Source organism: Tachypleus tridentatus, unplaced genomic scaffold (genome assembly GCF_004210375.1).
Source record: "Tachypleus tridentatus isolate NWPU-2018 unplaced genomic scaffold, ASM421037v1 Hic_cluster_1, whole genome shotgun sequence".
In the NCBI taxonomy this organism is placed as follows: domain Eukaryota; kingdom Metazoa; phylum Arthropoda; class Merostomata; order Xiphosura; family Limulidae; genus Tachypleus; species Tachypleus tridentatus.
Window position 1 is genome coordinate 27,753,158 of NW_027467777.1, and position 72,089 is coordinate 27,825,246.

General features: G+C 31.3%; 1 long non-coding RNA gene across 1 annotated transcript; it reads right to left on the reverse strand.

Moving 5' to 3' along the window:
- Window positions 1-4,143: 4,143 nt before the first annotated feature.
- Window positions 4,144-19,856, reverse strand: LOC143241637 (uncharacterized). Its single transcript, XR_013022248.1, has 5 exons — window positions 19,766-19,856; window positions 15,815-15,881; window positions 12,777-12,860; window positions 6,556-6,673; window positions 4,144-4,251 (listed from the first exon to the last, which is right to left on the reverse strand). It is a non-coding gene; the product is annotated as an uncharacterized LOC143241637 (long non-coding RNA).
- Window positions 19,857-72,089: the final 52,233 nt, after the last annotated feature.

A 72,089-nucleotide genomic window follows, 5' to 3' on the forward strand; every position in this document is an offset into this window, starting at 1 on the left:
ACATTTCTAAGGACGTTTCTTCCCAAACAACAAAAAGTACTTTGGGTTTCATCATATATATTCGGTTTATTATATATATGATAACACAGCTTGAAATTAACAATTCTTTATGTGCTATTGGCCACCAAAACTGCCAGTTGACTACCCAAAAGATTTTCCTGGATGGTCCACGTGGATACTAAAATATTCCCATAAAAATATTTTTTACCCTAGGAGATAATGTTTGTTATGATACCTGTATATAAACAACATGGTTATGCTGAGAATTATTTGTAATGTTATTTTCACATATTGAGTTAATTTCTTGCCATTATCTGAACAATTGAATGCAATGGTGCACACAGACTAAAATCCAATCTGAGCTGTGACTGGGTACGGTGCATCTTCCAACATGAAAGAAATAGATGCTGTGTGTGAAATGACACTAGCAGAACTTAAGCTGCATTGTAATGTATACACAGTAGATTTTGGCCCCAATGCCAATGTTCTTAGAGAAAATGTGCATCATTTTGTAAACTCATTTTGGACCAAGAAATGTTATAAACAAGAATATATGAAGCCACATTGACAAGAAATTGAACAAAGGGGTCTAAAATCCTTTTATAAAGGATTTTTATTATCCTGAGAAAAGGTTGTACAATAATTTGAAAAAGCTTACAAAATGGATATAGAAAAATATTTGATTTCTGTGTGGAAAGGGGTTGTTCTGGAATTTAGATACCACCAGCCTCTAACTTAAGTGGGGTAGAGGGTTATAAAACAAGATTACAAATTTATATTAAACAAAATTAATAAAAGATATATGGAACTAAAAAAATTCACAGTGGGGAACAGCATGGAAGATGAAGACTGGTAAAACAACAAAAAATGAAAATCACATGTGCTAACCGCTTTCCACATCTGTTGTCTAGGCCACAATCATTTAGCCAGATGGAATCTCGAGTCATTTTAATAATTGGAGTTTATTAGCCAAGAATTATCCCGATTTATGATGTCACACTTAGTCCATGTTTATCCCATTGTCTTGAGTTGGTGGTTGCTGTGATTATGTTTTTGAACTGAATGGAAGGAGAAAAATATGATAGATGTCTTAAATCAACAGTAGAATTGTGTGGATCCACTGTTTTGTGCCAAAAATTGATGGGTTGAATGTCGTATAGAAACTGATTAAAGTAATGACACATGAACAGTAGTAGATGCAAATGAAATTTGATCATATCACTCATGAAGTATAATGGGTCATTGTTTCATATTGCAAAGTGTCTGGTTTTATGATACAAAATTGTTCATTTGTGTGACTGTCTTAGTACTGAGTGAGATGTTAACTGTGTGGCGACATATATGGAAAATGTTGCAGAACCAAGTGAAGAGACCTCCAACAAAAGAGTGAGGAGTTACAGAAAAAAATGGAGAGATTACAAATGGCTGACCTCTGATAAGGAAAAATAAATGCAAAAGGAGGTCAGCTAGCTCACCAGAAGGGTTTTAACCAGCTGGGTAAAGTTCACACTTTGAAGCTTAGTGCAAGATGGTAGCGTCACTGAGTAACAGCTCATAATGCTTCTTACCAACATTGAAACATTTAATCCCTCAAATGCACTAAACTTGTGGTGAGCAGGAGGACAAAGAAGCCTGAGAGCAGCATCTTATTCATTGGGTAATGCTGAGAAAGAACCCACAGAGTTAATCTCAAGTTATGGTGTAACTGACTGAAGTTTAGTGAAGCTATCTGCAAAGGTACAACTTGTCAAACAAAAAAGTTTATTTTTTCTTTACTGCTCATTCATAATTTTTTGAAGCCCACAATGAAATTCTTTACAAGCATCTTGCCCTACTGAATTGTTTCTCCTCTATAATGAGATTTGTTTCTCCTGCCTTTAAGTAAAAACCAATCAAATTAAGATCATCAAAATGTCCTTAAATACCTCAAGCATTATCCATGAAAGACTTAGAACATTATAATTTCCAAACTGTCCTTTAAATGTTTAACTCCTATTTATTGTTGCTAATCATTTTCATCAGTGTTACTCTAGTACAAGAGCTGACATTTGAGAAGGTTATTACTTGAAGTAGAGTAGCAGACACAGTTATAATAAAGGCTTAACTCAGAACAGACAATGTCATGATCTCTTTTGCAGATTAGAGGAGTCCTACAGTTTTGTAATGCATCTTTCTACATAATTGTACATTCATTGTAAAACAATATTTATCCAGCCACGAGTGATACAAGCTGACTTTGGATGTTAATATTTGTACCTTATCCAGCCACGAGTGATACAAGCTGACTTTGGATGTTAATATTTGTACCTTATCCAGCCACGAGTGATATAAGCTGACTTTGGATGTTAATATTTGTACCTTATCCAGCCACGAGTGATATAAGCTGACTTTGGATGTTAATATTTGTACCTTATCCAGCCACGAGTGATGTAAGCTGACTTTGGATGTTAATATTTGTACCTTATCCAGCCACGAGTGATACAAGCTGACTTTGGATGTTAATATTTGTACCTTATCCAGCCACGAGTGATACAAGCTGACTTTGGATGTTAATATTTGTACCTTATCCAGCCACGAGTGATACAAGCTGACTTTGGATGTTAATATTTGTACCTTATCCAGCCACGAGTGATACAAGCTGACTTTGGATGTTAATATTTGTACCTTATCCAGCCAATGAAAGTGATATAAGCTGACTTTGGATGTTAATATTTGTACCTTATCCAGCCACGAGTGATACAAGCTGACTTTGGATGTTAATATTTGTCTTTCTGTGAATGCACCTTTTCTTTTTTGACAATATTTTTTTATGAATCTTTTTAATAAAACAATAGAAAAGTACAATTCATTTATTGGTTGCTTTGTTACAAAATGTAAAAGAAATACACTGGTCATCCGAAACATGTCTAGGAAGTCTAGCCAACTATCTAAAAGAAATACAAGTGTAAATACTGCATGACGTTTATTCTTTTAAAGTACAATTCTCTCTACCTTTCCTGATTTCATTACAAATCCATATAGTCATTGTTGAAGTTCTAATTGTAAATGTTCTCAGTATACTGGAGTTAGAACAGCTGAAGTATAGAAACTACAACATTATATTTGTTACATGGAAATGAGATAATCCATCTATCCTGCTTTCTTCATACTTGAACTGCATGTCTACTGTGTGTTTGATTGTTACTCAAAACATCCAAATACAAATTATTTTTACACTATTAAGTGTATCTCCTCTCCTAGTGGTTTTCTTAGCTTGGTCATTTCAACACCATTACAGGAAATACACCTGTTTATGAATGTTTTAATGCATTTCAGCCTTTGAATATAATTTTGATAAACATATCCTAGTTGTGAAACCTCACAGGATTTATTATTATCTGTACTTTTCTGTTTTAAAAATAGTTTCTGGTTTAATAGATTATTTTTACATGTGAGTATTTTTATTGGTCTAATGCAAAATCACTTCTGAGAAAATATGATATAGATTGTAGATGTTTAAAAGAAAGACCATGACCTTTTGTCTTTATAAAAAGTACAACTGTGATTAAACTTCAACTTAGTCATGTCACCTTGTATCTGGATTACCAGTATATACAAGGTCAATGATCGTTTCAGTTAGGTAAGAAGGAATAGGAACAAAACAGCACAAGAAGTTAAGGTCACCAGTGGCATACTGTCCTGACGTAATATAAAAGGTCAATGATCATATCAGTGAGGTAAGAAGAAATAGGAACAAAACAGCACAAGAAGTTACGGTCACCAGTTGCTATATCCAATGGGCGTACTGTCCTGACATAATATACAAGGTCAATGATCATTTCAGTGAGGTAAAAAGTAATAGGAACAAACAGCACAAGTTAAAGTCACCAGTTCTGGGTCTATTGGGTGTGTTGTCCTGCAACGTGATACAACTTCAACTCAAACAAGCAACTATATCCACTAACCTTATCAAGTTTCAGCCAATCACAAGAAAGTGAAACAATAACAGCTTTCAATGTGAAGTCACATGACCAACAGCATAAAAGCTCAAGAAATCCTACACAACTAAGAAATTGCAGATAATACCATAAAAGTTTCAGATGAAATACATAAAATAAGTTTCATTTAGACAAGAAAATCTGAATAAGGAAAGGACAAGATGACAATGTTTAAGTAATTTTATTTACAATTGGTACAACCATATTTAGAATGATTAAACACACTGAGTTTGTGGCATATTCTTCATTTTCAAGCATGGCTGGTACAAGATACCTGGAAGACAAATTCTCTCATTTTACCAAACTTACAAAATCGAACTTAGGACACTACATGAAAGAATCATGAAATTACCAAACAGAATGTTTAATATTACACAATATGTTGATCTACAAACAAGTTCCAGTATTACATAAAGTGGTAATCATAATACACATCACTGAAGAAAATATATCAGCACATTGCAGAATCCTTTTTTCACATTTTCTTTCTTTTGAACTTAAGGTCCACCTGACTGTAACATATGTATCATTTATTTATTATATACAGTAGATAAAAGCGTTAAGACAAAGTCAAAAATTACATTTCAGGCTATCAAAGAATGGAATTTAAATTAAAGTTGAAACATCAACATTTTACCAGTCTTTATGTTGAATACAACATAGAAAACATTTTACCAGTCTTTATGTTGAATACAACATAGAAAACATTTTACCAGTCTTTATGTTGAATACAACATAGAAAACATTTTACCAGTCTTTATGTTGAATACAACATAGAAAACATTTTACCAGTCTTTATGTTGAATACAACATAGAAAACATTTTACCAATCTTTATGTTGAATACAACAGAAAACATTTTACCAATCTTTATGTATAATACAACATAGAAATTCAGCATGCAGGTAATATTTTGTGTCCCTTCCTTTTGCTTTAATAACTCTATACAATTACATTGTTACAAGATATTTAAAGTGTTCTTTGGGATTTTACTCCAAATGTCTCTAGTACACTCCCATAATTTATTTGGAAGTAACTTTTAATTTGTCAAGTTTTTGATATATGAAATCCCAGATCAGCTCAACTGGGTTGAGCTTGGGGTAACTACATCATTTGAATGACTGGCAGTTTCTTTCCAAGATAAGTAATTTCTATATGTGTGGGTTTTGGTAATTATTTTTCTGGTAGTAGAATCCTTTAACAATAATATGCAAATCACTAGGATCAGTATCTGATGGTACTTGCTTTGATCCATTATTCTATTTATCTTGCAAATATCTCTTGTTGCCTCAGCAGAAAAACACCTCTAAACTATCACACTGCTCACCCTATGCTTCATTATAGGTGCTATGTATTGAGGTATGTTTCACCTTTCTTCTACATACAACCTATCCTATTAACCAAATGTTTTAAACCATCAACAGTCCAGTTTTTATACTTTAGCAAATTTCATTCTCTTGATAATATTTGGAGATTAAAAGATTTTTTTAACTGCTACACAACCAAATATTTCATTCTCATCAAGTCTTCTGGATACTTTAGACCTGGAGTCTTTTCTATCATTTGGTACATGGTAACTTATCTCATACTTGAGATCAGTAGCAGTCTTCCTTCTGTCCTGAACGTTACATAAACAAAGACACCTAACATCAGTATCATTGAGTTTAGGTGTTCTGTCTCTTTCTGTCCTATTTCCAATACTACCTGTCTCAGTCTCACAATCTAGTGTGTACTCAAGTGTTTGTGGAGCATTTCAAGTCTGAAGAACTTTGTCAGAGAGTTCAACTGGCATCAGGTCGTTAAAACAAAATTTAATATATGATGTTAAATATTATTTTTTTTATCAAGATTTATTTGGGGAATGATATTAAATTGATTTATTTGTAACATATACTGATACTTTTTTTTTTTATATACAGCTGAGACATTGCATGGGGTACCATGAGAGTTATTTAAAACCTTAAATGTTTACAGTATATTCATTCAGCCAGAAGCCTTATGGTGCCTTTGGTACAAGAATATGAGAATTCTAAAGAATGATAAATATTTTCACTTGACTTGTTTAATGTCACCAGGGATCAGTGAAACATTACCATAGTGTTGAAATGTACAGTACTGTCCTAACACTTTTGCACAGTGCTGTAAGTAATTAATTATACATATACCTTGAGTTTCTCTGTGCAAAACTTCTAACTTATAGATCCTTCCAAAAATGAAACCACACACACACAGTCACTAAACTAATACAAACACAATGACTTATAACATGCTTCTTTTTCTAAAGAAGCTACCATACATTTCTCCCATTAACAAACCAACAACTTCAAATATGAAGTTCCTACTATAGTTAAATATAACATCTGTTGAATTAACAAAAAATGAAGAAAATGGCCAGCTTAATAAATAAAGAATGCGGCAGAATGGCCAGCTTAATAAATAAAGAATGCAGCAGAATGGCCAGTTGAATCAATACAAAATACCCTCAAAACAAGTACTACCCATACAAAGATTCTAGACAAGTCTGGTGGATAGCTCTGCCTGTTATTCAATAGACAAAAGTAAAGACTGAAATATCGTACCTTTCAGATTCCATGCTTTGGATTATTAACAGCAACATAGTGATACAACACCACCAACAGAAACAGACAAACTCCGAGAATATTGGAGAATATGGCTAGCTGAACATCTGTTATCATTCTAATGGGAAAAAGAAAACTACATTTGAAATATTTATATCTTATATCACTAACTGATACATATTTATATTACTAATACATGGTTGGTTGGTTGATTTAGTGTTTTATAGCACAAAGTAGCTATGCTATCTGCCCCAAACATCTGGTAAAAAAGGTAAAAGTAAATTCAATAAACTTCATAAAAGGAAATTAAGGTAAAACAAAACAAAGTTAAAAATAAATAAATAAACAAATAGCATAAAACCAATGTTTACATCTAGTCTACAACGTCAAGATAAAAACTACAGTAATTCAAGTTGTAAAGGACTTTGTAGTGTGACTGTAATAATCATAACTCACCAGGAAGACTAACATGTAAGTACAAAAACCACTGTCAGTCACCTGAAGTTGGCCTTTCCAGTCCTGGTTTCGAGTTACTTAATGTTACAGCCAGTTTCTAATTTCAAATTGAACTAGATGAACTGTGATTTTTATTAAGAAGCCACATTAAAAATGTGTGATGTATATATTAAAAAACTTAAATTGCATTAAAAAGATTAATGGCCTTTAAAAAACAAAACATTACCAAGGTGGACAGTGTCACCATCACCAATAACACTGTCTAACATTATGGACAAACCTTGGAACAGAACACACTTAAAATGGTGCCATCTTCATGAATCATAACGATGACAAGAAAGTAAAATGTGGGCTATTGTGATCTGCGTATTACATAAACCACACATTGGTGCATCAGTTCCTGATAAAAGAAAACGATGAGTTAAAAAACTGACCAATGGGTAGTCTAGTTAGAACAACTTCCTCTTTCCAATCCTTACAGAAGCAAGACGGCCGAAGTATAATATAGGGTTTTATTTGGAAAAGCTTGTTATCGTGTTGCTCACTCCAAGTCAACTAACAGCTGGCATGGAGCCAAGCCTTGAATACAGGACCATAGTCCATATATGGAACAGGCACAACAGTGATAGTGCCAGAGTGGATAGACTTAGCTGCAGTGTCGGCGAGCTCGTTCCTGTGAATACCAACGTGGCCTGGTATCCAGAAAAACTGGATAGAAGTAGATGTTAAAGAGAAATGGGCCAGTCAGTTTTGAATATCGGCAAGAACAGGGTGTGAACCAACGTGAAGTGATTCCGGGGCCAGTACAGAACTAAGCAAGTCACTATAAATCATGCAATTTGAGTAATGCTTAGCTTCTATGTGATCCAGAACAAGAGAAATGCCATACAGTTCAGCAGTGAGCACAGAAGTTGTAGAGGGGATTCTGCACACAACCACCAAACCACAACAAACCATGGCAGAGCCCACACAGTCAACTCATTTCAAACCATCTGTATAAATAGGAATGTAAGGTTAGTCAGAAAGATGTTCAGCAAATAGCAGACAGTATTTCCAATCAGGAGTGTCTACCTTTCTCAGATGAGTTAAAGATAGGTCACAACTGGGACTGTAAGAAGCCATGGTGGGATGGGCTGACCAGTGGATACAGCAATGCTATCCAAGGATGACCCAATTCATCAAACTGTGCCTGGATATGAAGGCCAAAAGGAGCAATGGCAGACTGTCTGGTCTGAAAAGGCATGGCCCATCGAGGAAGGAAAACACAATCCCAGGTGGGATGCTTTGGTAAGGAACGAAGTTTCGTAGCATATGTTAAAGACAGTTGCAAACAGAGGAGGTACAAAGAAGGTTCATGAGACTGTATAAGCTGTGAACTGGGGAAGTGTGGAAAGCCCCAGTGCAGAGCCGAAGTCCTTAATGATGTATAGGGTCTAGTACCTTTAAGGTCAATGGTCTGGCAGAGTCGTAGACCAGTGATCCATAGTTGAGTTTCGATTGAATAAGAGCACAATTAATTGTTGGCATAAAATGTCCATCTGCTCCCAAAGAGTTGGAAGAGAGGACACAGAGGATGTTCAGTGCTCTTGTACATTTGACCTGTAGCTGCTTGATGTGTGGTATAAAGGTTAGCTTATGGTCAAATATAAGCCCCAAAAACTTAGTCGCAGGGACCACAGAGAGCACAAATTCACCAATGCGGAGTTCAGAATCAGGGTGAATATCTCGTTGGCAGCAGAAGTGCATACAAATGGTTTTAGAGAGAGAGAAGGTAAAGCCGTTTGCTGTGGCCCACTTCAGTAAACAACTGAGGGCATTCTGTAGCTGCCACTCAATATACCTCATGTTTGACAACTGACATGAGATGTGAAGGTGGTCAACATAGAGCCCATTTGCAACAATGAGAGGAAGTTGTTCAGTGATGGCATTAATTTTTATACTGAAAGTGTGTGACCCTCAGAACACAGCCAAGAGACTCCAAGTTCCTTCAGAAAAGAACGGGAAAGTGTGAAACCCACACAAACTTGGAATCTCCTGTCCATTAAAAAATGTTTAATAAAAATGAGCAAATCGCCACGTAACCCATATATATGGAGGTCTTGCAAAATGCCATACCCCCATGTTGTATCATAAGCCTTCTCAATGTGAAAGAATATTGATACAAGATGTCATTTGAGAAAGGCTTCTCTGATTGATTTTTCAAGTCGAATCAGGTGCTCCATGGTGGAGCGCTGTCATTGGAACCCACACTGGGTTGGCAAGAGGAGGTTGTTTGACTTCAGAAACCAAACAAGACGAGCATTAACCATCCTCTCTGAGGTCTTACAGAGACAGCTCGTCAAAGCAATTGGATGGTAGTTTGGAGGAATCTTGGGATCCTTTCCAGCCTTGGAGAAAGGCAGGACAACAGCCTGGCACCAGGCATCAGAAAAAACATTCTCCTGCCAGATCCAGTTAAAAATAAACAGAAGGATAGCAAGAGAAGCAGGAGATAAGTGGCACAGCATGTCAGTATATATCATCAGGTCCAACCGATGTACTGCCAAACCAATGAGGGGCCAGTATGAGTTCCACCAGTGTAAATGGATGATTATAATCAGAGACACTCAGCTCAAAAGGAAAGAGGTCTTGATGGCTAAGAAGGTGGAAGAGGAAGCAGAAGTGCCAGATATCCAACAAAAGCTTTCACCGAGAGTATCGGCAATGCTCTGGGAATCAGTTACTTCCTCGCCATCAGAGAGCAAGATCGAGAGGGGACAGAATTATACTGCCCACTGACCTCTCGAATCTTGTCCCATATGACTTTGAAACTGGTAGTAGAGGATATGCTGGTTGTGAACTTAATCCAAGATTCCTTCTGGCTTTGACATCTTACACATTGAGCATGTGCACGGGCCCGCTAAAAAGCGATGAGGTTTAAGAGAGTGGGATATCTACAAAAAGTATCCCAGGCTCATTTTTGAGCCTTCCATGCCATGTGACAGGCAGGATTCCACCATGGACGAGGATATAGTGGAAAACTTGTCGCAGTTTTAGAAATACATTGAGCAGCTGTTTGTATAAGACAGTCAGTTACTGCTGCCACACAGTCATCTACTGATGGCTTACAGACAATGGCAGGATCAAGTTCTGCTAGAACAGTGAAAGAGGACCAGCTTGCCTTATCCAGCTTCCACTGGGGCAGGCGGGTTGGGTGGCATCGACCACAGCCAGTCTCTCTCAAGATTATGGGAAATTAATCACTGCCTCGTGGATTATTGTCAACCCTCCATGAAAAATGGGAGAATAATGAAGGGGAGCAAATTGAGAGATCAATAGCAGTAAAGGACTGACTAGGTGAATGAAAATAAGTAGAAGAGCCAGCATTGAAAAGAAAAAGGTTGTGATAAGAGAGGTCGCTCTTTAGAGAGTATACTCTCTGATGAGAGGGGATGATGTCCATTAAAGTCCCCAAGGATGAAAATGGGAGACGGCAACTGTTCAATGAGAGTATCAAGGTCTGACTGATCATATGTCTCTCCCAGTGACAGGTAGAGAGAACAAACAGTGATGGTATGACCCAACGAAACACAGATGGCTAAGTCCTCCAAGGGTGTGTTGAGTGGCAAAGACAGGGTGAGCACATGTTGATCAACCAACAGTGCCACCCCTTCATGCACTCGTCCATCACACAGCCTGTCATTTCTGTATAAAGAAAACTGCTGAAAAGTGACTGTATCGGCAGGTTTCAGAAATGTTTCCTGTAAAGTAAGACAAACACAGGATGGTAGGAAGCAATCAGGGGTTTGATGTCATCTAGATTAGAACGTAAACCTTGACAGTTCCATTGTATCAGGGTGGCCATTTTTAGTTACGTGTAGGTGAATTGGGCAGAGAACTCTTCTGTTTACTACCACATCTTTTTCCTTACTTTCCTTATTCGATGGAGGTCTTTCGACCTCCATGGATCCTGCCCTGGGTCTATTGGGCAGGTCTTTGCTGTTGGAAGGGAATTCCAGAGACTGAGGATGTGAACAAATGATTGTTTTGAATCTTGGGGTGAGAGAGGAAGATAGATCTGAGGAAATGCCTGTACCTGGAACCAAAGGATGTGGATCTTGAGGTTTGGTGGAATGTATATAAGGGACAGAGATTGGTGTTGAAGTTGATTCATCAACTTTCATAACCATGGAGGTCAAAAGATTTTTCATTTGTTTGGAAAAGGATTCTTTAGAAAGCACAGAGATCTGTCTGCACTCCCACAGTAGCTGTGGAACGAAGTGCAGCAGCATACATCCAAGATGGAGTGGTGGACAGCAATTTTTGAGCCTCAGGATAAGTAATGTTATGAACTGTTTTCAAACGCTGCACCTCTTTTCCTTCCAACCATTTATGGCAAGAACGAACGTAGGACAGGTGAGAGCCATTGCAATTGATGCAATGAGGGTCCATTTCACACCGATAGGCATCGTGGTCCTTGCCACTGCAACGAGCACACACCAAGGAACCACAACATGACATCTTTGAGTGACTGAACCATTGACAGTGGAAACATCAGAGAGGGTTTGCAATGTATGGCCATACTCTGCAATGAAGATGACCTGCTTTGAAGGTGGAAGGCAGATGTGGTAACATAAATGTGAGTGGAGATACGCCTCACTACAGAAATGCCTTGGGTGGAGTAACCAGCGAGGATCTCTGACTCTGGGATGTTCTTCAAATCCCTCTCAACAATAACTCCTCATGATGAATTCAAAGTAGCATGAGGTATATCCCCAATTGCCTTTGAATGCAGCAAGAGTTCACTGTTGAGATGTGGATGTTTTCACCAATATGCCACCAGATCAAAGCTTCTTTACTGACTTTGGAAAGCCAGCAAGTCCCTCTAGTCCCTTCTGAATTAAAAAGGGAGATTTTTCCCTTAAAGGTTTGTCTGAAAGTGAATGCAATATAAGAAAATGAGGTACAACAGGTGTTACAGATGTTGAATATTGCTGCTCAGAATCTTCAAGATGTGGCCATTTTATAGACTGTTTTTTCACTATTTTATTAAGATTTTTAATTGAAGTATCCATAATAAAGCAAGGGAAATTTTGGTGCCCACTAACCCCACCCACCATGGAGCCCTAAGAGAGGACACATTACAATGTCAAACAAGGACACTGCAGCAACACCAGGGTTTCGTGATCACTATACCCAAAACACCAGCATCAGATATAATGTCTACAACATCTGTTGATAACATCCAACACTGGTACTTGGTTGACCCTAGCCCAAGTGGACCAGCCAACTGACCCAAGGGGCCCCACCTCAAGGCTGCCCGTCTGCAGCAATTCAAGGCCAAAGTGGTGTGTTAGGGTTGGACCCCTCAACCACCAGGATCCTCTCCTACCCTTCACGGGTTGCCATGCATGGCAAACACGTGGATGGATGTTTAGCTCCCAAAGGAGATAAACTGAAAGAACAGAACCTTCCCTGGGAGTTCCCCTCACCACGTATAGGAATCCATACCAAGGAGTACTAATACATATTTATATCACTAACTGGTACAAAATTCTATTACTAATACATATTCATATCACTAACTGATACATATTCGTATCACTAAATGATACAGACACAATTTCAAAGATTATGGAAATAATACATTTTAATACAACTTTCTTTCATGCTAGATTTTGGAAAAACATAAAACTACAGTTCATAATTTACATGTAAAAGGTAAAATTCACAAACATGACATGCATTTTTAGATTATATCTAATCACATTTTTGTTAATTATTACCTGCTACAGGGTCTAGATGATTCCACTTATCTGGGTAGAAATGTCAACAAAACTTGTGGTACCCACAAGAAAATCTTCAGAAATCTTTTATATATATTTAAAATTAATATAATCACACATTGTACCAAACAACAACAAAAAGAAATGGTTTAAGTGTAGCTACAATGTCACACAATATATAACACACAGAACAAAGAAATCTGTATGTCAGCATTCTACTGTAAATACAATGTGGGAAAAACAGCATGTAATATAAAAAGAAATGGTTTAAGTGTAGCTACAATGTCACACAATATATAACACACTGAACAAAGAAATCTGTATATCAGCATTCTACTGTAAAATTAATATAATCACACATTGCACTAAACAATATCAAAGAGAAATGGTTAAAGTGTAGCTACAATGTCACACAATATATAACACACTGAACAAAGAATTCTGTATATCAGCATTCTACTGTAAAATTAATATAATCACACACTGTATCAAACAATAACAAAAAGAAATGGTTTAAGTGAAGCTACAATGTCACACAATGTATAACACACTGAACAAAGAAATCTGTATATCTACATTCTAGTGTAAAATTAATATAATCACACACTGTATCAAACAATAACAAAAAGAAATGGTTTAAGTGTAGCTACAATGTCACACAATATATAACACACTGAACAAAGAAATCTGTATGTCAGCATTCTACTGTAAATACAATGTGAGAAAAACAGCATGTAATATAAAAGAAATGGTTTAAGTGTAGCTACAATGTCACACAATATATAACACACTGAACAAAGAAATCTGTATATCAGCATTCTACTGTAAATACAATGTGAGAAAAACAGCATGTAATATAAAAAGAAATGGTTTAAGTGTAGCTACAATGTCACACAATATATAACACACTGAACAAAGAAATCTGTATATCAGCATTCTACTGTAAAATTAATATAATCACACATTGTACTAAACAATAGCAAAGAGAAATGGTTAAAGTGTAGCTACAATGTCACACAATATATAACACACTGAACAAAGAATTCTGTATATCAGCATTCTAGTGTAAATACAATGTGGGAAAAACAGCATGTAATATCAAAGACAGAATGTCTGTACAGCAACAATGGTGTTTACCAATAAATGAGTCAAGACTCCAACAGTGTATATAAAGGTCAAACAGGAAGGTCTCATAGAAAGAAGATTTAAAGAATATTTTAGAAGTTAAAAATGAAAAAAAAAGAAAAAGTATTCAACTTTTGTATGTTACCTTATTCAAATTCAACACCAAAAAGGTAAAAATCTAGACAGCTCGGAAATTTTAGAAATAATAGAAGTCTGAAAATAAATCCAGAAAAAGTTCTCAACATCCAAACTTTAGCTCCTCTCACTGTCTAGGTGAGTTTCATAGTCACTTTGGGTTCTATGTTTAAACATAAACTTGCTACAAGACATTTCAATGTCCAGATGACAATGCCTTTACTGCTAAAAACATGGTTGTAACAAGTGATGTACTAGAGGAGTTTAACCATGCACCAACTGTTTTAATTATCAAGTACTTTTATCTAACCCTGTATGATAACCCTTCCATCCTCAATTTGTACTAGTAACTTCCATTAATACTTTTCTTACAAGTCAATACAATTTATTAAGTACAAAACAAAACTTTATACAGTGAGGCTTAAGTAATGATCTGTACACAACGTTTACATCTCTAGGCTTAAGTACTGATGTGCACACGACGTTTACGTCTCTAGGCTTAAGTACCGATGTGCACACAACGTTTACGTCTCTAGGCTTAAGTACTGATGTGCACACAACGTTTACATCTCTAGGCTTAAGTACTGATGTGCACACAACATTTACATCTCTAGGCTCTTAATAATGTCTATTCATACATCATACAATTTTGTCATTACTACTAGCAACACAATGCTTAAGCAACTTATCCACTACTATGCCAAGGTATTACTTATACCCCAGGCAATATTATTACTGTAGAAAGTTCAAGCACTGACTCCTGATGTACTTTTTACTTACAATGGTCAAGGCTGACTGGACATTTTGCTATCTCTAATCCAACCACCTTAAATAAAACCTGACCTTAACCCCCACAAATGTGATTTATTAGCCAACCTTCTTTCTTTTACCTTATCAAAAGCTTTTGAAAATTAATGTACACACTCTTTGTCATTGTTTTATCTCTTCAGTCATCTCCTACATAAAGATTCACCCTTATTAAACACTCTTAACCTGGGATTTTGTGTTCCTAACCAAGGTAATTCTTCAGTTTAGTTTACCTTTTCCTAGTTTGTCAAATTCTACCACCACTACTCAAGTTTAAACTATTTCCAAACTATCCTACTAAACCATTTCTAGCACATATAAAGCATATCTCATAAATAAAACAAACTTGGCAGGGGTTTAGTTTAGAGAAATCTGATGAATTCTCTCCCCAACAAGGATGTTCAGGAAAGTTGTAGTTCCTCTTTGTTTCTGCTCATGGAAGATCATTTACTTTTACATGAGAGTTTTCCTGTATTTTGATTTGACTTATATAAGGTGATGAAATGAGGTGGAGCAGTATGAAAATGATAGGTGAGAAAGGAGAGCGAGACAAAGGCAGCAGGCCAGAGCCTGTAGTCTGAACAGCAGATGAGACGAAATGAAACATCAACTGCACGATTCAGGGCCAGGCAAGGATATTGCCTTGGCTGGGATCTAACAATCCAATGCCTGAGATTTGGATGAGGGGGGAACAAGAATGCCCCAAAACAATCAACTTTCACAGGACAGGCTATCTCATAATTCCAACAACCCACTTCAAGTAATCTGTTTCTCTATCTAGCCTGAGGGGGCACTCTCCAAAAGACCACATCTTTATTTCTATCCCTAAACCTCTGAAGGAGTTTTTTTTATTACTTATTAAGCAGATAATATTTGTAATGTAGCAGTTTCTATTTTATTTATTGATAGAATATTTTTGCGTTTATTGTTCAGTTTAGCTATATCTGTATTTGTCTTAAATGCTAGCTTACCTGCATCCTAGCATATACCAATCCTTTCAGCACAGACTCGGTCTATTGAACCAATCTTGTACTATAACTTTTAAATTGTTCACAAAATGTGTCAGGTTATCAATAAACATTACATACACAAAATTATATCTTATTTCTAACAGTAATTTTCATTATCGAGATTATAAATATTTTTACACATCAATTCTTTTCAAACTTATCACTTGACATCTTTATAATGTCCAGATAGTTATGAAATATTTTGTGAAGAAAAATGTGTTTTATCTGTTAGTTTCACTAACAAATCTCTGTATGGGTTTGATCTTTAACCCTCCATAAAAAATTAGAAATTTTTTTTTTGTTCTAGAATATATAACATGAAAACACAAATGTTTAGTCTAAAATGGCTTAAATTATTCTATTGTTTGTACAATAATGACCTTACAGCCATAAAACAATACAAAGTTACAATAACATAGTGCATGTGCACTCATGTTAGTGTATCCAATAAATCTTGCCATTACAAAGTAAGTCCTGTTGGCTGGACTGTAGTGGACCATTGTTTGTAAAATAGTTACATTTTAATTATAATGCATTATGGTTATTTAGATATAAATTTCTAAACTTAGTTTTCTTAACAAACAGTACAGTAAATAAGTGTAGCAAACAATTATATTTTCTAGTTAAGCCTTTATACTTGTTTGCTGCTGCTTGTAAGTTACTAAGTATTATAAGGTTTTGCACATGAAAAATGTTAAATGAATAATTTTAGTTTATATATATATATATATACACACACACACACACAAATATTTTAAATAATTAAAAAACAAACAAACTTTAACACTTGAAAATGGCTGAGAAAGTCCCTAGGAGAACATTCTCAGCTTTTGTCTGGTTATTCACATGTAATACACATAAGGGACTATTTCCAAAATTGAGAGGGGGCAACTGTGTTTGATTTAGTATACAAGCAAATAGAAAAGACAGGAGGTTCATATTTTATATTATAGTTTGTCAATATTGGTAATTTGAGTTCCTAATTCATACAAAACTATATACCTTGTATTTTAACATCACAAATATCTAATTTGAACTACTGTTGCATTCAACAAGTTATGACTCACTAAAATTCAGGTTTTTAATATATATTAAATATACTAAAATTTGAATTATGTTCTACAGTTTCATACCATACTTATTAATTTAAATTTAAAAAAACATTTCAATAACATTTTTAATGTCAGCCAACAAATGCGATAACACGGCATTTGGCCTATGTGGAAATGGATAAATGAGTGATTTCACATTGACACCAACAAGATCACCTACTGGTGACCTTTAGATACCAGGTGACATTCAATGTTGTGACCTGGTAAAACTATTTTATAGGTTAGGATGAGTAGAAAGGTGTTACATATTTGTAAAACATGATAATAAATATATTACAATTACTTGTTTCTTTTTATTTGGGATTAACACTTATAAAACATCTAATATTACCATAATAATCTTACATGTTAGGGTTTCCTTCTACCTATTTCTTTACAAAGTTTTGTCAGTGAACTGTTATTAACATGAGATATATTGTTAAATTTGTACTTGATAAATCTGGTAACTTTTCTACCCTAAGAGAAATGTTATTCAATGTTACAAACATAACTTGCCTCAACTTGTTACTTTGAACTGGCAACCAAACTGTAAAAACTTTATACTATCCTGTAATATAACAAATTCTAATACTGGTCTTTCTGTGGTCCCACTTCAAGTGACTATTGATACATATAATCCTACATGCACTGGTGAGAGTTAAAGTCTAAATACTAAAGCCTTTTACATAGTACTGTTCAACACAACATTATGTATTTGGTGTCAGGGTTAACTATTCATTTTACCCTAGATTTTGCAGAGAAGGGTAAATACCAGATACAATACAGACGTACTTTAAAAAACTACAGATATATATTTCAAATGTTCTAGAGGTTATATATTATGCAGACTATATGACAGTCAAACATATTTCTATTCTTTATGTGACTGTCACCTTTCTGGTTCGTCCACGTGATGTTGTCAATCCAGAAATACCTCAAGTATATATACACACCTGACATTTTGTGTACAACAGGCTTGTACGTTTTATTAAAAGCTTGTCACAGTGCACATAGGTACATGAACAATTATAGCAAACACTTCTACAAACGGATTAATGGGAATCCTCACGATTATTCAAAAGCCATAGGTTTAGTTTATTAGAAACTGATGCCTCAATACTAAACAAACCAGCATAAAAAATAATTTGAGACTTACAAATGATAAATAATGAAGAATAATTCACCTCAAGCTTCAAGAACAACTGCCCTAAAAAAAATTGTCCTACCTACTGGCCATATAAAATAATAAGATTTTTGAAACAATGTAAAGGTTTATAAAATAAAAATAGACCCAACAAATGATAACACAACTGTCTGAGAATCATGCTGAAAAATTTATGAATGGGCATAACAACTTTAACTGACTCTAATGCAGAGAAGATGATAACATGCAACAGACACGTGAAATGAGAGATTACAGAATGAAAGTATTTATTATAGTCTTACGTCCTACGGGGCCTAAATACATTAAATAACAAGATAAACTTAAATACATTCAACCTGCTACTGGGCGGCTGCAACATGATGCAATTTTAAATCATGGTCTTACATGGTGTCAATTTTCAAGTCTATCATAACTAATTATCAACAAATATTTTTTTCAAAAACATATAACTTCATTCACTGCAGTGTTTTTACTCATACACAAAGGTTAAATTTTAGGCCTATCTAGCTTTACTAATACAAATTATAATTCTTCCCCTATTAAATCAATGTAATCCATCTAGTTGATAAACAAATACAAAACCTGTACTATTTCCATTTTACCTTATAAATAATAAGTTTAATTTAATTACTTGACAGTAATAAACCCCAATGTAATGGTAACAAGGCCAATTTAACCCTATTTTTTTAAAACACAAACAGTTAGAGACAGAAATAAACTGACAAATGACACTATTCAGTAATAATTATAATCTATCTTAAAAGTACATAATCCTAATATATGCAAAGAAAAAAACATACAGTATTTAAGATACATTTCAAGTATCTTACAAAATTATGAGTACTGTAAAACTATGCATCCAACGTTACTGGAAAATTACCTTCCTTATAACTGGCTACAAATAATGAACATAGGATTAGGTTTAGCCTACTTAGATCACTATGAAACTTGAAACTGGTCCCGCTAACCATTTTTGGTTTCTTCTTGATACGAATTTGGCAAAAACAAACAAAAACGATTAACAAGCGTTTTTTTCTTCTTGGGGAAACGTACTACTGCATGTTTTAAGTCTCACCTAACACTCAAATTGGTTCATTTGTTGTTATACAGAAGAGCAGATCCTTACCCGCGCTGATGTATAATTTAAGAGGAATTATTTCCAAATTCAACACTTTCCTATTTGAAAACTAGTAGCAGTCATATATGCAGTTATAAACTACTACTTTGTTCTTTAACATTTGCTTTTATTTCTATATGTTTCGATGTTGTGTGTATTTAAATTATATTTTAAAAATTAAAGATTTATTTTCAGTTTCACTTCATTGTTTTCTGGTTACTACTTTCGCTCACTTACAAGTTATACATGATTATGTGATTATTTACTTCTAAATTATACGTATATATACATCTCTGCTGACATAAAAACAATTCTACGCCTGAAAACTAGATAGTTATGTTTCTAATTAAATCTAACCCTACAACTTTCAAGTGGGTTTTCGGCGCTTATTGTAAGGTTTACGTAAAAACACATAGAGTGTATTTTCTCAATAATAATACTAAACAAATGTAACCATAACTACAAAAAGTATTACAATCTACTCAAACAACTACTTCTAAGGTGAAAGACTCAACAAACCGTAATATTTCATGATTTACCTGTTAAGCAAAGTGAGCCTTTCTCTTACGTTACTACAACAAAAACCCCTTCGCAACTAAAACCTTTGAAATGATACCAGCACCACGTTTGCAAATACGATACAACATACGTCACACTACAATCGCCAATCACAAACATACACATCAAATTTATATTATTAAAAATAATAATATTTTTAAAGCAATATTTTCAGGTAAGATGTGTGACAGGCATATAAAAAGCAGCCCGAATAACTTACTTTGCATTTCAACAAATACCAATATTTAATAATTACGTTAAATTACTTGAGTTTGGTTTACTTTGTGTTGACTTTTATGCAAAACTACCTGAAAGCTATATGCACTAGCATTCCCAAATTGAACAGTAAAAGACTAGAGGGAAGGCAGCTAATCACCACCGCCAACTCTTGGGCTATTCTTTTACCAACGAATAGTGTGATTGATTCAGTGATGACGGAAAAACCCACTTGTAGAGAAAAATATGTGTAAAAACGGTTAGTTTGGGTTGAGAAATTTTTTTTATGTAGAGGAATGAACAACGTTTCGACCTTCTTCGAAGAAAGCAAACCAGCCGTTTTTACATATATATTAGTGTGATTGATTGTGATATTATAACGTCCTCAAGGCTGAAAATACGAACATGCTTGGTGGTACGGCGATTCGAACCCGCGCCCCGCAGATTGCGAGTCTAATGTTCCTAACCACCACCTGGCCATGCCAGGGCCACTCACAGTTACGACAGAAAGTGTTCGTACCCCTGAGTCCTGAGTAGTTTTTTGCTCATAACTTAAAAAGTATCGAGATTAGGCTAATAGACATAGGGTATATTATAAAAATTATACTAACACACATCTACATAAATTTTTATGTAAATTAAACAACAAATAGACTGTTTATAAACAAATAACCAAAAATAGGAGTAGCAGAAAGTGTTCGTACAGTTCAGAACGTGTAAAAAAACTGATATTCCCGTAAAAATTTTGTTTAGTTTGGCGAATAAACTACATAATACCATTCCAGAACTAGACACTGGGCTAATAATTATTGGAACTTAGCCAGTAAAAAATGTACTTTCGGCAATTTAGCGCCGTCTCCGTCAGTATCTGCTTGGTCATCATGGCGAACAGGAAACAACTGTCCAGTGATTTAAAAAAAAACCGGATTATTGTAAAATACAAGTCTCGTGTGTCTCTTTCCGGTATTGCTACACAACGTAATGTGCCGAAATCTACTGTTGAAAGCATGATTTCCAAGTTTAAACTTACAGGATCAACTGCTAACCTCCCTCGTTCCGGACGCCCCACCGAAATTCCAGAGAGAACCAAGAGAAAGGTTCTCAGAGAAGTTAGTAGGAACCCTCGTTTAACACGTAATGACATACAGAAACTGGGATTGAACTAAGCACCTCTACAGTTACAAACATGTTACGCTCTTCTGGGTTCAAAGCGTGCAGTCCTTGTAGAACTCCATATTTAAAGCCTGTTCATTTAGAAGCACGATTGAGGTATGCAAGAAAGCATGTAGATAAGCCCTTTACCTATTGAAAGAGTATTCTTTGGTCAGACGAGACTAAAATCGAGTTTTTCGGCCACAAAGATGTTCGCTATATTTTCTGTAAGAAGGGGGAACGAAATCTTCCAAAGAACACCGTCCCTACAGTTAAACACGGAAGTGGCTCGATCATGCTATGGGGCTCCTTCAGCTCTTTTGGTGTAGGCAGCCTTCACCGCGTCAACAGAATCATGAGAAAAGAAAAGTACGTTGATTTAGTAGGCAATTATATCAAGAATGATGCTCGGAACTTGCGGTTTGGGCGTCGTTGGAACTTCCAGCACGACAATGACCCTAAGCACACATCGATATATGTGCAATCCTGGTTGCAGAGGATCAATGTAAGCGTTCTGGAGTGGCCATCGCAGTCACCCGATCTCAACCCAATTGAAAACGTTTAGCATGAGTTGAAGACCAGGGTTCATCAGCGTCATCCGAAAAAACTTGCAAGAGTTAGAGGCCTTCTGTAAAGAATAATGGAAAAGAATACCAGTCGAGTACTGTAAAACGATCATGGAGGACTATGAGGAGAGATTGTGTCAAGTAATTCACCTGAAAGGCTACACAACTGACCATTAAAGTAGACGTACGAACTCTTTCTGCCCCTCCTATGTTTGGTTATTTGTTTATAAACAGTTTATTTTTTCATTCAATTTACATAAAAATTTATGTAGATGTTTGTTAGTATAATATTTATAATATACCTTATTTTCATTATCCTAATCCTGATACTTTTTAAGTTATGATGAAGAAACTACTCACGGCGGAGGTGTACAAACACTTTCTGCCGTAACTGTGTATGAGAATGGTCACCATGATATCAGCGCTATCTAGTGTCAGTCATTTTGTATAACTATGAGAATAAAGTTACAATTAATTTTAAAGAGGTGTTACACATAAAGAAACTCAAGACTCAGCTCAACGAAACGACAAAGGAAAAGTCTAATGGTTAAAATACTCGACTTACAACCTGAGGATTAAGGGATCTAAATCAGTTGCCGAATGAGTTCGCCCTTTAGGTCGCTGGGACATTATTATACAAAGATCAATATCATAATTTGTTTGTAAAGAGTTGGCGGTAAATGATTTCAGCTAGTTGCCTTTTCTCTAACTTATCATTTTAAAGTTAGGAACTAGTAGTGCAAATAGCTCTCGAGTAGCCTTGTGCAAAACTAAATAAGCTACACAGACATTACGTGAGCCCATCACGTGATATTAAACTCTCACTGATCAAACAATAATACAAGCGTCTGAGTTTTAAAAACAACATAGTATTATTGACTAAAATTTAGTTATATGAAAATAATGAGTTTGGCGACATTGGTTAAGCAATATTTTATAAGTTGAGTCCTGTGAGCTCGATAACAACATCAACTTACGTTTGATTAAGTAAAATAAATGTTAACTAATATCTGATAATGCAACTATAGGATTGTTAGCTAAGAATTGATATTAAATGTTTTTTGAGATAAGTTGAGTTTGTGAGCTTGGAAACACTGGAATTAATCTAACATGTGTACTTGTGATATTGTTAATTAACATTTGATAAACGTCTTTAACATTTGCTATATCAGGGTTCAAGCAAATTGCCCCTAATTTAGAGCAACTGATTACAACGAAAGCAGCCAATGAGTAATAAACATCACCAAGCTGAAAGTGCAGGACATTTTGAAGGGCAAATTGCGGGCTCGAACATGAGGACCTTTCACAGCCTGGTATGGTAATTACTAGGCATCGAGCACGGGCAGATAGAGTAAATATTAAGTGGATGGTGGCATTGTTAAACAGTGTTTGACAAGATAAATCTTGACTAATTTGTGTCAAGTGACACGTGACAAGCAGATCAATTTAGAATGTCATGTTAAGAACAATTACTATACTCACCTGTGGAGTCTTGCACTAAAAGGTTCAAAGTTCGGCAACCAAAGTTTTATAACCATGTGTCAAATTAAAATAAATTATGTATTATATATTATTTGTTTATAGCTTAGTTGTTTTAATTAGAATAATACCGCACACAGTTGGTTTCTTCTTACATTTAAATAAATGTTCGTTAGTGAAATAAAATGCATTTGTTACAGGAAATACTTGAATGAATACTTATTAATCTGCACGTGCTGTTTCCCAAAAATGAGTTTTATTCAGTAAGTTATAACTCAAGCACACAGCTACACAAAGAGCTGTCTGTGATGACGAGAAAACCCACTTGCAGAGAAAATTATTTACGTGAAAATGGCTGGTATGAATAGCGAAAGCACTAGGCAGAGGAGCGAACAACGTTTCAACCTTCTCGATCCTTGTGAACCTGACGATAACCGAAGAAGGTCGAAACGTTGTTCGCTCCTCTGCATAGTGCTTTCTCTATCCATACCAGTCGTTTTTACATATATAAAGAGCTGTCTGTGCTATGCCTACCACGAATAACAAAACCAGGTTTCCAGCACAGTAAATCCGCAGATATACCACTGTGCCATTAGGGGCAAAATTATAATCCGAATAAAAATATGTACTAAATCCGCTATGATGTTTTGAAATATAACCGTTGTTTAGTAATTATGTTATACTTTGATTAATAGTGATAGTTCGAATGTTTAAAATACATCTATTCTTATTATCAACAATTTTAATATGTAAAGGCTATTTCCCATTGTTAGTTTACTGTATGGACTTACGACTAGCCTCAATTTCCTAAGCTAGCTGAGCCCCGTGACAAATTTTTTGATTAGAGTAAAAAATGCTGTTAACAACGAAATTACCACTTGAATGAAACAGTGTATTCTAAACATAATAAGCAAGAGTGGTATATGATATTGAATAAATTCATTACTTGGTTAATTAGTAGTTTGATCAGAAGTTAGTATTCATTTAATAAATAATTTCAATCTTTTATTATTCAAGCATTTTAAGAATTTATTAATTACCAGAATCGTATTACACGTGGTACACAAGGGTACCATATGTTTTATTAAGAAGGCTTCAGTAAAGAAGCCGAAACGTCGTTCTGTTTTCTTTCAAAGATGCAGTCCGTTAAAGTTCTTAAACTTACAAAGGTTTACCGACGGTAAGATAACGAACGGTACGTAAGAGATTCAACAATAGAAATGCTTTCTGTATCCGTCCTTTATTAGGAGACTTATAGCGTAATATTATTATGTTCACTGAATAAATAAATTATTTACAACCAAACTTCGGTCAAGACTTCGTTCGAATTGTTTTATATAAAACTTCTATGAAAAAGGAATGTTATATTTTTCTATTTCATGAAATGTAAACAAAATTAAATAGCACAGATAGCCCTCGAGTAGCTTTGTGCGAAATTCCAAAACAAACAAACAAACAAATTAAATAGTAAAATATATATGTATATACATCCCAACATTAACTTCACATCTGAACATGGAAGAAAGCAATCACATATCATTTGTTAACCTCAAAATTACAAGAACCGACACACAATTTAAAACAGAAATCCACCGAAAAATCACCCATTCTGGACTATACATTCCTTGGGACTCAGCATACGAAACAAAACAAAAACTCAACATACTAAGAAACCAAATAAACACAGTCATAAAACTATGCTCACCAGATAAAATTAACGACGAATTAGACAAAATAAAACAATACTTCATCAACATCAATAAGTTTCCTCCACAAACCGTGGAAAACATTATACACACACACCTAGACAAAAAGCAAAATTAAATATACCCCCAATTTAAAAAATCATGAAACCATATTGTACTGCATACCATATATTCCCGACATCAGCAGAAAAATAACCAACATTTGGCAAAAACTAGTAACAAAATATGATATTCCAGTTAATACCAAATTTATTCAAAAACCAGGAACAAAACTAAGATCTATACTATGTAAATACTATAATGACAAACACGACACAAACATTATAAAATACAATGTGATAACTGCCACGACTTCTATATTGGAGAAACAAGTAGAAAAATGGAAACCAGTTTCAAAGAGCACAAAAAGTCACTTTCACACGTTTTCGAACACTGCAAATCAAATAAACACAACATAACCATAGAAAACACCCAAATACTTAATAAAGAAACAAACATAAACAAACGCAATATTAAAGAAGCCTTACATATACAACAACTCAAGCCCAAAACATACCAATACAAAAGAACACCATTTATACCTATATTAAAAAAAAAATTAAAACATTTAATCACGCCCTCTACATTCCTACACTCAGCTACACAACCACCTTCAAACATGTGGTCAGCTATCGGTTAGTTATCTCTTTATTTCTTTGTGAACCTGACGATGACCGAAGAAGGTCAAAACGTTGTTCGCTCCTCTACATTAAAAGTTTCTCAATCCGTTTTTACACGTGTCTTTTTCTCTACAAGTGGATTTTCTTGTCATCACTGATTAAAACTAAATAGTAATAAGTGTATATTTAAAACTGTAAATTGTAATAACTGTACATGTAGAAATTGTAAATAGTAATAACTGTATATGTAGAAATTGTAAATTGTAATAACTGTATATGTAGAAATTGTAAATAGTAATAACTGTATATGTAGAAATTGTAAATAGTAATAACTGTATATATAGAAACTGTAAATTGTAATAACTATATATACAAAAACTTTAAATAGTAATAATTGTATATGTAAAAACTGTAAATTGTAATAATTGTATATCTATAAACTGAAAATAGTAATAACTGTATATGCAGAAACTGTAAATTGTAATAACTGTATATGTAGAATTTGTAAATAGTAATAATTGTATATGTAAAAACTGTAAATAGTAATAATTGTATATCTAAAAACTGTAAATAGTAATAATTGTATATGTAAAAACTGTTAATAGTAATAATTGTATATCTAAAAACTGAAAATTGTAATAACTGTATATGTAGAAATTGTAAATAGTAATAATTGTATATGTAGAAATTGTAAATTGTAATAACTGTATATGTAGAAATTGTAAATAGTAATAACTGTATATATAGAAACTGTAAATTGTAATAACTGTATATACAAAAACTTTAAATAGTAATAATTGTATATGTAAAAACTGTAAATTGTAATAATTGTATATCTATAAACTGAAAATAGTAATAACTGTATATGCAGAAACTGTAAATTGTAATAACTGTATATGTAGAATTTGTAAATAGTAATAATTGTATATGTAAAAACTGTAAATAGTAATAATTCTATATCTAAAAACTGTAAATAGTAATAATTGTATATGTAAAAACTGTTAATAGTAATAATTGTATATCTAAAAACTGAAAATTGTAATAACTGTATGTGTAGAAATTGTAAATAGTAATAATTGTATATCTAAAAACTGTAAATAGTAATAATTGTATATGTAAAAACTCTAAATAGTAATAATTGTATATGTAAAAACTGTAAATAGTAATAATTGTATATCTAAAAACTCTAAATAGTAATAATTGTATATGTAAAAACTGTAAATAGTAATAATTGTATATGTAGAAATTGTAAATAGTAATAATTGTATATCTATAAACTGCAAATAGTAATAATTGTATATCTATAAACTGTAAATTGTAATAACTGTATATGTAGAAATTGTAAATAGTAATAATTGTATATGCAAAAACTGTAAATAGTAATAACTGTATATGCAGAAACTGTAAATTGTAATAACTGTATATACAAAAACTTTAAATAGTAATAATTGTATATGTAGAAACTGAAAATAGTAATAACTGTATATGTAGAATTTGTAAATAGTAATAATTGTATATGTAAAAACTGTAAATAGTAATAATTGTATATCTAAAAACTGTAAATAGTAATAATTGTATATGTAAAAACTGTTAATAGTAATAATTGTATATCTAAAAACTGTTAATAGTAATAATTGTGTATCTAAAAACTGAAAATAGTAATAACTGTATATGCAGAAACTGTAAATTGTAATAACTGTATATACAAAAACTTTAAATAGTAATAATTGTATATGTAAAAACTGTAAATTGTAATAATTGTATATCTAAAAACTGTAAATAGTAATAATTGTATATGTAAAAACTGTTAATAGTAATAATTGTGTATCTAAAAATTGAAAATAGTAATAACTGTATATGCAGAAACTGTAAATTGTAATAACTGTATATACAAAAACTTTAAATAGTAATAATTGTATATGTAAAAACTGTAAATTGTAATAATTGTATATCTATAAACTGAAAATAGTAATAACTGTATATGCAGAAACTGTAAATTGTAATAACTGTATATGTAGAATTTGTAAATAGTAATAATTGTATATGTAAAAACTGTAAATTGTAATAATTGTATATCTAAAAACTGTAAATAGTAATAATTGTATATGTAAAAACTGTTAATAGTAATAATTGTATATCTAAAAACTGAAAATAGTAATAACTGTATATGCAGAAACTGTAAATTGTAATAACTGTATATGTAGAAACTGTAAATACTAATAACTGTATATGTAGAAACTGTAAATATTAATAACTGTGTATGTAAAAACTGTAAATAGTAATAACTGTATATGTAAAAACTGTAAATAGTAATAACTGTATATACAAAAACTTTAAATAGTAATAATTGTATATGTAAAAACTGTAAATTGTAATAATTGTATATCTAAAAACTGAAAATAGTAATAACTGTATATGCAGAAACTGAAAATAGTAATAACTGTATATGCAGAAACTGTAAATTGTAATAACTGTATATGTAGAAACTGTAAATAGTAAAAACTGTAAATTGTAATAACTGTATATGTAGAAACTGTAAATTGTAATAACTGTATATCTAAAAACTGAAAATAGTAATCTTGATACTTTTATCAAAATACTTGTCAAGAAACAAACAGAAATAAAAAGTTTGTAAATAAATGTATTTTTTAATATGTAACAATTATTACAAAATAGTTCGTGAAGTGTTCCTACAAGTGCAAGAATGTGATTCTTGCAACATCACAAGTAATTAATATAATTAACTAATAATTAAATAATTAACTAAGGTAATTCATTGGAAATTTATTATTTAGCTTCGAATTAACATTTAACAAATTTTATAAGTTGATGGTATCTTAACATATTGCTGTAATCATACCTGTTGGAGTTATAAACATATCTTACTGTATTGTGTATAACACATAATTAGCAATTTCTCACTGAACATTTACAAATACCTACAAAAAATCATTTAAAAAGTTTTCAAAACTCAATTGCAGATTGTTAAAGTTTCCAAATCTACAAACACACTAACTGTAGTGGACTCAGCAGATAGCCCAACACACACACACTAACTGTAGTGGACGCAGCAGATAGCCCAATACCAGGGGCGTAGATCCTAGAAGGGATGGGTGGGATACATCCCCCCCTTCACTTTAGATGGGGGGTATGGTGCATACAATCATCCCTCCTACAGTTTGGTCTGTTGAATTGTTTTATTGCATCACAGGCCTACAAATTGTGTGTTTGTTCTTGTGATTCTCGTGTTCTTACCAATCGAATTACATAATTAGGCCTAGATGTAGGCTTTTTCAATAGCCGAAATGTACATGTTTAATATAGGCGTGCTTCTAAGCTTTTCGATCTAAGCGATAGTTCGTATCAGTCAGTAGGCCTAAGCATACATCCAAGTATCCTGGCAATAAGATTACTCTGTGACTGCGTGTTTACGGCTTTCAGGTTCACGTAATCAGAGATTACCAATTTGCAAATTGAACAGTCCACATAAGTGGATGCAAAAATCATCCCCTCCATCTGGTGTAAAAAAATCTACGCCCCTGCCCAATACACACACGCACGCACGCACACACTGACTGTAGTGGACTCGGCAGATAGCCAAACACAAGCACACTGACTGTAGTGGACTCAGCAGATAATCTGATGTGGCTTTGATATAACAAAACACCATACAAACACAGTGACTATAGTGACACTGAAACAAAGATTTGATTGTTTCGAATATTTGCAAAAAAAGCTACATATTAGGTACTTGCGCTAGATATGGTTACTCAACAGTGACAGCTTTAAAGCTACCTTAATACAATGGTAGGATTTAACGGCCTATAGAACTCCATACACCACAATTAGTCACAACACAATCATTCATTTATTCTCTCTCTATTTAGATTATTTTGTAAATATTCTAAACATTTTGTTGGATTGTTTTCCTTTCATTCTTTTATTGCTATACAGGGTATTAGACTCGTAATATGAGGGTAGCGGGTTCGAATCCCCGTCGCACAAACATGCTCGCCTTTTCAGCCGCGGGAGCGTTATAATGTGGAGTCAATCCCACTATTCGTTAGTAAAAGAATAATTCAGTAGTTGGCGGTGGGTGGTAATGACTAGCTACCTTCCCTCTTGTTTTACACTGCTAAATTAGGGACGGCTAGCGCAGATAGCCCTCGTGTAGTTTGTACAATGGATAAATAGTATATTAATGGTTTAGTATATTTTGTTGCTTGACGGTACACTTAACAGGTGGCAGCACTAACCTTAATAATTCAATTGTTATATTCCGCTCTCCGTGTTCCATTACACTATGTAACACAAATTATGTTCCTGGATAGTATGTGTTAATTTGTAATTGCTTATGTTGTAAAAGTACAGAAAATGGCCATTATTCCCTTCAAACGTTGCTTTTTTGACCTGGATGATGAAATTTATAAATGAACCTATTTTATAAGTAAAAACGGGAAAATTTGCACATTTTAATTTACATAAGGTCTGAATAAATCAACATATGAATCAAGATTTACATGTATTTATACTAAAGTTATACAAAAATGTTTAGAAGTGAGTAATTTTTCGAGATTTGCGACTGTAATGTAAATCACTTCCCGTATCAGCCCCCGAATATATTCTCCCATCATGTTTTCGTTATACGCTCCCAGGTCACAATAGCAAAGTTTGAAGAAAAAATAGGTCTTTTCCATTTACTTTAGGCATAAACAATTGGAAAATAACACTTTCTACCCACGAACAAGAAAAAGCAAAAATTTTGTTACGTAGTGCTATTTAACTCGTAATTGTATCCAGTATAAAAACTCATGAAACTAGAACAATATATATTGTGGTGGGCGAAGTTCTAGAAGAATAAGAAGATTGAATACATATGTAAAAACGGCTCGTTTGGGTTCACGATGACCGAAGAAGGTCGAAACGTTGTTCGATCCTCTACGTAAAATATTTTCTCAACCCAAACGAGCCGTTTTTACATATATATTTCTCTACAAGTGGGTTTTCTTGACATTACTGAAGACTGAATACAGTTTGACTTTTAATAAACTGTTAGTAAGATGAAGAAAGTATCTTTGCTGTCCGATATATATTTAATAGCCAGAGCCAACATTCATCACTTGTTACTTGACGGTATATACAAGATAATTGTATATAATGTGTAGATAATTCTTCACAAATATATACAGTTTTATGGTTTTCATTCATCACTTGTTACTTGACGGTATATACAAGATAACTGTATATAATGTACCGATAATTCTTCACAAATATATACAGTTTTATGGTTTTCATTCATCACTTGCTACTTGACGGTATATACAAGATAATTTAATATAATGTGTAGATAATTCTTTACACAATATATACAGTTTCATGATTTTTATTCACCACTTGTTACTAGACGGAATATACAAGATAATATCATGATGAAAGAACAAAACCATAAATATTATATCATGATGAAAGAAACAGAGCTTAAAAATAATATCATGATAAAAGTACAAAACCATAATCATAATATCATGATGACGGAACAAAACCATAATCATAATATCATGATGAAGGAACAAAATCATACAAATAATATCATTATGAAAGAAAAAACCATGAACATAATATAATGATGAAGAAACAAAACCATAATCATAATGTCATGATGAAGGAACAAAACCATAATCATAATGTCATGATGAAGGAACAAAACCATAATCATAATATCATGATGAAGGAACAAAACCATAATCATAATATCATGATGAAGGAACAAAACCATAAACATAATATGATGACGAACCAACAAAACTATAGCCATAATATCATGATGAAAGAACAAATCCATAAACACAGTATGATGATGGCATAAGAAAACCATAAACATAATATGATGATGAAACAACAAAACCATAACCATGATATTATGATGAAACCATAAACATCATAAAATGGTGAAAGAACAAACAAATAAACATAATATCATGATGAAAAAACAAAACCATAAACATACTATGATGATGAAAGAATAAAACCATAAACACAAAATCATGACAGAAAAAGAAAATTGTAAACACTCATATCACTGGACAGAAAGTAACTGTCTTTAATAAGAAGTACACCATATCAGTCTATAGAAAGTAACTGTCTTTAATAAGAAGTACACCATATCAGTCTATAGAAAGTAACTGTCTTTAATAAGAAGTACACCATATCAGTCTATAGAAAGTAACTGTCTTTAATAAGAAGTACACCATATCAGTCTATAGAAAGTAACTGTCTTTAATAAGAAGTACACCATATCAGTCTATAGAAAGTAACTGTCTTTAATAAGAAGTACACCATATCAGTCTATAGAAAGTAACTGTCTTTAATAAGAAGTACACCATATCAGTCTATAGAAAGTAACTGTCTTTAATAAGAAGTACACCATATCAGTCTATAGAAAGTAACTGTCTTTAATAAGAAGTACACCATATCAGTCTATAGAAAGTAACTGTCTTTAATAAGAAGTACACCATATCAGTCTATAGAAAGTAACTGTCTTTAATAAGAAGTACACCATATCAGTCTATAGAAAGTAACTGTCTTTAATAAGAAGTACACCATATCAGTCTATAGAAAGTAACTGTCTTTAATAAGAAGTACACCATATCAGTCTATAGAAAGTAACTGTCTTTAATAAGAAGTACACCATATCAGTCTATAGAAAGTAACTGTCTTTAATAAGAAGTACACCATATCAGTCTATAGAAAGTAACTGTCTTTAATAAGAAGTACACCATATCAGTCTATAGAAAGTAACTGTCTTTAATAAGAAGTACACCATATCAGTCTATAGAAAGTAACTGTCTTTAATAAGAAGTACACCATATCAGTCTATAGAAAGTAACTGTCTTTAATAAGAAGTACACCATATCAGTCTATAGAAAGTAACTGTCTTTAATAAGAAGTACACCATATCAGTCTATAGAAAGTAACTGTCTTTAATAAGAAGTACACCATATCAGTCTATAGAAAGTAACTGTCTTTAATAAGAAGTACACCATATCAGTCTATAGAAAGTAACTGTCTTTAATAAGAAGTACACCATATCAGTCTATAGAAAGTAACTGTCTTTAATAAGAAGTACACCATATCAGTCTATAGAAAGTAACTGTCTTTAATAAGAAGTACACCATATCAGTCTATAGAAAGTAACTGTCTTTAATAAGAAGTACACCATATCAGTCTATAGAAAGTAACTGTCTTTAATAAGAAGTACACCATATCAGTCTATAGAAAGTAACTGTCTTTAATAAGAAGTACACCATATCAGTCTATAGAAAGTAACTGTCTTTAATAAGAAGTACACCATATCAGTCTATAGAAAGTAACTGTCTTTAATAAGAAGTACACCATATCAGTCTATAGAAAGTAACTGTCTTTAATAAGAAGTACACCATATCAGTCTATAGAAAGTAACTGTCTTTAATAAGAAGTACACCATATCAGTCTATAGAAAGTAACTGTCTTTAATAAGAAGTACACCATATCAGTCTATAGAAAGTAACTGTCTTTAATAAGAAGTACACCATATCAGTCTATAGAAAGTAACTGTCTTTAATAAGAAGTACACCATATCAGTCTATAGAAAGTAACTGTCTTTAATAAGAAGTACACCATATCAGTCTATAGAAAGTAACTGTCTTTAATAAGAAGTACACCATATCAGTCTATAGAAAGTAACTGTCTTTAATAAGAAGTACACCATATCAGTCTATAGAAAGTAACTGTCTTTAATAAGAAGTACACCATATCAGTCTATAGAAAGTAACTGTCTTTAATAAGAAGTACACCATATCAGTCTATAGAAAGTAACTGTCTTTAATAAGAAGTACACCATATCAGTCTATAGAAAGTAACTGTCTTTAATAAGAAGTACACCATATCAGTCTATAGAAAGTAACTGTCTTTAATAAGAAGTACACCATATCAGTCTATAGAAAGTAACTGTCTTTAATAAGAAGTACACCATATCAGTCTATAGAAAGTAACTGTCTTTAATAAGAAGTACACCATATCAGTCTATAGAAAGTAACTGTCTTTAATAAGAAGTACACCATATCAGTCTATAGAAAGTAACTGTCTTTAATAAGAAGTACACCATATCAGTCTATAGAAAGTAACTGTCTTTAATAAGAAGTACACCATATCAGTCTATAGAAAGTAACTGTCTTTAATAAGAAGTACACCATATCAGTCTATAGAAAGTAACTGTCTTTAATAAGAAGTACACCATATCAGTCTATAGAAAGTAACTGTCTTTAATAAGAAGTACACCATATCAGTCTATAGAAAGTAACTGTCTTTAATAAGAAGTACACCATATCAGTCTATAGAAAGTAACTGTCTTTAATAAGAAGTACACCATATCAGTCTATAGAAAGTAACTGTCTTTAATAAGAAGTACACCATATCAGTCTATAGAAAGATACTGTCTTTAATAAGAAGTACACCATATCAGTCTATAGAAAGTGACTGTCTTTAATAAGAAGTACACCATATCAGTCTATAGAAAGTGACTGTCTTTAATAAGAAGTACACCATATCAGTCTATAGAAAGTAACTGTCTTTAATAAGAAGTACACCATATCAGTCTATAGAAAGTAACTGTCTTTAATAAGAAGTACACCATATCAGTCTATAGAAAGTAACTGTCTTTAATAAGAAGTACACCATATCAGTCTATAGAAAGTAACTGTCTTTAATAAGAAGTACACCATATCAGTCTATAGAAAGTAACTGTCTTTAATAAGAAGTACACCATATCAGTCTATAGAAAGTAACTGTCTTTAATAAGAAGTACACCATATCAGTCTATAGAAAGTAACTGTCTTTAATAAGAAGTACACCATATCAGTCTATAGAAAGTGACTGTCTTTAATAAGAAGTACACCATATCAGTCTATAGAAAGTGACTGTCTTTAATAAGAAGTACACCATATCAGTCTATAGAAAGTAACTGTCTTTAATAAGAAGTACACCATATCAGTCTATAGAAAGTAACTGTCTTTAATAAGAAGTACACCATATCAGTCTATAGAAAGTAACTGTCTTTAATAAGAAGTACACCATATCAGTCTATAGAAAGTAACTGTCTTTAATAAGAAGTACACCATATCAGTCTATAGAAAGTAACTGTCTTTAATAAGAAGTACACCATATCAGTCTATAGAAAGTAACTGTCTTTAATAAGAAGTACACCATATCAGTCTATAGAAAGTAACTGTCTTTAATAAGAAGTACACCATATCAGTCTATAGAAAGTAACTGTCTTTAATAAGAAGTACACCATATCAGTCTATAGAAAGTAACTGTCTTTAATAAGAAGTACACCATATCAGTCTATAGAAAGTAACTGTCTTTAATAAGAAGTACACCATATCAGTCTATAGAAAGTAACTGTCTTTAATAAGAAGTACACCATATCAGTCTATAGAAAGTAACTGTCTTTAATAAGAAGTACACCATATCAGTCTATAGAAAGTAACTGTCTTTAATAAGAAGTACACCATATCAGTCTATAGAAAGTAACTGTCTTTAATAAGAAGTACACCATATCAGTCTATAGAAAGTAACTGTCTTTAATAAGAAGTACACCATATCAGTCTATAGAAAGTAACTGTCTTTAATAAGAAGTACACCATATCAGTCTATAGAAAGTAACTGTCTTTAATAAGAAGTACACCATATCAGTCTATAGAAAGTAACTGTCTTTAATAAGAAGTACACCATATCAGTCTATAGAAAGTAACTGTCTTTAATAAGAAGTACACCATATCAGTCTATAGAAAGTAACTGTCTTTAATAAGAAGTACACCATATCAGTCTATAGAAAGTAACTGTCTTTAATAAGAAGTACACCATATCAGTCTATAGAAAGTAACTGTCTTTAATAAGAAGTACACCATATCAGTCTATAGAAAGTAACTGTCTTTAATAAGAAGTACACCATATCAGTCTATAGAAAGTAACTGTCTTTAATAAGAAGTACACCATATCAGTCTATAGAAAGTAACTGTCTTTAATAAGAAGTACACCATATCAGTCTATAGAAAGTAACTGTCTTTAATAAGAAGTACACCATATCAGTCTATAGAAAGTAACTGTCTTTAATAAGAAGTACACCATATCAGTCTATAGAAAGTAACTGTCTTTAATAAGAAGTACACCATATCAGTCTATAGAAAGTGACTGTCTTTAATAAGAAGTACACCATATCAGTCTATAGAAAGTACTGTCTTTAATAAGAAGTACACCATATCAGTCTATAGAAAGTAACTGTCTTTAATAAGAAGTACACCATATCAGTCTATAGAAAGTAACTGTCTTTAATAAGAAGTACACCATATCAGTCTATAGAAAGTAACTGTCTTTAATAAGAAGTACACCATATCAGTCTATAGAAAGTAACTGTCTTTAATAAGAAGTACACCATATCAGTCTATAGAAAGTAACTGTCTTTAATAAGAAGTACACCATATCAGTCTATAGAAAGTGACTGTCTTTAATAAGAAGTACACCATATCAGTCTATAGAAAGTAACTGTCTTTAATAAGAAGTACACCATATCAGTCTATAGAAAGTAACTGTCTTTAATAAGAAGTACACCATATCAGTCTATAGAAAGTAACTGTCTTTAATAAGAAGTACACCATATCAGTCTATAGAAAGTAACTGTCTTTAATAAGAAGTACACCATATCAGTCTATAGAAAGTGACTGTCTTTAATAAGAAGTACACCATATCAGTCTATAGAAAGTAACTGTCTTTAATAAGAAGTACACCATATCAGTCTATAGAAAGTAACTGTCTTTAATAAGAAGTACACCATATCAGTCTATAGAAAGTAACTGTCTTTAATAAGAAGTACACCATATCAGTCTATAGAAAGTAACTGTCTTTAATAAGAAGTACACCATATCAGTCTATAGAAAGTAACTGTCTTTAATAAGAAGTACACCATATCAGTCTATAGAAAGTAACTGTCTTTAATAAGAAGTACACCATATCAGTCTATAGAAAGTAACTGTCTTTAATAAGAAGTACACCATATCAGTCTATAGAAAGTAACTGTCTTTAATAAGAAGTACACCATATCAGTCTATAGAAAGTAACTGTCTTTAATAAGAAGTACACCATATCAGTCTATAGAAAGTAACTGTCTTTAATAAGAAGTACACCATATCAGTCTATAGAAAGTAACTGTCTTTAATAAGAAGTACACCATATCAGTCTATAGAAAGTAACTGTCTTTAATAAGAAGTACACCATATCAGTCTATAGAAAGTAACTGTCTTTAATAAGAAGTACACCATATCAGTCTATAGAAAGTAACTGTCTTTAATAAGAAGTACACCATATCAGTCTATAGAAAGTAACTGTCTTTAATAAGAAGTACACCATATCAGTCTATAGAAAGTAACTGTCTTTAATAAGAAGTACACCATATCAGTCTATAGAAAGTAACTGTCTTTAATAAGAAGTACACCATATCAGTCTATAGAAAGTAACTGTCTTTAATAAGAAGTACACCATATCAGTCTATAGAAAGTAACTGTCTTTAATAAGAAGTACACCATATCAGTCTATAGAAAGTAACTGTCTTTAATAAGAAGTACACCATATCAGTCTATAGAAAGTAACTGTCTTTAATAAGAAGTACACCATATCAGTCTATAGAAAGTAACTGTCTTTAATAAGAAGTACACCATATCAGTCTATAGAAAGTAACTGTCTTTAATAAGAAGTACACCATATCAGTCTATAGAAAGTGACTGTCTTTAATAAGAAGTACACCATATCAGTCTATAGAAAGTAACTGTCTTTAATAAGAAGTACACCATATCAGTCTATAGAAAGTAACTGTCTTTAATAAGAAGTACACCATATCAGTCTATAGAAAGTAACTGTCTTTAATAAGAAGTACACCATATCAGTCTATAGAAAGTAACTGTCTTTAATAAGAAGTACACCATATCAGTCTATAGAAAGTGACTGTCTTTAATAAGAAGTACACCATATCAGTCTATAGAAAGTAACTGTCTTTAATAAGAAGTACACCATATCAGTCTATAGAAAGTAACTGTCTTTAATAAGAAGTACACCATATCAGTCTATAGAAAGTAACTGTCTTTAATAAGAAGTACACCATATCAGTCTATAGAAAGTAACTGTCTTTAATAAGAAGTACACCATATCAGTCTATAGAAAGTAACTGTCTTTAATAAGAAGTACACCATATCAGTCTATAGAAAGTAACTGTCTTTAATAAGAAGTACACCATATCAGTCTATAGAAAGTAACTGTCTTTAATAAGAAGTACACCATATCAGTCTATAGAAAGTAACTGTCTTTAATAAGAAGTACACCATATCAGTCTATAGAAAGTAACTGTCTATAGAAAGTAATAAGAAGTACACCATATCAGTCTATAGAAAGTAACTGTCTTTAATAAGAAGTACACCATATCAGTCTATAGAAAGTGACTGTCTTTAATAAGAAGTACACCATATCAGTCTATAGAAAGTAACTGTCTTTAATAAGAAGTACACCATATCAGTCTATAGAAAGTAACTGTCTTTAATAAGAAGTACACCATATCAGTCTATAGAAAGTAACTGTCTTTAATAAGAAGTACACCATATCAGTCTATAGAAAGTAACTGTCTTTAATAAGAAGTACACCATATCAGTCTATAGAAAGTAACTGTCTTTAATAAGAAGTACACCATATCAGTCTATAGAAAGTAACTGTCTTTAATAAGAAGTACACCATATCAGTCTATAGAAAGTAACTGTCTTTAATAAGAAGTACACCATATCAGTCTATAGAAAGTAACTGTCTTTAATAAGAAGTACACCATATCAGTCTATAGAAAGTAACTGTCTTTAATAAGAAGTACACCATATCAGTCTATAGAAAGTAACTGTCTTTAATAAGAAGTACACCATATCAGTCTATAGAAAGTAACTGTCTTTAATAAGAAGTACACCATATCAGTCTATAGAAAGTAACTGTCTTTAATAAGAAGTACACCATATCAGTCTATAGAAAGTAACTGTCTTTAATAAGAAGTACACCATATCAGTCTATAGAAAGTAACTGTCTTTAATAAGAAGTACACCATATCAGTCTATAGAAAGTAACTGTCTTTAATAAGAAGTACACCATATCAGTCTATAGAAAGTAACTGTCTTTAATAAGAAGTACACCATATCAGTCTATAGAAAGTAACTGTCTTTAATAAGAAGTACACCATATCAGTCTATAGAAAGTAACTGTCTTTAATAAGAAGTACACCATATCAGTCTATAGAAAGTAACTGTCTTTAATAAGAAGTACACCATATCAGTCTATAGAAAGTAACTGTCTTTAATAAGAAGTACACCATATCAGTCTATAGAAAGTAACTGTCTTTAATAAGAAGTACACCATATCAGTCTATAGAAAGTAACTGTCTTTAATAAGAAGTACACCATATCAGTCTATAGAAAGTGACTGTCTTTAATAAGAAGTACACCATATCAGTCTATAGAAAGTGACTGTCTTTAATAAGAAGTACACCATATCAGTCTATAGAAAGTAACTGTCTTTAATAAGAAGTACACCATATCAGTCTATAGAAAGTAACTGTCTTTAATAAGAAGTACACCATATCAGTCTATAGAAAGTAACTGTCTTTAATAAGAAGTACACCATATCAGTCTATAGAAAGTAACTGTCTTTAATAAGAAGTACACCATATCAGTCTATAGAAAGTAACTGTCTTTAATAAGAAGTACACCATATCAGTCTATAGAAAGTAACTGTCTTTAATAAGAAGTACACCATATCAGTCTATAGAAAGTAACTGTCTTTAATAAGAAGTACACCATATCAGTCTATAGAAAGTAACTGTCTTTAATAAGAAGTACACCATATCAGTCTATAGAAAGTAACTGTCTTTAATAAGAAGTACACCATATCAGTCTATAGAAAGTAACTGTCTTTAATAAGAAGTACACCATATCAGTCTATAGAAAGTAACTGTCTTTAATAAGAAGTACACCATATCAGTCTATAGAAAGTAACTGTCTTTAATAAGAAGTACACCATATCAGTCTATAGAAAGTAACTGTCTTTAATAAGAAGTACACCATATCAGTCTATAGAAAGTAACTGTCTTTAATAAGAAGTACACCATATCAGTCTATAGAAAGTAACTGTCTTTAATAAGAAGTACACCATATCAGTCTATAGAAAGTAACTGTCTTTAATAAGAAGTACACCATATCAGTCTATAGAAAGTAACTGTCTTTAATAAGAAGTACACCATATCAGTCTATAGAAAGTAACTGTCTTTAATAAGAAGTACACCATATCAATCTATAGAAAGTGTCTGTCTTTAATAAGAAGTACACCATATCAGTCTATAGAAAGTAACTGTCTTTAGTAACTGTCTTTAATAAGAAGTACACCATATCAGTCTATAGAAAGTAACTGTCTTTAATAAGAAGTACACCATATCAGTCTATAGAAAGTAACTGTCTTTAATAAGAAGTACACCATATCAGTCTATAGAAAGTAACTGTCTTTAATAAGAAGTACACCATATCAGTCTATAGAAAGTAACTGTCTTTAATAAGAAGTACACCATATCAGTCTATAGAAAGTAACTGTCTTTAATAAGAAGTACACCATATCAGTCTATAGAAAGTAACTGTCTTTAATAAGAAGTACACCATATCAGTCTATAGAAAGTAACTGTCTTTAATAAGAAGTACACCATATCAGTCTATAGAAAGTAACTGTCTTTAATAAGAAGTACACCATATCAGTCTATAGAAAGTAACTGTCTTTAATAAGAAGTACACCATATCAGTCTATAGAAAGTAACTGTCTTTAATAAGAAGTACACCATATCAGTCTATAGAAAGTAACTGTCTTTAATAAGAAGTACACCATATCAGTCTATAGAAAGTAACTGTCTTTAATAAGAAGTACACCATATCAGTCTATAGAAAGTAACTGTCTTTAATAAGAAGTACACCATATCAGTCTATAGAAAGTAACTGTCTTTAATAAGAAGTACACCATATCAGTCTATAGAAAGTAACTGTCTTTAATAAGAAGTACACCATATCAGTCTATAGAAAGTAACTGTCTTTAATAAGAAGTACACCATATCAGTCTATAGAAAGTAACTGTCTTTAATAAGAAGTACACCATATCAGTCTATAGAAAGTAACTGTCTTTAATAAGAAGTACACCATATCAGTCTATAGAAAGTAACTGTCTTTAATAAGAAGTACACCATATCAGTCTATAGAAAGTAACTGTCTTTAATAAGAAGTACACCATATCAGTCTATAGAAAGTAACTGTCTTTAATAAGAAGTACACCATATCAGTCTATAGAAAGTAACTGTCTTTAATAAGAAGTACACCATATCAGTCTATAGAAAGTAACTGTCTTTAATAAGAAGTACACCATATCAGTCTATAGAAAGTAACTGTCTTTAATAAGAAGTACACCATATCAGTCTATAGAAAGTAACTGTCTTTAATAAGAAGTACACCATATCAGTCTATAGAAAGTAACTGTCTTTAATAAGAAGTACACCATATCAGTCTATAGAAAGTAACTGTCTTTAATAAGAAGTACACCATATCAGTCTATAGAAAGTAACTGTCTTTAATAAGAAGTACACCATATCAGTCTATAGAAAGTAACTGTCTTTAATAAGAAGTACACCATATCAGTCTATAGAAAGTAACTGTCTTTAATAAGAAGTACACCATATCAGTCTATAGAAAGTAACTGTCTTTAATAAGAAGTACACCATATCAGTCTATAGAAAGTAACTGTCTTTAATAAGAAGTACACCATATCAGTCTATAGAAAGTGACTGTCTTTAATAAGAAGTACACCATATCAGTCTATAGAAAGTAACTGTCTTTAATAAGAAGTACACCATATCAGTCTATAGAAAGTAACTGTCTTTAATAAGAAGTACACCATATCAGTCTATAGAAAGTAACTGTCTTTAATAAGAAGTACACCATATCAGTCTATAGAAAGTAACTGTCTTTAATAAGAAGTACACCATATCAGTCTATAGAAAGTAACTGTCTTTAATAAGAAGTACACCATATCAGTCTATAGAAAGTAACTGTCTTTAATAAGAAGTACACCATATCAGTCTATAGAAAGTAACTGTCTTTAATAAGAAGTACACCATATCAGTCTATAGAAAGTAACTGTCTTTAATAAGAAGTACACCATATCAGTCTATAGAAAGTAACTGTCTTTAATAAGAAGTACACCATATCAGTCTATAGAAAGTAACTGTCTTTAATAAGAAGTACACCATATCAGTCTATAGAAAGTAACTGTCTTTAATAAGAAGTACACCATATCAGTCTATAGAAAGTAACTGTCTTTAATAAGAAGTACACCATATCAGTCTATAGAAAGTAACTGTCTTTAATAAGAAGTACACCATATCAGTCTATAGAAAGTAACTGTCTTTAATAAGAAGTACACCATATCAGTCTATAGAAAGTAACTGTCTTTAATAAGAAGTACACCATATCAGTCTATAGAAAGTAACTGTCTTTAATAAGAAGTACACCATATCAGTCTATAGAAAGTAACTGTCTTTAATAAGAAGTACACCATATCAGTCTATAGAAAGTAACTGTCTTTAATAAGAAGTACACCATATCAGTCTATAGAAAGTAACTGTCTTTAATAAGAAGTACACCATATCAGTCTATAGAAAGTAACTGTCTTTAATAAGAAGTACACCATATCAGTCTATAGAAAGTAACTGTCTTTAATAAGAAGTACACCATATCAGTCTATAGAAAGTAACTGTCTTTAATAAGAAGTACACCATATCAGTCTATAGAAAGTAACTGTCTTTAATAAGAAGTACACCATATCAGTCTATAGAAAGTAACTGTCTTTAATAAGAAGTACACCATATCAGTCTATAGAAAGTAACTGTCTTTAATAAGAAGTACACCATATCAGTCTATAGAAAGTAACTGTCTTTAATAAGAAGTACACCATGTCAGTCTATAGAAAGTAACTGTCTTTAATAAGAAGTACACCATATCAGTCTATAGAAAGTAACTGTCTTTAATAAGTACACCATATCAGTCTATAGAAAGTAACTGTCTTTAATAAGAAGTACACCATGTCAGTCTATAGAAAGTAACTGTCTTTAATAAGAAGTACACCATATCAGTCTATAGAAAGTAACTGTCTTTAATAAGAAGTACACCATATCAGTCTATAGAAAGTAACTGTCTTTAATAAGAAGTACACCATATCAGTCTATAGAAAGTAACTGTCTTTAATAAGAAGTACACCATATCAGTCTATAGAAAGTAACTGTCTTTAATAAGAAGTACACCATATCAGTCTATAGAAAGTAACTGTCTTTAATAAGAAGTACACCATATCAGTCTATAGAAAGTAACTGTCTTTAATAAGAAGTACACCATATCAGTCTATAGAAAGTAACTGTCTTTAATAAGAAGTACACCATATCAGTCTATAGAAAGTAACTGTCTTTAATAAGAAGTACACCATATCAGTCTATAGAAAGTAACTGTCTTTAATAAGAAGTACACCATATCAGTCTATAGAAAGTAACTGTCTTTAATAAGAAGTACACCATATCAGTCTATAGAAAGTAACTGTCTTTAATAAGAAGTACACCATATCAGTCTATAGAAAGTAACTGTCTTTAATAAGAAGTACACCATATCAGTCTATAGAAAGTAACTGTCTTTAATAAGAAGTACACCATATCAGTCTATAGAAAGTAACTGTCTTTAATAAGAAGTACACCATATCAGTCTATAGAAAGTAACTGTCTTTAATAAGAAGTACACCATATCAGTCTATAGAAAGTAACTGTCTTTAATAAGAAGTACACCATATCAGTCTATAGAAAGTAACTGTCTTTAATAAGAAGTACACCATATCAGTCTATAGAAAGTAACTGTCTTTAATAAGAAGTACACCATATCAGTCTATAGAAAGTAACTGTCTTTAATAAGAAGTACACCATATCAGTCTATAGAAAGTAACTGTCTTTAATAAGAAGTACACCATATCAGTCTATAGAAAGTAACTGTCTTTAATAAGAAGTACACCATATCAGTCTATAGAAAGTAACTGTCTTTAATAAGAAGTACACCATATCAGTCTATAGAAAGTAACTGTCTTTAATAAGAAGTACACCATATCAGTCTATAGAAAGTAACTGTCTTTAATAAGAAGTACACCATATCAGTCTATAGAAAGTAACTGTCTTTAATAAGAAGTACACCATATCAGTCTATAGAAAGTAACTGTCTTTAATAAGAAGTACACCATATCAGTCTATAGAAAGTAACTGTCTTTAATAAGAAGTACACCATATCAGTCTATAGAAAGTAACTGTCTTTAATAAGAAGTACACCATATCAGTCTATAGAAAGTAACTGTCTTTAATAAGAAGTACACCATATCAGTCTATAGAAAGTAACTGTCTTTAATAAGAAGTACACCATATCAGTCTATAGAAAGTAACTGTCTTTAATAAGAAGTACACCATATCAGTCTATAGAAAGTAACTGTCTTTAATAAGAAGTACACCATATCAGTCTATAGAAAGTAACTGTCTTTAATAAGAAGTACACCATATCAGTCTATAGAAAGTAACTGTCTTTAATAAGAAGTACACCATATCAGTCTATAGAAAGTAACTGTCTTTAATAAGAAGTACACCATATCAGTCTATAGAAAGTAACTGTCTTTAATAAGAAGTACACCATATCAGTCTATAGAAAGTAACTGTCTTTAATAAGAAGTACACCATATCAGTCTATAGAAAGTAACTGTCTTTAATAAGAAGTACACCATATCAGTCTATAGAAAGTAACTGTCTTTAATAAGAAGTACACCATATCAGTCTATAGAAAGTAACTGTCTTTAATAAGAAGTACACCATATCAGTCTATAGAAAGTAACTGTCTTTAATAAGAAGTACACCATATCAGTCTATAGAAAGTAACTGTCTTTAATAAGAAGTACACCATATCAGTCTATAGAAAGTAACTGTCTTTAATAAGAAGTACACCATATCAGTCTATAGAAAGTAACTGTCTTTAATAAGAAGTACACCATATCAGTCTATAGAAAGTAACTGTCTTTAATAAGAAGTACACCATATCAGTCTATAGAAAGTAACTGTCTTTAATAAGAAGTACACCATATCAGTCTATAGAAAGTAACTGTCTTTAATAAGAAGTACACCATATCAGTCTATAGAAAGTAACTGTCTTTAATAAGAAGTACACCATATCAGTCTATAGAAAGTAACTGTCTTTAATAAGAAGTACACCATATCAGTCTATAGAAAGTAACTGTCTTTAATAAGAAGTACACCATATCAGTCTATAGAAAGTAACTGTCTTTAATAAGAAGTACACCATATCAGTCTATAGAAAGTAACTGTCTTTAATAAGAAGTACACCATATCAGTCTATAGAAAGTAACTGTCTTTAATAAGAAGTACACCATATCAGTCTATAGAAAGTAACTGTCTTTAATAAGAAGTACACCATATCAGTCTATAGAAAGTAACTGTCTTTAATAAGAAGTACACCATATCAGTCTATAGAAAGTAACTGTCTTTAATAAGAAGTACACCATATCAGTCTATAGAAAGTAACTGTCTTTAATAAGAAGTACACCATATCAGTCTATAGAAAGTAACTGTCTTTAATAAAAGTACACCATATCAGTCTATAGAAAGTAACTGTCTTTAATAAGAAGTACACCATATCAGTCTATAGAAAGTAACTGTCTTTAATAAGAAGTACACCATATCAGTCTATAGAAAGTAACTGTCTTTAATAAGAAGTACACCATATCAGTCTATAGAAAGTAACTGTCTTTAATAAGAAGTACACCATATCAGTCTATAGAAAGTAACTGTCTTTAATAAGAAGTACACCATATCAGTCTATAGAAAGTAACTGTCTTTAATAAGAAGTACACCATATCAGTCTATAGAAAGTAACTGTCTTTAATAAGAAGTACACCATATCAGTCTATAGAAAGTAACTGTCTTTAATAAGAAGTACACCATATCAGTCTATAGAAAGTAACTGTCTTTAATAAGAAGTACACCATATCAGTCTATAGAAAGTAACTGTCTTTAATAAGAAGTACACCATATCAGTCTATAGAAAGTAACTGTCTTTAATAAGAAGTACACCATATCAGTCTATAGAAAGTAACTGTCTTTAATAAGAAGTACACCATATCAGTCTATAGAAAGTAACTGTCTTTAATAAGAAGTACACCATATCAGTCTATAGAAAGTAACTGTCTTTAATAAGAAGTACACCATATCAGTCTATAGAAAGTAACTGTCTTTAATAAGAAGTACACCATATCAGTCTATAGAAAGTAACTGTCTTTAATAAGAAGTACACCATATCAGTCTATAGAAAGTAACTGTCTTTAATAAGAAGTACACCATATCAGTCTATAGAAAGTAACTGTCTTTAATAAGAAGTACACCATATCAGTCTATAGAAAGTAACTGTCTTTAATAAGAAGTACACCATATCAGTCTATAGAAAGTAACTGTCTTTAATAAGAAGTACACCATATCAGTCTATAGAAAGTAACTGTCTTTAATAAGAAGTACACCATATCAGTCTATAGAAAGTAACTGTCTTTAATAAGAAGTACACCATATCAGTCTATAGAAAGTAACTGTCTTTAATAAGAAGTACACCATATCAGTCTATAGAAAGTAACTGTCTTTAATAAGAAGTACACCATATCAGTCTATAGAAAGTAACTGTCTTTAATAAGAAGTACACCATATCAGTCTATAGAAAGTAACTGTCTTTAATAAGAAGTACACCATATCAGTCTATAGAAAGTAACTGTCTTTAATAAGAAGTACACCATATCAGTCTATAGAAAGTAACTGTCTTTAATAAGAAGTACACCATATCAGTCTATAGAAAGTAACTGTCTTTAATAAGAAGTACACCATATCAGTCTATAGAAAGTAACTGTCTTTAATAAGAAGTACACCATATCAGTCTATAGAAAGTAACTGTCTTTAATAAGAAGTACACCATATCAGTCTATAGAAAGTAACTGTCTTTAATAAGAAGTACACCATATCAGTCTATAGAAAGTAACTGTCTTTAATAAGAAGTACACCATATCAGTCTATAGAAAGTAACTGTCTTTAATAAGAAGTACACCATATCAGTCTATAGAAAGTAACTGTCTTTAATAAGAAGTACACCATATCAGTCTATAGAAAGTAACTGTCTTTAATAAGAAGTACACCATATCAGTCTATAGAAAGTAACTGTCTTTAATAAGAAGTACACCATATCAGTCTATAGAAAGTAACTGTCTTTAATAAGAAGTACACCATATCAGTCTATAGAAAGTAACTGTCTTTAATAAGAAGTACACCATATCAGTCTATAGAAAGTAACTGTCTTTAATAAGAAGTACACCATATCAGTCTATAGAAAGTAACTGTCTTTAATAAGAAGTACACCATATCAGTCTATAGAAAGTAACTGTCTTTAATAAGAAGTACACCATATCAGTCTATAGAAAGTAACTGTCTTTAATAAGAAGTACACCATATCAGTCTATAGAAAGTAACTGTCTTTAATAAGAAGTACACCATATCAGTCTATAGAAAGTAACTGTCTTTAATAAGAAGTACACCATATCAGTCTATAGAAAGTAACTGTCTTTAATAAGAAGTACACCATATCAGTCTATAGAAAGTAACTGTCTTTAATAAGAAGTACACCATATCAGTCTATAGAAAGTAACTGTCTTTAATAAGAAGTACACCATATCAGTCTATAGAAAGTAACTGTCTTTAATAAGAAGTACACCATATCAGTCTATAGAAAGTAACTGTCTTTAATAAGAAGTACACCATATCAGTCTATAGAAAGTAACTGTCTTTAATAAGAAGTACACCATATCAGTCTATAGAAAGTAACTGTCTTTAATAAGAAGTACACCATATCAGTCTATAGAAAGTAACTGTCTTTAATAAGAAGTACACCATATCAGTCTATAGAAAGTAACTGTCTTTAATAAGAAGTACACCATATCAGTCTATAGAAAGTAACTGTCTTTAATAAGAAGTACACCATATCAGTCTATAGAAAGTAACTGTCTTTAATAAGAAGTACACCATATCAGTCTATAGAAAGTAACTGTCTTTAATAAGAAGTACACCATATCAGTCTATAGAAAGTAACTGTCTTTAATAAGAAGTACACCATATCAGTCTATAGAAAGTAACTGTCTTTAATAAGAAGTACACCATATCAGTCTATAGAAAGTAACTGTCTTTAATAAGAAGTACACCATATCAGTCTATAGAAAGTAACTGTCTTTAATAAGAAGTACACCATATCAGTCTATAGAAAGTAACTGTCTTTAATAAGAAGTACACCATATCAGTCTATAGAAAGTAACTGTCTTTAATAAGAAGTACACCATATCAGTCTATAGAAAGTAACTGTCTTTAATAAGAAGTACACCATATCAGTCTATAGAAAGTAACTGTCTTTAATAAGAAGTACACCATATCAGTCTATAGAAAGTAACTGTCTTTAATAAGAAGTACACCATATCAGTCTATAGAAAGTAACTGTCTTTAATAAGAAGTACACCATATCAGTCTATAGAAAGTAACTGTCTTTAATAAGAAGTACACCATATCAGTCTATAGAAAGTAACTGTCTTTAATAAGAAGTACACCATATCAGTCTATAGAAAGTAACTGTCTTTAATAAGAAGTACACCATATCAGTCTATAGAAAGTAACTGTCTTTAATAAGAAGTACACCATATCAGTCTATAGAAAGTAACTGTCTTTAATAAGAAGTACACCATATCAGTCTATAGAAAGTAACTGTCTTTAATAAGAAGTACACCATATCAGTCTATAGAAAGTAACTGTCTTTAATAAGAAGTACACCATATCAGTCTATAGAAAGTAACTGTCTTTAATAAGAAGTACACCATATCAGTCTATAGAAAGTAACTGTCTTTAATAAGAAGTACACCATATCAGTCTATAGAAAGTAACTGTCTTTAATAAGAAGTACACCATATCAGTCTATAGAAAGTAACTGTCTTTAATAAGAAGTACACCATATCAGTCTATAGAAAGTAACTGTCTTTAATAAGAAGTACACCATATCAGTCTATAGAAAGTAACTGTCTTTAATAAGAAGTACACCATATCAGTCTATAGAAAGTAACTGTCTTTAATAAGAAGTACACCATATCAGTCTATAGAAAGTAACTGTCTTTAATAAGAAGTACACCATATCAGTCTATAGAAAGTAACTGTCTTTAATAAGAAGTACACCATATCAGTCTATAGAAAGTAACTGTCTTTAATAAGAAGTACACCATATCAGTCTATAGAAAGTAACTGTCTTTAATAAGAAGTACACCATATCAGTCTATAGAAAGTAACTGTCTTTAATAAGAAGTACACCATATCAGTCTATAGAAAGTAACTGTCTTTAATAAGAAGTACACCATATCAGTCTATAGAAAGTAACTGTCTTTAATAAGAAGTACACCATATCAGTCTATAGAAAGTAACTGTCTTTAATAAGAAGTACACCATATCAGTCTATAGAAAGTAACTGTCTTTAATAAGAAGTACACCATATCAGTCTATAGAAAGTAACTGTCTTTAATAAGAAGTACACCATATCAGTCTATAGAAAGTAACTGTCTTTAATAAGAAGTACACCATATCAGTCTATAGAAAGTAACTGTCTTTAATAAGAAGTACACCATATCAGTCTATAGAAAGTAACTGTCTTTAATAAGAAGTACACCATATCAGTCTATAGAAAGTAAAGAAGTACACCATATCAGTCTATAGAAAGTAACTGTCTTTAATAAGAAGTACACCATATCAGTCTATAGAAAGTAACTGTCTTTAATAAGAAGTACACCATATCAGTCTATAGAAAGTAACTGTCTTTAATAAGAAGTACACCATATCAGTCTATAGAAAGTAACTGTCTTTAATAAGAAGTACACCATATCAGTCTATAGAAAGTAACTGTCTTTAATAAGAAGTACACCATATCAGTCTATAGAAAGTAACTGTCTTTAATAAGAAGTACACCATATCAGTCTATAGAAAGTAACTGTCTTTAATAAGAAGTACACCATATCAGTCTATAGAAAGTAACTGTCTTTAATAAGAAGTACACCATATCAGTCTATAGAAAGTAACTGTCTTTAATAAGAAGTACACCATATCAGTCTATAGAAAGTAACTGTCTTTAATAAGAAGTACACCATATCAGTCTATAGAAAGTAACTGTCTTTAATAAGAAGTACACCATATCAGTCTATAGAAAGTAACTGTCTTTAATAAGAAGTACACCATATCAGTCTATAGAAAGTAACTGTCTTTAATAAGAAGTACACCATATCAGTCTATAGAAAGTAACCATATCAGTCTTTAATAAGAAGTACACCATATCAGTCTATAGAAAGTAACTGTCTTTAATAAGAAGTACACCATATCAGTCTATAGAAAGTAACTGTCTTTAATAAGAAGTACACCATATCAGTCTATAGAAAGTAACTGTCTTTAATAAGAAGTACACCATATCAGTCTATAGAAAGTAACTGTCTTTAATAAGAAGTACACCATATCAGTCTATAGAAAGTAACTGTCTTTAATAAGAAGTACACCATATCAGTCTATAGAAAGTAACTGTCTTTAATAAGAAGTACACCATATCAGTCTATAGAAAGTAACTGTCTTTAATAAGAAGTACACCATATCAGTCTATAGAAAGTAACTGTCTTTAATAAGTACACCATATCAGTCTATAGAAAGTAACTGTCTTTAATAAAAGTACACCATATCAGTCTATAGAAAGTAACTGTCTTTAATAAGAAGTACACCATATCAGTCTATAGAAAGTAACTGTCTTTAATAAGAAGTACACCATATCAGTCTATAGAAAGTAACTGTCTTTAATAAGAAGTACACCATATCAGTCTATAGAAAGTAACTGTCTTTAATAAGAAGTACACCATATCAGTCTATAGAAAGTAACTGTCTTTAATAAGAAGTACACCATATCAGTCTATAGAAAGTAACTGTCTTTAATAAGAAGTACACCATATCAGTCTATAGAAAGTAACTGTCTTTAATAAGAAGTACACCATATCAGTCTATAGAAAGTAACTGTCTTTAATAAGAAGTACACCATATCAGTCTATAGAAAGTAACTGTCTTTAATAAGAAGTACACCATATCAGTCTATAGAAAGTAACTGTCTTTAATAAGAAGTACACCATATCAGTCTATAGAAAGTAACTGTCTTTAATAAGAAGTACACCATATCAGTCTATAGAAAGTAACTGTCTTTAATAAGAAGTACACCATATCAGTCTATAGAAAGTAACTGTCTTTAATAAGAAGTACACCATATCAGTCTATAGAAAGTAACTGTCTTTAATAAGAAGTACACCATATCAGTCTATAGAAAGTAACTGTCTTTAATAAGAAGTACACCATATCAGTCTATAGAAAGTAACTGTCTTTAATAAGAAGTACACCATATCAGTCTATAGAAAGTAACTGTCTTTAATAAGAAGTACACCATATCAGTCTATAGAAAGTAACTGTCTTTAATAAGAAGTACACCATATCAGTCTATAGAAAGTAACTGTCTTTAATAAGAAGTACACCATATCAGTCTATAGAAAGTAACTGTCTTTAATAAGAAGTACACCATATCAGTCTATAGAAAGTAACTGTCTTTAATAAGAAGTACACCATATCAGTCTATAGAAAGTAACTGTCTTTAATAAAAGTACACCATATCAGTCTATAGAAAGTAACTGTCTTTAATAAGAAGTACACCATATCAGTCTATAGAAAGTAACTGTCTTTAATAAGAAGTACACCATATCAGTCTATAGAAAGTAACTGTCTTTAATAAGAAGTACACCATATCAGTCTATAGAAAGTAACTGTCTTTAATAAGAAGTACACCATATCAGTCTATAGAAAGTAACTGTCTTTAATAAGAAGTACACCATATCAGTCTATAGAAAGTAACTGTCTTTAATAAGAAGTACACCATATCAGTCTATAGAAAGTAACTGTCTTTAATAAGAAGTACACCATATCAGTCTATAGAAAGTAACTGTCTTTAATAAGAAGTACACCATATCAGTCTATAGAAAGTAACTGTCTTTAATAAGAAGTACACCATATCAGTCTATAGAAAGTAACTGTCTTTAATAAGAAGTACACCATATCAGTCTATAGAAAGTAACTGTCTTTAATAAGAAGTACACCATATCAGTCTATAGAAAGTAACTGTCTTTAATAAGAAGTACACCATATCAGTCTATAGAAAGTAACTGTCTTTAATAAGAAGTACACCATATCAGTCTATAGAAAGTAACTGTCTTTAATAAGAAGTACACCATATCAGTCTATAGAAAGTAACTGTCTTTAATAAGAAGTACACCATATCAGTCTATAGAAAGTGACTGTCTTTAATAAGAAGTACACCATATCAGTCTATAGAAAGTAACTGTCTTTAATAAGAAGTACACCATATCAGTCTATAGAAAGTAACTGTCTTTAATAAGAAGTACACCATATCAGTCTATAGAAAGTAACTGTCTTTAATAAGAAGTACACCATATCAGTCTATAGAAAGTAACTGTCTTTAATAAGAAGTACACCATATCAGTCTATAGAAAGTAACTGTCTTTAATAAGAAGTACACCATATCAGTCTATAGAAAGTAACTGTCTTTAATAAGAAGTACACCATATCAGTCTATAGAAAGTAACTGTCTTTAATAAGAAGTACACCATATCAGTCTATAGAAAGTAACTGTCTTTAATAAGAAGTACACCATATCAGTCTATAGAAAGTGACTGTCTTTAATAAGAAGTACACCATATCAGTCTATAGAAAGTAACTGTCTTTAATAAGAAGTACACCATATCAGTCTATAGAAAGTAACTGTCTTTAATAAGAAGTACACCATATCAGTCTATAGAAAGTAACTGTCTTTAATAAGAAGTACACCATATCAGTCTATAGAAAGTAACTGTCTTTAATAAGAAGTACACCATATCAGTCTATAGAAAGTAACTGTCTTTAATAAGAAGTACACCATATCAGTCTATAGAAAGTAACTGTCTTTAATAAGAAGTACACCATATCAGTCTATAGAAAGTAACTGTCTTTAATAAGAAGTACACCATATCAGTCTATAGAAAGTAACTGTCTTTAATAAGAAGTACACCATATCAGTCTATAGAAAGTAACTGTCTTTAATAAGAAGTACACCATATCAGTCTATAGAAAGTAACTGTCTTTAATAAGAAGTACACCATATCAGTCTATAGAAAGTAACTGTCTTTAATAAGAAGTACACCATATCAGTCTATAGAAAGTAACTGTCTTTAATAAGAAGTACACCATATCAGTCTATAGAAAGTAACTGTCTTTAATAAGAAGTACACCATATCAGTCTATAGAAAGTAACTGTCTTTAATAAGAAGTACACCATATCAGTCTATAGAAAGTAACTGTCTTTAATAAGAAGTACACCATATCAGTCTATAGAAAGTAACTGTCTTTAATAAGAAGTACACCATATCAGTCTATAGAAAGTAACTGTCTTTAATAAGAAGTACACCATATCAGTCTATAGAAAGTAACTGTCTTTAATAAGAAGTACACCATATCAGTCTATAGAAAGTAACTGTCTTTAATAAGAAGTACACCATATCAGTCTATAGAAAGTAACTGTCTTTAATAAGAAGTACACCATATCAGTCTATAGAAAGTAACTGTCTTTAATAAGAAGTACACCATATCAGTCTATAGAAAGTAACTGTCTTTAATAAGAAGTACACCATATCAGTCTATAGAAAGTAACTGTCTTTAATAAGAAGTACACCATATCAGTCTATAGAAAGTAACTGTCTTTAATAAGAAGTACACCATATCAGTCTATAGAAAGTAACTGTCTTTAATAAGAAGTACACCATATCAGTCTATAGAAAGTAACTGTCTTTAATAAGAAGTACACCATATCAGTCTATAGAAAGTAACTGTCTTTAATAAGAAGTACACCATATCAGTCTATAGAAAGTAACTGTCTTTAATAAGAAGTACACCATATCAGTCTATAGAAAGTAACTGTCTTTAATAAGAAGTACACCATATCAGTCTATAGAAAGTAACTGTCTTTAATAAGAAGTACACCATATCAGTCTATAGAAAGTAACTGTCTTTAATAAGAAGTACACCATATCAGTCTATAGAAAGTAACTGTCTTTAATAAGAAGTACACCATATCAGTCTATAGAAAGTAACTGTCTTTAATAAGAAGTACACCATATCAGTCTATAGAAAGTAACTGTCTTTAATAAGAAGTACACCATATCAGTCTATAGAAAGTAACTGTCTTTAATAAGAAGTACACCATATCAGTCTATAGAAAGTAACTGTCTTTAATAAGAAGTACACCATATCAGTCTATAGAAAGTAACTGTCTTTAATAAGAAGTACACCATATCAGTCTATAGAAAGTAACTGTCTTTAATAAGAAGTACACCATATCAGTCTATAGAAAGTAACTGTCTTTAATAAGAAGTACACCATATCAGTCTATAGAAAGTAACTGTCTTTAATAAGAAGTACACCATATCAGTCTATAGAAAGTAACTGTCTTTAATAAGAAGTACACCATATCAGTCTATAGAAAGTAACTGTCTTTAATAAGAAGTACACCATATCAGTCTATAGAAAGTAACTGTCTTTAATAAGAAGTACACCATATCAGTCTATAGAAAGTAACTGTCTTTAATAAGAAGTACACCATATCAGTCTATAGAAAGTAACTGTCTTTAATAAGAAGTACACCATATCAGTCTATAGAAAGTAACTGTCTTTAATAAGAAGTACACCATATCAGTCTATAGAAAGTAACTGTCTTTAATAAGAAGTACACCATATCAGTCTATAGAAAGTAACTGTCTTTAATAAGAAGTACACCATATCAGTCTATAGAAAGTAACTGTCTTTAATAAGAAGTACACCATATCAGTCTATAGAAAGTAACTGTCTTTAATAAGAAGTACACCATATCAGTCTATAGAAAGTAACTGTCTTTAATAAGAAGTACACCATATCAGTCTATAGAAAGTAACTGTCTTTAATAAGAAGTACACCATATCAGTCTATAGAAAGTAACTGTCTTTAATAAGAAGTACACCATATCAGTCTATAGAAAGTAACTGTCTTTAATAAGAAGTACACCATATCAGTCTATAGAAAGTAACTGTCTTTAATAAGAAGTACACCATATCAGTCTATAGAAAGTAACTGTCTTTAATAAGAAGTACACCATATCAGTCTATAGAAAGTAACTGTCTTTAATAAGAAGTACACCATATCAGTCTATAGAAAGTAACTGTCTTTAATAAGAAGTACACCATATCAGTCTATAGAAAGTAACTGTCTTTAATAAGAAGTACACCATATCAGTCTATAGAAAGTAACTGTCTTTAATAAGAAGTACACCATATCAGTCTATAGAAAGTAACTGTCTTTAATAAGAAGTACACCATATCAGTCTATAGAAAGTAACTGTCTTTAATAAAAAGTACACCATATCAGTCTATAGAAAGTGACTGTCTTTAATAAGAAGTACACCATATCAGTCTATAGAAAGTAACTGTCTTTAATAAGAAGTACACCATATCAGTCTATAGAAAGTAACTGTCTTTAATAAGAAGTACACCATATCAGTCTATAGAAAGTAACTGTCTTTAATAAGAAGTACACCATATCAGTCTATAGAAAGTAACTGTCTTTAATAAGAAGTACACCATATCAGTCTATAGAAAGTAACTGTCTTTAATAAGAAGTACACCATATCAGTCTATAGAAAGTAACTGTCTTTAATAAGAAGTACACCATATCAGTCTATAGAAAGTAACTGTCTTTAATAAGAAGTACACCATATCAGTCTATAGAAAGTAACTGTCTTTAATAAGAAGTACACCATATCAGTCTATAGAAAGTAACTGTCTTTAATAAGAAGTACACCATATCAGTCTATAGAAAGTAACTGTCTTTAATAAGAAGTACACCATATCAGTCTATAGAAAGTAACTGTCTTTAATAAGAAGTACACCATATCAGTCTATAGAAAGTAACTGTCTTTAATAAGAAGTACACCATATCAGTCTATAGAAAGTAACTGTCTTTAATAAGAAGTACACCATATCAGTCTATAGAAAGTAACTGTCTTTAATAAGAAGTACACCATATCAGTCTATAGAAAGTAACTGTCTTTAATAAGAAGTACACCATATCAGTCTATAGAAAGTAACTGTCTTTAATAAGAAGTACACCATATCAGTCTATAGAAAGTAACTGTCTTTAATAAGAAGTACACCATATCAGTCTATAGAAAGTAACTGTCTTTAATAAGAAGTACACCATATCAGTCTATAGAAAGTAACTGTCTTTAATAAGAAGTACACCATATCAGTCTATAGAAAGTAACTGTCTTTAATAAGAAGTACACCATATCAGTCTATAGAAAGTAACTGTCTTTAATAAGAAGTACACCATATCAGTCTATAGAAAGTAACTGTCTTTAATAAGAAGTACACCATATCAGTCTATAGAAAGTAACTGTCTTTAATAAGAAGTACACCATATCAGTCTATAGAAAGTAACTGTCTTTAATAAGAAGTACACCATATCAGTCTATAGAAAGTAACTGTCTTTAATAAGAAGTACACCATATCAGTCTATAGAAAGTAACTGTCTTTAATAAGAAGTACACCATATCAGTCTATAGAAAGTAACTGTCTTTAATAAGAAGTACACCATATCAGTCTATAGAAAGTAACTGTCTTTAATAAGAAGTACACCATATCAGTCTATAGAAAGTAACTGTCTTTAATAAGAAGTACACCATATCAGTCTATAGAAAGTAACTGTCTTTAATAAGAAGTACACCATATCAGTCTATAGAAAGTAACTGTCTTTAATAAGAAGTACACCATATCAGTCTATAGAAAGTAACTGTCTTTAATAAGAAGTACACCATATCAGTCTATAGAAAGTAACTGTCTTTAATAAGAAGTACACCATATCAGTCTATAGAAAGTAACTGTCTTTAATAAGAAGTACACCATATCAGTCTATAGAAAGTAACTGTCTTTAATAAGAAGTACACCATATCAGTCTATAGAAAGTAACTGTCTTTAATAAGAAGTACACCATATCAGTCTATAGAAAGTAACTGTCTTTAATAAGAAGTACACCATATCAGTCTATAGAAAGTAACTGTCTTTAATAAGAAGTACACCATATCAGTCTATAGAAAGTAACTGTCTTTAATAAGAAGTACACCATATCAGTCTATAGAAAGTAACTGTCTTTAATAAGAAGTACACCATATCAGTCTATAGAAAGTAACTGTCTTTAATAAGAAGTACACCATATCAGTCTATAGAAAGTGACTGTCTTTAATAAGAAGTACACCATATCAGTCTATAGAAAGTAACTGTCTTTAATAAGAAGTACACCATATCAGTCTATAGAAAGTAACTGTCTTTAATAAGAAGTACACCATATCAGTCTATAGAAAGTAACTGTCTTTAATAAGAAGTACACCATATCAGTCTATAGAAAGTAACTGTCTTTAATAAGAAGTACACCATATCAGTCTATAGAAAGTAACTGTCTTTAATAAGAAGTACACCATATCAGTCTATAGAAAGTAACTGTCTTTAATAAGAAGTACACCATATCAGTCTATAGAAAGTAACTGTCTTTAATAAGAAGTACACCATATCAGTCTATAGAAAGTCTTTAACTGTCTTTAATAAGAAGTACACCATATCAGTCTATAGAAAGTGACTGTCTTTAATAAGAAGTACACCATATCAGTCTATAGAAAGTAACTGTCTTTAATAAGAAGTACACCATATCAGTCTATAGAAAGTAACTGTCTTTAATAAGAAGTACACCATATCAGTCTATAGAAAGTAACTGTCTTTAATAAGAAGTACACCATATCAGTCTATAGAAAGTAACTGTCTTTAATAAGAAGTACACCATATCAGTCTATAGAAAGTAACTGTCTTTAATAAGAAGTACACCATATCAGTCTATAGAAAGTAACTGTCTTTAATAAGAAGTACACCATATCAGTCTATAGAAAGTAACTGTCTTTAATAAGAAGTACACCATATCAGTCTATAGAAAGTAACTGTCTTTAATAAGAAGTACACCATATCAGTCTATAGAAAGTAACTGTCTTTAATAAGAAGTACACCATATCAGTCTATAGAAAGTAACTGTCTTTAATAAGAAGTACACCATATCAGTCTATAGAAAGTAACTGTCTTTAATAAGAAGTACACCATATCAGTCTATAGAAAGTAACTGTCTTTAATAAGAAGTACACCATGTCAGTCTATAGAAAGTAACTGTCTTTAATAAGAAGTACACCATATCAGTCTATAGAAAGTAACTGTCTTTAATAAGTACACCATATCAGTCTATAGAAAGTAACTGTCTTTAATAAGAAGTACACCATGTCAGTCTATAGAAAGTAACTGTCTTTAATAAGAAGTACACCATATCAGTCTATAGAAAGTAACTGTCTTTAATAAGAAGTACACCATATCAGTCTATAGAAAGTAACTGTCTTTAATAAGAAGTACACCATATCAGTCTATAGAAAGTAACTGTCTTTAATAAGAAGTACACCATATCAGTCTATAGAAAGTAACTGTCTTTAATAAGAAGTACACCATATCAGTCTGTCTTTAATAAGAAGTACACCATATCACTGTCTTTAATAAGAAGTACACCATATCAGTCTATAGAAAGTAACTGTCTTTAATAAGAAGTACACCATATCAGTCTATAGAAAGTAACTGTCTTTAATAAGAAGTACACCATATCAGTCTATAGAAAGTAACTGTCTTTAATAAGAAGTACACCATATCAGTCTATAGAAAGTAACTGTCTTTAATAAGAAGTACACCATATCAGTCTATAGAAAGTAACTGTCTTTAATAAGAAGTACACCATATCAGTCTATAGAAAGTAACTGTCTTTAATAAGAAGTACACCATATCAGTCTATAGAAAGTAACTGTCTTTAATAAGAAGTACACCATATCAGTCTATAGAAAGTAACTGTCTTTAATAAAAGTACACCATATCAGTCTATAGAAAGTAACTGTCTTTAATAAGAAGTACACCATATCAGTCTATAGAAAGTAACTGTCTTTAATAAGAAGTACACCATATCAGTCTATAGAAAGTAACTGTCTTTAATAAGAAGTACACCATATCAGTCTATAGAAAGTAACTGTCTTTAATAAGAAGTACACCATATCAGTCTATAGAAAGTAACTGTCTTTAATAAGAAGTACACCATATCAGTCTATAGAAAGTGACTGTCTTTAATAAGAAGTACACCATATCAGTCTATAGAAAGTAACTGTCTTTAATAAGAAGTACACCATATCAGTCTATAGAAAGTAACTGTCTTTAATAAGAAGTACACCATATCAGTCTATAGAAAGTAACTGTCTTTAATAAGAAGTACACCATATCAGTCTATAGAAAGTAACTGTCTTTAATAAGAAGTACACCATATCAGTCTATAGAAAGTAACTGTCTTTAATAAGAAGTACACCATATCAGTCTATAGAAAGTAACTGTCTTTAATAAGAAGTACACCATATCAGTCTATAGAAAGTAACTGTCTTTAATAAGAAGTACACCATATCAGTCTATAGAAAGTAACTGTCTTTAATAAGAAGTACACCATATCAGTCTATAGAAAGTAACTGTCTTTAATAAGAAGTACACCATATCAGTCTATAGAAAGTAACTGTCTTTAATAAGAAGTACACCATATCAGTCTATAGAAAGTAACTGTCTTTAATAAGAAGTACACCATATCAGTCTATAGAAAGTAACTGTCTTTAATAAGAAGTACACCATATCAGTCTATAGAAAGTAACTGTCTTTAATAAGAAGTACACCATATCAGTCTATAGAAAGTGAACTGTCTTTAATAAGAAGTACACCATATCAGTCTATAGAAAGTAACTGTCTTTAATAAAGTACACCATATCAGTCTATAGAAAGTAACTGTCTTTAATAAGAAGTACACCATATCAGTCTATAGAAAGTAACTGTCTTTAATAAGAAGTACACCATATCAGTCTATAGAAAGTAACTGTCTTTAATAAGAAGTACACCATATCAGTCTATAGAAAGTAACTGTCTTTAATAAGAAGTACACCATATCAGTCTATAGAAAGTAACTGTCTTTAATAAGAAGTACACCATATCAGTCTATAGAAAGTAACTGTCTTTAATAAGAAGTACACCATATCAGTCTATAGAAAGTAACTGTCTTTAATAAGAAGTACACCATATCAGTCTATAGAAAGTAACTGTCTTTAATAAGAAGTACACCATATCAGTCTATAGAAAGTAACTGTCTTTAATAAGAAGTACACCATATCAGTCTATAGAAAGTAACTGTCTTTAATAAGAAGTACACCATATCAGTCTATAGAAAGTAACTGTCTTTAATAAGAAGTACACCATATCAGTCTATAGAAAGTAACTGTCTTTAATAAGAAGTACACCATATCAGTCTATAGAAAGTAACTGTCTTTAATAAGAAGTACACCATATCAGTCTATAGAAAGTAACTGTCTTTAATAAGAAGTACACCATATCAGTCTATAGAAAGTAACTGTCTTTAATAAGAAGTACACCATATCAGTCTATAGAAAGTAACTGTCTTTAATAAGAAGTACACCATATCAGTCTATAGAAAGTAACTGTCTTTAATAAGAAGTACACCATATCAGTCTATAGAAAGTAACTGTCTTTAATAAGAAGTACACCATATCAGTCTATAGAAAGTAACTGTCTTTAATAAGAAGTACACCATATCAGTCTATAGAAAGTAACTGTCTTTAATAAGAAGTACACCATATCAGTCTATAGAAAGTAACTGTCTTTAATAAGAAGTACACCATATCAGTCTATAGAAAGTAACTGTCTTTAATAAGAAGTACACCATATCAGTCTATAGAAAGTAACTGTCTTTAATAAGAAGTACACCATATCAGTCTATAGAAAGTAATTGTCTTTAATAAGAAGTACACCATATCAGTCTATAGAAAGTAACTGTCTTTAATAAGAAGTACACCATATCAGTCTATAGAAAGTAACTGTCTTTAATAAGAAGTACACCATATCAGTCTATAGAAAGTAACTGTCTTTAATAAGAAGTACACCATATCAGTCTATAGAAAGTAACTGTCTTTAATAAGAAGTACACCATATCAGTCTATAGAAAGTGACTGTCTTTAATAAGAAGTACACCATATCAGTCTATAGAAAGTAACTGTCTTTAATAAGAAGTACACCATATCAGTCTATAGAAAGTAACTGTCTTTAATAAGAAGTACACCATATCAGTCTATAGAAAGTAACTGTCTTTAATAAGAAGTACACCATATCAGTCTATAGAAAGTAACTGTCTTTAATAAGAAGTACACCATATCAGTCTATAGAAAGTAACTGTCTTTAATAAGAAGTACACCATATCAGTCTATAGAAAGTAACTGTCTTTAATAAGAAGTACACCATATCAGTCTATAGAAAGTAACTGTCTTTAATAAGAAGTACACCATATCAGTCTATAGAAAGTAACTGTCTTTAATAAGAAGTACACCATATCAGTCTATAGAAAGTAACTGTCTTTAATAAGAAGTACACCATATCAGTCTATAGAAAGTAACTGTCTTTAATAAGAAGTACACCATATCAGTCTATAGAAAGTAACTGTCTTTAATAAGAAGTACACCATATCAGTCTATAGAAAGTAACTGTCTTTAATAAGAAGTACACCATATCAGTCTATAGAAAGTGACTGTCTTTAATAAGAAGTACACCATATCAGTCTATAGAAAGTAACTGTCTTTAATAAGAAGTACACCATATCAGTCTATAGAAAGTAACTGTCTTTAATAAGAAGTACACCATATCAGTCTATAGAAAGTAACTGTCTTTAATAAGAAGTACACCATATCAGTCTATAGAAAGTAACTGTCTTTAATAAGAAGTACACCATATCAGTCTATAGAAAGTAACTGTCTTTAATAAGAAGTACACCATATCAGTCTATAGAAAGTAACTGTCTTTAATAAGAAGTACACCATATCAGTCTATAGAAAGTAACTGTCTTTAATAAGAAGTACACCATATCAGTCTATAGAAAGTAACTGTCTTTAATAAGAAGTACACCATATCAGTCTATAGAAAGTAACTGTCTTTAATAAGAAGTACACCATATCAGTCTATAGAAAGTAACTGTCTTTAATAAGAAGTACACCATATCAGTCTATAGAAAGTAACTGTCTTTAATAAGAAGTACACCATATCAGTCTATAGAAAGTAACTGTCTTTAATAAGAAGTACACCATATCAGTCTATAGAAAGTAACTGTCTTTAATAAGAAGTACACCATATCAGTCTATAGAAAGTAACTGTCTTTAATAAGAAGTACACCATATCAGTCTATAGAAAGTAACTGTCTTTAATAAAAAGTACACCATATCAGTCTATAGAAAGTAACTGTCTTTAATAAGAAGTACACCATATCAGTCTATAGAAAGTAACTGTCTTTAATAAGAAGTACACCATATCAGTCTATAGAAAGTAACTGTCTTTAATAAGAAGTACACCATATCAGTCTATAGAAAGTGACTGTCTTTAATAAGAAGTACACCATATCAGTCTATAGAAAGTAACTGTCTTTAATAAGAAGTACACCATATCAGTCTATAGAAAGTAACTGTCTTTAATAAGAAGTACACCATATCAGTCTATAGAAAGTAACTGTCTTTAATAAGAAGTACACCATATCAGTCTATAGAAAGTAACTGTCTTTAATAAGAAGTACACCATATCAGTCTATAGAAAGTAACTGTCTTTAATAAAAAGTACACCATATCAGTCTATAGAAAGTAACTGTCTTTAATAAAAGTTTACCATATCAGTCTATAGAAAGTAACTGTCTTTAATAAGAAGCACACCATATCAGTCTATAGAAAGTAACTGTCTTTAATAAGAAGTACACCATATCAGTCTATAGAAAGTAACTGTCTTTAATAAGAAGTACACCATATCAGTCTATAGAAAGTAACTGTCTTTAATAAGAAGTACACCATATCAGTCTATAGAAAGTAACTGTCTTTAATAAGAAGTACACCATATCAGTCTATAAGTAACTGTCTTTAATAAAAGTACACCATATCAGTCTATAGAAAGTAACTGTCTTTAATAAGAAGTACACCATATCAGTCTATAGAAAGTAACTGTCTTTAATAAGAAGTACACCATATCATTGTACATAAAGTGTCTGTCTTTAATAAGAAGTACACCATATCAGTCTATAGAAAGTAACTGTCTTTAATAAGAAGTACACCATATCAGTCTATAAAAGTAACTGTCTTTAATAAGAAGTACACCATATCAGTCTATAGAAAGTAACTGTCTTTAATAAGAAGTACACCATATCAGTCTATAGAAAGTAACTGTCTTTAATAAGAAGTACACCATATCAGTCTATAGAAAGTAACTGTCTTTAATAAGAATTACACCATATCAGTCTATAGAAAGTAACTGTCTTTAATAAGAAGTACACCATATCAGTCTATAGAAAGTAACTGTCTTTAATAAGAAGTACACCATATCAGTCTATAGAAAGTAACTGTCTTTAATAAGAAGTACACCATATCAGTCTATAGAAAGTAACTGTCTTTAATAAAGAAGTACACCATATCAGTCTATAGAAAGTAACTGTCTTTAATAAAGAAGTACACCATATCAGTCTATAGAAAGTAACTGTCTTTAATGAAGACAGTACACTTTATCAGTCTATAGAAAGTAACTGTCTTTAATAAGAAGTACACCATATCAGTCTATAGAAAGTAACTGTCTTTAATAAGAAGTACACCATATCAGTCTATAGAAAGTAACTGTCTTTAATAAAAGGTACACCATATCATTGAATAGAAAGTGACTGTCTTTAATAAGAAGTACACCATATCAGTCTATAGAAAGTAACTGTCTTTAATAAGAAGTACACCATATCATTGTAGAGAAAGTGACTGTCTTCAATAAGAAGTACACCATATCAGTCTATAGAAAGTAACTGTCTTTAATAAGAAGTACACCATATCAGTCTATAAAAGTAACTGTCTTTAATAAGAAGTACACCATATCAGTCTATAGAAAGTAACTGTCTTTAATAAGAAGTACACCATATCAGTCTATAGAAAGTAACTGTCTTTAATAGAAGTACACCATATCAGTCTATAGAAAGTGACTCTCTTTAATAAGAAGTACACCATATCAGTCTATAGAAAGTAACTGTCTTTAATAAGAAGTACACCATATCAGTCTATAGAAAGTAACTGTCTTTAATAAGAAGTACACCATATCAGTCTATAGAAAGTAACTGTCTTTAATAAGAAGTACACCATATCAGTCTATAGAAAGTAACTGTCTTTAATAAGAAGTACACCATATCAGTCTATAGAAAGTAACTGTCTTTAATAAGAAGTACACCATATCAGTCTATAGAAAGTAACTGTCTTTAATAAGAAGTACACCATATCAGTCTATAGAAAGTAACTGTCTTTAATAAGAAGTACACCATATCAGTCTATAGAAAGTAACTGTCTTTAATAAGAAGTACACCATATCAGTCTATAGAAAGTACTGTCTTTAATAAGAAGTACACCATATCAGTCTATAGAAAGTAACTGTCTTTAATAAGAAGTACACCATATCAGTCTATAGAAAGTAACTGTCTTTAATAAGAAGTACACCATATCAGTCTATAGAAAGTAACTGTCTTTAATAAGAAGTACACCATATCAGTCTATAGAAAGTAACTGTCTTTAATAAGAAGTACACCATATCAGTCTATAGAAAGTAACTGTCTTTAATAAGAAGTACACCATATCAGTCTATAGAAAGTAACTGTCTTTAATAAGAAGTACACCATATCAGTCTATAGAAAGTAACTGTCTTTAATAAGAAGTACACCATATCAGTCTATAGAAAGTAACTGTCTTTAATAAGAAGTACACCATATCAGTCTATAGAAAGTAACTGTCTTTAATAAGAAGTACACCATATCAGTCTATAGAAAGTAACTGTCTTTAATAAGAAGTACACCATATCAGTCTATAGAAAGTAACTGTCTTTAATAAGAAGTACACCATATCAGTCTATAGAAAGTAACTGTCTTTAATAAGAAGTACACCATATCAGTCTATAGAAAGTAACTGTCTTTAATAAGAAGTACACCATATCAGTCTATAGAAAGTAACTGTCTTTAATAAGAAGTACACCATATCAGTCTATAGAAAGTAACTGTCTTTAATAAGAAGTACACCATATCAGTCTATAGAAAGTAACTGTCTTTAATAAGAAGTACACCATATCAGTCTATAGAAAGTAACTGTCTTTAATAAGAAGTACACCATATCAGTCTATAGAAAGTAACTGTCTTTAATAAGAAGTACACCATATCAGTCTATAGAAAGTAACTGTCTTTAATAAGAAGTACACCATATCAGTCTATAGAAAGTAACTGTCTTTAATAAGAAGTACACCATATCAGTCTATAGAAAGTAACTGTCTTTAATAAGAAGTACACCATATCAGTCTATAGAAAGTAACTGTCTTTAATAAGAAGTACACCATATCAGTCTATAGAAAGTAACTGTCTTTAATAAGAAGTACACCATATCAGTCTATAGAAAGTAACTGTCTTTAATAAGAAGTACACCATATCAGTCTATAGAAAGTAACTGTCTTTAATAAGAAGTACACCATATCAGTCTATAGAAAGTAACTGTCTTTAATAAGAAGTACACCATATCAGTCTATAGAAAGTAACTGTCTTTAATAAGAAGTACACCATATCAGTCTATAGAAAGTAACTGTCTTTAATAAGAAGTACACCATATCAGTCTATAGAAAGTAACTGTCTTTAATAAGAAGTACACCATATCAGTCTATAGAAAGTAACTGTCTTTAATAAGAAGTACACCATATCAGTCTATAGAAAGTAACTGTCTTTAATAAGTCTAAGTACACCATATCAGTCTATAGAAAGTAACTGTCTTTAATAAGAAGTACACCATATCAGTCTATAGAAAGTAACTGTCTTTAATAAGAAGTACACCATATCAGTCTATAGAAAGTAACTGTCTTTAATAAGAAGTACACCATATCAGTCTATAGAAAGTAACTGTCTTTAATAAGAAGTACACCATATCAGTCTATAGAAAGTAACTGTCTTTAATAAGAAGTACACCATATCAGTCTATAGAAAGTAACTGTCTTTAATAAGAAGTACACCATATCAGTCTATAGAAAGTAACTGTCTTTAATAAGAAGTACACCATATCAGTCTATAGAAAGTAACTGTCTTTAATAAGAAGTACACCATATCAGTCTATAGAAAGTAACTGTCTTTAATAAGAAGTACACCATATCAGTCTATAGAAAGTAACTGTCTTTAATAAGAAGTACACCATATCAGTCTATAGAAAGTAACTGTCTTTAATAAGAAGTACACCATATCAGTCTATAGAAAGTAACTGTCTTTAATAAGAAGTACACCATATCAGTCTATAGAAAGTAACTGTCTTTAATAAGAAGTACACCATATCAGTCTATAGAAAGTAACTGTCTTTAATAAGAAGTACACCATATCAGTCTATAGAAAGTAACTGTCTTTAATAAGAAGTACACCATATCAGTCTATAGAAAGTAACTGTCTTTAATAAGAAGTACACCATATCAGTCTATAGAAAGTAACTGTCTTTAATAAGAATAAGTACACCATATCAGTCTATAGAAAGTAACTGTCTTTAATAAGAAGTACACCATATCAGTCTATAGAAAGTAACTGTCTTTAATAAGAAGTACACCATATCAGTCTATAGAAAGTAACTGTCTTTAATAAGAAGTACACCATATCAGTCTATAGAAAGTAACTGTCTTTAATAAGAAGTACACCATATCAGTCTATAGAAAGTAACTGTCTTTAATGAAGTACACCATATCAGTCTATAGAAAGTAACTGTCTTTAATAAGAATTTTACCATATCAGTCTATAGAAAGTGACTATCTTTAATAAGAATTACACCATATCAGTCTATAGAAAGTAACTGTCTTTAATAAGAAGTACACCATATCAGTCTATAGAAAGTAACTGTCTTTAATAAGAAGTACACCATATCAGTCTATAGAAAGTAACTGTCTTTAATAAGAAATACACCATATCAGTCTATAGAAAGTAACTGTCTTTAATAAGAAGTACACCATATCAGTCTATAGAAAGTGACTGTCTTTAATAAGAAGTACACCATATCAGTCTATAGAAAGTAACTGTCTTTAATAAAGAATTACACCATATCAGTCTATAGAAAGTGACTGTCTTTAATAAAATTTTACCATATCAGTCTATAGAAAGTAACTGTCTTTAATAAGAAATTTTCACATATCAGTCTATAGAAAGTAACTGTCTTTAATAAGAAGTACACCATATCAGTCTATAGAAAGTGACTGTCTTTAATAAGTAGTACACCATATCAGTCTATAGAAAGTGTAACTGTCTTTAATAAGAATTACACCATATCAGTCTATAGAAAGTGACTGTCTTTAATAAGAAATACACCATATCAGTCTATAGAAAGTAACTGTCTTTAATAAGAAATTACACCATATCAGTCTATAGAAAGTAACTGTCTTTAATAAGAAATTACACCATATCAGTCTATAGAGTAACTGTCTTTAAGAAGTAGTTACACCATATCAGTCTATAGAAAGTAACTTTACTTTCTTGTAAGAAGTACACCATATCAGTCTATAGAAAGTAACTTGTCTTTAATAAGAAGTACACCATATCAGTCTATAGAAAGTGCTTTAATCAACAATAAGAGTACACCATTATCAGTCTATAGAAAGAAAGTGACTGTCTTTAATAAGAAGTACACCATGTCAGTCTATAGAAAGTGACTGTCTTTAATAGAAATACACACCATATCAGTCTATAGAAAGTAACTGTCTTTAATAAGAGTACACACCATATCAGTCTATAGAAAGTAACTTTGATCTTTAATAAAAGTACACCATATCAGTCTATAGAAAGTGACTGTCTTTAATAAGAAGGTACACCATATCAGTCTATAGAAAGTGACTGTCTTTAATAAGAAGTACACCATATCAGTCTATAGAAAGTACTTGTCTTTAATAAAAATTACACCATATCAGTCTATAGAAAGTAACTGTCTTTAATAAAATTACACCATATCAGTCTATAGAAAGTAACTGTCTTTAATAAGAAGTACACCATATCAGTCTATAGAAAGTAACTGTCTTTAATAAGAAAGTACACCATATCAGTCTATAGAAAGTAACTGTCTTTAATAAGAAGTACACCATATCAGTCTATAGAAAGTAACTGTCTTTAATAAGAAGTACACCATATCAGTCTATAGAAAGTGACTGTCTTTAATAAGAAGTACACCATATCAGTCTATAGAAAGTAACTGTCTTTAATAAGAAGTACACCATATCAGTCTATAGAAAGTAACTGTCTTTAATAAGAAGTACACCATATCAGTCTATAGAAAGTAACTGTCTTTAATAAGAAGTACACCATATCAGTCTATAGAAAGTAACTGTCTTTAATAAGAAGTACACCATATCAGTCTATAGAAAGTAACTGTCTTTAATAAGAAGTACACCATATCAGTCTATAGAAAGTAACTGTCTTTAATAAGAAGTACACCATATCAGTCTATAGAAAGTAACTGTCTTTAATAAGAAGTACACCATATCAGTCTATAGAAAGTAACTGTCTTTAATAAGAAGTACACCATATCAGTCTATAGAAAGTAACTGTCTTTAATAAAAGTACACCATATCAGTCTATAGAAAGTAACTGTCTTTAATAAAAAGTACACCATATCAGTCTATAGAAAGTAACTGTCTTTAATAAGAAGTACACCATATCAGTCTATAGAAAGTAACTGTCTTTAATAAAGTTTGTACACCATATCAGTCTATAGAAAGTGACTGTCTTTAATAAGAAGTACACCATATCAGTCTATAGAAAGTAACTGTCTTTAATAAAAGTACACCATATCAGTCTATAGAAAGTAACTGTCTTTAATAAGAAGTACACCATATCAGTCTATAGAAAGTAACTGTCTTTAATAAGAAGTACACCATATCAGTCTATAGAAAGTAACTGTCTTTAATAAGAAGTACACCATATCAGTCTATAGAAAGTAACTGTCTTTAATAAGAAGTACACCATATCAGTCTATAGAAAGTAACTGTCTTTAATAAGAAGTACACCATATCAGTCTATAGAAAGTAACTGTCTTTAATAAGAAGTACACCATATCAGTCTATAGAAAGTAACTGTCTTTAATAAGAAGTACACCATATCAGTCTATAGAAAGTAACTGTCTTTAATAAGAAGTACACCATATCAGTCTATAGAAAGTAACTGTCTTTAATAAGAAGTACACCATATCAGTCTATAGAAAGTAACTGTCTTTAATAAGAAGTACACCATATCAGTCTATAGAAAGTAACTGTCTTTAATAAGAAGTACACCATATCAGTCTATAGAAAGTAACTGTCTTTAATAAGAAGTACACCATATCAGTCTATAGAAAGTAACTGTCTTTAATAAGAAGTACACCATATCAGTCTATAGAAAGTAACTGTCTTTAATAAGAAGTACACCATATCAGTCTATAGAAAGTAACTGTCTTTAATAAGAAGTACACCATATCAGTCTATAGAAAGTAACTGTCTTTAATAAGAAGTACACCATATCAGTCTATAGAAAGTAACTGTCTTTAATAAGAAGTACACCATATCAGTCTATAGAAAGTAACTGTCTTTAATAAGAAGTACACCATATCAGTCTATAGAAAGTAACTGTCTTTAATAAGAAGTACACCATATCAGTCTATAGAAAGTAACTGTCTTTAATAAGAAGTACACCATATCAGTCTATAGAAAGTAACTGTCTTTAATAAGAAGTACACCATATCAGTCTATAGAAAGTAACTGTCTTTAATAAGAAGTACACCATATCAGTCTATAGAAAGTAACTGTCTTTAATAAGAAGTACACCATATCAGTCTATAGAAAGTAACTGTCTTTAATAAGAAGTACACCATATCAGTCTATAGAAAGTGACTGTCTTTAATAAGAAGTACACCATATCAGTCTATAGAAAGTAACTGTCTTTAATAAGAAGTACACCATATCAGTCTATAGAAAGTAACTGTCTTTAATAAGAAGTACACCATATCAGTCTATAGAAAGTAACTGTCTTTAATAAGAAGTACACCATATCAGTCTATAGAAAGTAACTGTCTTTAATAAGAAGTACACCATATCAGTCTATAGAAAGTAACTGTCTTTAATAAGAAGTACACCATATCAGTCTATAGAAAGTAACTGTCTTTAATAAGAAGTACACCATATCAGTCTATAGAAAGTAACTGTCTTTAATAAGAAGTACACCATATCAGTCTATAGAAAGTAACTGTCTTTAATAAGAAGTACACCATATCAGTCTATAGAAAGTAACTGTCTTTAATAAGAAGTACACCATATCAGTCTATAGAAAGTAACTGTCTTTAATAAGAAGTACACCATATCAGTCTATAGAAAGTAACTGTCTTTAATAAGAAGTACACCATATCAGTCTATAGAAAGTAACTGTCTTTAATAAGAAGTACACCATATCAGTCTATAGAAAGTAACTGTCTTTAATAAGAAGTACACCATATCAGTCTATAGAAAGTGACTGTCTTTAATAAGAAGTACACCATATCAGTCTATAGAAAGTAACTGTCTTTAATAAGAAGTACACCATATCAGTCTATAGAAAGTAACTGTCTTTAATAAGAAGTACACCATATCAGTCTATAGAAAGTAACTGTCTTTAATAAGAAGTACACCATATCAGTCTATAGAAAGTAACTGTCTTTAATAAGAAGTACACCATATCAGTCTATAGAAAGTAACTGTCTTTAATAAGAAGTACACCATATCAGTCTATAGAAAGTAACTGTCTTTAATAAGAAGTACACCATATCAGTCTATAGAAAGTAACTGTCTTTAATAAGAAGTACACCATATCAGTCTATAGAAAGTAACTGTCTTTAATAAGAAGTACACCATATCAGTCTATAGAAAGTAACTGTCTTTAATAAGAAGTACACCATATCAGTCTATAGAAAGTAACTGTCTTTAATAAGAAGTACACCATATCAGTCTATAGAAAGTAACTGTCTTTAATAAGAAGTACACCATATCAGTCTATAGAAAGTAACTGTCTTTAATAAGAAGTACACCATATCAGTCTATAGAAAGTAACTGTCTTTAATAAGAAGTACACCATATCAGTCTATAGAAAGTGACTGTCTTTAATAAGAAGTACACCATATCAGTCTATAGAAAGTGACTGTCTTTAATAAGAAGTACACCATATCAGTCTATAGAAAGTAACTGTCTTTAATAAGAAGTACACCATATCAGTCTATAGAAAGTAACTGTCTTTAATAAGAAGTACACCATATCAGTCTATAGAAAGTAACTGTCTTTAATAAGAAGTACACCATATCAGTCTATAGAAAGTCTATACTGTCTTTAATAAGAAGTACACCATATCAGTCTATAGAAAGTAACTGTCTTTAATAAGAAGTACACCATATCAGTCTATAGAAAGTAACTGTCTTTAATAAGAAGTACACCATATCAGTCTATAGAAAGTAACTGTCTTTAATAAGAAGTACACCATATCAGTCTATAGAAAGTAACTGTCTTTAATAAGAAGTACACCATATCAGTCTATAGAAAGTAACTGTCTTTAATAAGAAGTACACCATATCAGTCTATAGAAAGTAACTGTCTTTAATAAGAAGTACACCATATCAGTCTATAGAAAGTAACTGTCTTTAATAAGAAGTACACCATATCAGTCTATAGAAAGTAACTGTCTTTAATAAGAAGTACACCATATCAGTCTATAGAAAGTGACTGTCTTTAATAAGAAGTACACCATATCAGTCTATAGAAAGTAACTGTCTTTAATAAGAAGTACACCATATCAGTCTATAGAAAGTGACTGTCTTTAATAAGAAGTACACCATATCAGTCTATAGAAAGTAACTGTCTTTAATAAGAAGTACACCATATCAGTCTATAGAAAGTAAC